This window comes from Sturnira hondurensis, unplaced genomic scaffold (assembly GCF_014824575.4).
Source record: "Sturnira hondurensis isolate 20B ecotype Veracruz unplaced genomic scaffold, ASM1482457v3 Scaffold0007401, whole genome shotgun sequence".
NCBI classification, from domain to species: Eukaryota; Metazoa; Chordata; class Mammalia; order Chiroptera; family Phyllostomidae; genus Sturnira; species Sturnira hondurensis.
The window spans coordinates 6,041,248-6,113,336 of NW_028080032.1; the positions used below are offsets into that span (position 1 = coordinate 6,041,248).

Genomic DNA, 72,089 nt, shown 5'->3' on the forward strand with positions numbered 1-72,089 from the left:
CATACATTAAAAATGGAGGTAGAATGGAGAAATTTTCCCTAGATGGCAGGAGCTGAGGTGAGTTACAGTTGACAGATTGCATGAACCATACTGGACAAACTTGATTTTTATCAAAGGTCAAAAACATGTAGACTATGGAAACGGACCATTTATATCACATCTCTTATTTATAGAAAATTTTGACATTTTATATTTTTCTAGAACTTGTTTTATTATAAGCAAGTCAAGTGTGTGTATCTACAGATACATGCACATGTGTATACATATATTTAATTATATGAAGTTCCTGCATTATTTCTATAGAATGCAGACATCTGTTTATTGGTTAAAAAATTCCAATGCCAACCTCACTGAAGTGGGTAGGGGAAATGCTGACGTATGCATCTCGGGAAATGAGTGGCATCTGAAGCACTGAGCGTGAAAGGAACTGCACGTAGGACTGTACTCCAGTTGAGAAGGCTATTTTCCCAGGGAGTACAGGTGAACAAGGCTGAGACTGATACACATGTGTGTTAAAGTGGAAGGGCTAAGCAAATACAGGACAAATAGTGGGACCCTGATTTCTCACTTTTGACGTGAAGATTACGGATAAGCAAGGGAATTAGTGGGCTAGCGTGATCCAAGCAGTAATAGAATTGGAGATATCAGTACAAACTCATGTTCGGCTTAATACAGACACAGCTGGTTACATTTAGAATTATTCGTGGGTGTGTGTGGATTAGTATAAACACATACATTTCTTTGTCAGATAAAGTGAAAGTACCTAGAAAAGAAAGTGGCCTGCAGTAGGGACTGGGACGCAAAGTTCCCAGCCCTTGGTGTCTAATGCTGTTCTGCAGGAAAGAAAACAAGGCTTCCTGTAGAAATGGCTGATCCTAGGACTGAGGTAGGAAATCTGTAAGATGATCCTGGAGCATCGAGTAATGCCAGAAGGTAAGGAAGTGCTACACAACAAGCAAACACCTCACCAAACAAAAGAGCGTTGACGGGAGTTTGTCAAAGGGACACAGGAACCAAGTAAAGGATCTCTCAGTGCAAAGATGGAACAATGTGAGCAACAAAATAAAAAATGTAATCTTGGACCATAACCCAGAGTATAACATAAATATTCATGGGTCCATAATAATGAATAAATTAGTGAATAAATAAATGAATGAGGGGAGAAGAGGCAATGCAGAAGAATTACAAATAACTTGTGTAGCTATCCGGCCCTCGAGGAGGGGAGCATAAATTTCCGTTCCTTAAGAGTGTGCTTTCATAGTGACCTCCTTCCAAAGAGCACAGTGTGGGAAGGGGACAGGGGATATGGGAGAGTGACTTTAAATCTGACAGACACTACCTCAGGCATGTGATCAAGGTCAACATCAACAGTGAAATTCATGTTGATAGTAAGTTCCCCTGATGTGATGTGATGAAAATGGCACTTTTCCTCCATGTTTTCCATCCCCAAACACATACACAAATTCCAGTAAAGAGGCGACCTACAAAATACCTGACCAGTACTTGAAAACTGTTGGGGTATCAAAAACAATCAGAAGGTCTGAGAAACTGCCACAGGCAAGAAGACCTCAGGAGACTGTACGATGACTAAATGCAGTTTGGTGTCCTGGATGGGATTCAAGAACAGACAAAGGACACTAGGTAAAAACTAAGAAAATCTGAGTAAAGCATGGATTTTAGCTAATAATAATGGATCAATGATTGTTTTTTTTTAAAGAATTTATTTATTTATATTTAGAGGGGAGAGAGGGAGAGAAACATCAATGCATGGTTGCCTTTCGTGCGTTCCCTGCTGGGAGTTGACCTGCAGGGAACTGGCCTGCAACCCAGGCNCAAACACATACACAAATTCCAGTAAAGAGGCGACCTACAAAATACCTGACCAGTACTTGAAAACTGTTGGGGTATCAAAAACAATCAGAAGGTCTGAGAAACTGCCACAGGCAAGAAGACCTCAGGAGACTGTACGATGACTAAATGCAGTTTGGTGTCCTGGATGGGATTCAAGAACAGACAAAGGACATTAGGTAAAAACTAAGAAAATCTGAGTAAAGCATGGATTTTAGCTAATAATAATGTATCAATGATTGTTTATTAACTGTGACAAACATACCACAGTAATGTAAGATTTAGCCACAGGGAGGAACTGGGTAGAGGGTATTATCTTCTCAATTTTTTATGTCTAAGTCTTTCCTGGATGAAAGTCTATTTTTTTAAAAAAAAGTCTAAGGTAATGTGGGTTATAGGTTAGATGCAAATCCAAATCTATGGAAGTTCACAGGAAGAATATCACTAACATCAATTTACCTTATTGATAGCAAATGTACTTAGTCGTCTGAAAAAAATTTTCACTGACTTACTTTAAAACTTTACATTCTCCAAGTATAATCTACTCAATTTGAAAAACATAACTGATAATGTTTTTCAGCATTTCAATAAATACCTTATGTCTACAAACTTGTGTAATCCTTACAGGAACTCTTTTCATATTAATACATTAACATCAATGTGTTATTAATATACCCCCTTTAAAGATGAGGCCACTGTGGTTTAGTGAGGTTGAATGACTTGCCCAAGTTGGACACTTAGTAAATCATGAACAACAATTTGAACTTCGGAAGTTTGAATCTTGCACACAGTCTCAACCCTGTGTTGTACCCACCAATATTGATAGCTAAAGATGAATTTTATTTTAGACAAGTTGATTTGTAGACTATTTTTTAGGCAAAAATTTAAGATCAGAGGCTGTTAACTATTGGATATCCTGTTAGTTGTGATTTAAAACTTGCAAAAAACAAAAAAAGAAAAAAAACATGTCAGTAAAAATTCTCTCCAAAGTAGAATTTGACATACTGTTGGAACAGGTTAATGAACTAAAACATCGGGTTCTTGCCTGAAAAACTGTTTCTACTTATCAAAAGNTGTGTTGTACCCACCAATATTGATAGCTAAAGATGAATTTTATTTTAGACAAGTTGATTTGTAGACTATTTTTTAGGCAAAAATTTAAGATCAGAGGCTGTTAACTATTGGATATCCTGTTAGTTGTGATTTAAAACTTGCAAAAAAGAAAAAAAAAACATGTCAGTAAAAATTCTCTCCAAAGTAGAATTTGACATACTGTTGGAACAGGTTAATGAACTAACACATCGGGTTCTTGCCTGAAAAACTGTTTCTACTTATCAAAAGATATCCTTTAATGCAAGTGAACATTATGTCCAAGGCATTGACTTCTCATAAAAGGATTTTGAAGAAAAATATTTTCCCCCATAAAGACATGGACTTCTCACCACTCTTACTCTGGTATGGGTGAAATTCACGTTAAGATATGATAACATCTCAAAGGAGCTTCTACCATCTTCAACCAAAACAGGCTCAGTCTAGCAAATGTTCTTTTCCATAATGTGAACGTGACTTTCAGATCAAGATGGGCTCATCAACAGGTTAGCTCAAGGAACTTAAGTATGTACTTTTTAATTTTTTTAATGTACCTTTTTAAAGGTAAAGCCATTGACAATTTCTAAATTTAATGGAGCATGGAAAGACCTGAGGAAGATGAAAGCACCCAATAAATGGAGCCTGAAAGCCTACAGTCATAGAAGACACATGAGCCCTACTCCTGTGGCTGCACTGCTGTGATGGGAAAGGAATCCCGGGGCTCCAGCTCCAGGCTCCGTGTGTTGATTCCTTGGCATTGGTTTCAGGAGGGGCCTTCATGTGACTGGTGCTGGATTTCCTTGGGTTTAACATCACCATGTTGTCAGATCTGGTCATGATCTCTCTCTCTCTCCTCTCTGAGTCTTACTTTGGCAGTTGCTCTTTTTCCACTTTTTTTTTCCCACAGGGAGAATGCTAGAAAAATATAGGATGTAAAATTCATTCTGCTTTCATTTAGACTCCTCTCCTCTTGGGAGACAGTTGACAGCTATACTGAAGATGAGATGATGTAGGGAAAGGCTCGGCAGTGGGTCACTAAGCCACTGTTACAGAAATTACGTGCATCCACGGAAGATGAGGCTACCAAGACTTCTTCCCACACCAGGAGTGCCAAGTGCTTTTCTCACACTTTTCTGGATAGTTCCATGAGGTGTGTGGTAAAGATGAAAGGTCTGATGGAAGGTGCAGCCACAAGGAGGGGCACCTGGCAAGGCCCAGAGAGGGAACTGTGTCCAAAGCCTCTGCACCCAACATTTCAAAGCATAACATGACAATCCAGGTGAGAGCAGTAATCCTCTTAGTACCAAGTCTATTTTCATTTCAAGCCAGTGTATCATTATACACATCCTTAGTGAGGTGAGTGCCAAGAGAGGAGAGCAAGAGGCTCCTGGAAGTTCATTCTAAGCCTCTGCTCTTTTTACCATCAGCAAGACGTGTCATCTCCTGATTCCAGCAAGTGGGGATATCAACCCTGTCCTGCCTTGCTCAGGAGACTGTGGTAAGAATCATGGGCTGGCCTGGCCTCTTCCTCACAGAGCTGTCGGAGACCCTTACCCAAGTTCCCCAACCTGCTTCGCTTTTATCTGATGTTTTTAAATACAGTTGTGGGGGAAGGTAAGAGCTTACATAGGCTGCAAGTGTTAGGAGGTTGAGGGTTCTGTAAAAGCATCTTGGAGAAACAGGGAAGGAGGCCCAAGCCTAATTCCTATTATATGTTTCCCTGGCCTCCAGCAAAGCCTCCCCTGGATTAAAGAGGCCCTTTGTAGATGAATAGGGGCTGCCAACAGGAAGGCACAGCTAGGGCAAACTGACCCACAGATGGTTCAACCCTGTGTGTACCAGCCAAGGGCCAATGTGGCAGACAGTAGCTCCTGTTGGTGTCTTAAGTCAGAGTCATAGATACAAGATAATTGTGGGGAGGTGGGAACTCATGGTACAGTTCCACCCAAAGAAACTTGAGACATCCCTGAGCCATCAATTCCATCTGTAAAATGGGCATGGTGTCCAGCTCACAGGGTTGCCTTGGAGAAAGGGTCTACCCTGCATAGTGCTAGGAGCCTAAGTCCTCAGTACTTCAGGACTTTAGCCTTCCCTCTGTCTTAATCCATTAGGGCTGCTATAACAACATACCTTTAACTGGGTGACTTGTAAACAACAAAAATGTATTTCTCACAGTTCTGGAGGCTGGAAGTCTGAGGCTAGGGAGCCAGCATGGTCGGGTGGGTAAGGGCCCTCTTCTGGTTTGCAGATGGCTGACTTGTATCCTCAGGTACCAGAGAGGGAGCGAGCAAGCTCTCTGGCTTCTCTTACAAGGGCACTAATCCCCTTCATGTGGGTCTCATCTTCATGACCCAATTACTTCCCAAAGTTTCCACTTCCAAATACTATCACCTGGGGCATTAGATTTTAACATGTGAATGTTTGGGGGAGGGGACAAGCATTCAGCCCATAATACCTCACCCTGCAAGGTGAACACTTTGGAATGGACTAGTGACAAAACCCAGCCCCTCTCACAGCAGTAGGAGCCCTTCCTACTGCCAACTCTCCAGCCTCAGTCTCAACACTGAGCTCTTCTAAGTCATGAAAATAACCAGTCCAGAATGTTATGGGCTATAAAGCAGTTGGCAGAAGACTGATCTGGGGACTCTTCCTGGCAGTGACTGGTGTGATCTGGCTTGTCCTGGAGACCCTGAGCCTCTATCAGATGAGAATAATACCAATCCTCAGGCAAGGTGGCTTGTGTAACAATAAAACAGCATCTATTAAAGTACTATATTGCTAACGGAATGGTTGAATGGCCAAAGGCACAGACATCTGTCTAGAAAAATATTCAGAAATAAAGAGGGGACAACTCCTCACTGGGAAGGAAAATCGAGTGATTGGAGGATAGTCCTGTGGCCTGGGACAGAGTTGAGATGAGGAATCCAGGATATTTCCATAAGAAAGTGAGCACAGTGGCTCTGTGGAGACCACATGCACTCTGAGGCCGTGAGCATCCTTGGGGGTTCCTCATTAGGAGGTGAGAAGGGATTATGCATTTACCACCAAATGATCCTTTTCTCCTCAGGTTCTGCAAAACCCACAGACCCACAAACCAGAAATTGCTTCTCTTTTGTGTTTAACTCAATTTTCTGTGTGGAAGCTGAGATAGAGTATGTTTTCACATTTATAATGTAATTTCGTTACAGAACAGAGCAGAGAAGTATTCAGGAAAAACCCCGGAGGTGGAAGTGCCTTTGTGTCTGTCTTGCCTGCGGACAGAATCAGTATTCCCAACATGGTTTTGTTGAAGGAAGTGCTTCCAGAAGATTCTTATCAGCAAAGCTGTGTTGGAGGAGCAGCCTGGTGCAGAGCTTATCCCCTCCACACCGTCTTCTCACTGCATTGCTAATTTTCACAGCCTCTTTCTTTCAACAGCTCTATTGTTTTGTTTGGGGCCTGCAGATATCCTAGGATTTTTTTCTTTTCCCATTGGTAAAGAAGGAAAGAAAGGTAAAGTTCATTGTAGAATAGGGTTAGAGTGATTTACTCCAGATAGCTCTAAAAGAAGCCTGTGTCAAAGGTCAAGCCATGAATACAGAAATAAATGGGAAGTTGCAAGTTAATGGTGCTCCAGTTCCCAGAGGTGCACCTGGAGGGAGTGTCCTGAGCAAGACAGCTCGTCCAGCCCAGGAGACCACACCTTCCTATCAACAAGGAAACGATTCTGACTCGTAGCAGAGGCATCATGCTACCACAGGACCCTTTTTCTCGTCTGCAAGAAGAATCAAGGAAGTCAAAAGGGACATTTGAGAACTAACTGGGAATCTTCGAAAGCAATGAAATACTTTCTGATTATGTTAGAAACAGGCTCTTAAACTTTTTTTTTAATAGGGAAAAGAATTCAGCTGGAATGACTTGATATTTAGTAGCCCCAAAGCATTTGTTTTGGGTATATGTCCTTGAATTATTTTTATTTAAATGAGTTTAAGATAAATATGAATATCCTGTCCCGCTGGGGACTCAGGCAAAGCCAGGCTGATTAAGAGGTACGGTGATTACGAACAGGTAGCTGTTGAGACTAATTATACTTGAGCGTTTATATTTCCTTAAATTTTGCTCTAATAGTTATTTTTACATGTCCATGATGTATGTAGATGTAGTAATTTATGATTAAGCCTTGAACTGTGATTATTAAATGTGACACTTTGCTCTTTTAATATTTGCAGTTCCTATTTTTAAAGTGCAGTAAAGTGTACAATATCCCTTTGGCAGCATGAAATTTGCTTAATTAAAAACTCAGCTGTTTTTGCATATGTCCCTACTGGTCACATGAATTTCAAGTACATCACAGTTGAAAAGCATTGTTAGGCTAGGTAGCTAGATATTAATGGAGGAGGGAAGCAAAGGGAATCAGACATTGTTGAGCCTGATACATGGGGGAGCTGAATTGGACACTGAGCCTGCTTGCTTCACTCACTAGGAAATTTCAGCATCCCCCCCCTCCCCCGCCCCCCGTACCAGGGCACCGCGTCTGTTCTCAACAGATGACTTTGGGGAGGATAGAACAGTAAAGGGGAAGGTAAGCACACGAGCAGTAGAAGCCAAGAAGTCTTCAGACAGAACCTTAGAGGCCCATCTGTGTAGCCTGGGGAGACCATTGGATTGGTTAAGGGACACGGAGCCACGGAAGATCTAGGAAATGAATTGGTTAGGGGGAGGTCCCAGTGTAAGCCCGAGAAAGACTGGGAAATTGAAGGGGCTCCTGGTCCTTTCTATGCCCGACATGATATAACCTGAGCCTAACAAAGACAAAGACCCTTTCCCTCTCTCTCCCGGTAACATGCGCTCACCCTGTGTGTTTGCCTGTTCCCTCTCCATAGCCGTGTGGGCCTAGCAGCCACCTGGGCCCTCAGCAGACAGCATGGGGCTGGGCACAGCACCAGCCAGGAGCAGACTAATCCACCCTATCAGGACAGAGACATGGACTGAACCAGTGTTGTAAAATGTCTGGACACTGTCCGATTTCTGGGCTGGCTGAAAACAAGGCTGGGCTTTTTCCACTGTGGGAGAGGAGGAGATGAGACATTGGGAAGTGGAGGTAGCCTTCTATTTCCACCCAAATGAACCTTACCATGACACAGCCTCATGTACGTGGGTCCCTCAGAATGCTTCCCTTGTGAACCTGTGAAAGAACCCCATGTTCACCAGCAAGAGAACCAATGTTTGTGATTCTCAATCCGATTATTGTTGAACCTTCACTGCATGTACACAGGGGAGCAGTAGTTTGAAGTCACTGCATACTTTACTGAAAACATACTACTAAAAGGAGATAGAACTGGACCTATAAGAAATGCAGACATTTAGGACAGAGTATGGTTAAGACTGCCAAGCAGTTCCGAAGGCTCCACACCCCTATTTTGGTGACAGACACAAGGATAAGCAGTTTGTATAAAAGAAGGTGAACAGCACCTGGATAGAGCCCCAAGATGCCCAGGTTTCGGGACCTGCATGACAGTGCCCTAGATTACTTCCAAGGAGAGGTAGTTGGCTGCCAATGACAGTGCCTGTACGGATCGAGGGACATGTTGTCCAGACACTGTTCTCCCATACCCTTGGTTACCTTAGGCAGAGGCTATGACGCTTTGATTTCGTCATTGCTAAAATGCTGACTCTTCTGCCTCCCCCCCGCCCCTTTTACAGAGTTGCTGTGAGGACAGGCTGAGTTCAGGGCGCCTGAGTGTGTATAAAACAGGGATCAAGTCTTCTAAGACTTTTGCATTCCCCTCTCACAACGTTTATGGGACTGTACTGTAGCTCTTTGATGACATAAACGGAGTGCAATAAAGGCACACGATATAGAACACCAGCACGTTGTTAAGTGTAAGACCACCTTTCTGGTTCAGATTAATGGGAAGAGGCTTAGTTCTCATCTCCTTCCTCAGAACTTGACAACATTGCTTAAACAGTGGTGTGCTAGATAGGGGTGGCTCCTGCCAGCTGTGTATCTCCCCCCAACTCCATGTTCAAAGCTGCGGGAGCTGGTAGCTTGAAATTGGTCTGGCCATGCTGGGCATATTTATACCATGGAAACTGGCAAATGCTACTATGATCTTGTGATAGAATGAAAAATACAGTTTGGTCTTTATTCCTAGTTCCTGGCACAAAACTTCTAAAACCTATGGAATTTGCTGAATGATAGAAAGGAGAGGAGCATCTTTTGTTATTCACCCTTTAATCATACTTGAGTTTATTATGCTAATGAGGTGACTCTTAGAAGGCCCCTATCTAGGGATGGTGCTTCAGGATGGGTGCTGGTTGCCAGCTGAACCCAAACCATTAGAGAGTTGAAACTTTCAGTCTGACCCCTGATCTTCAAGCAGGGAAGAGTTAATCTGGGGACTGAGTTAATCGCCAGTGGCCAATGAGTTAACCAACCATGCATACATAATGGAACCTCTGTACAAACCCTAAATGATAGGGTTTGGGGAGCTTCTGGGTTGCTGAATGCATGTGCATGCCAGGACAGTGGTGTACCTCAAACTTCACAAAATCTATGCTCAGGACCCTTCCAGATCTCTTCATCTGGCTGTTCATTTGTATCCTTTATAACATCCTGTACAATAAGCCAGCAATAATAAGTAAAGTTTTTCTCTGAGCTCTGTGAGTCATTACAGCAAATTATCAAACCCGAGGACAGGGTCATGGGAACCAACCATTTGTAACTTCGTTGGACAGAGTGTGGGTAACCTGGTGATGCACCCCTTTTGATTGGCATCGGAATCAGGGGGAAGGCAGTTTCTGAAACGGATCCATTCACTTTTGGGGTCTGTGCTAACTTCGGGTGGTTAGTGTCAGAATGGAATCAAATTGCAGAATACCCAGTTGGCGTCCACCGAGGACTGGAGGATTGCATGGTGTGGAAAATCTACACATTTGGTATCAGAAGTGTTCTGTGGGTAGAAACAGATCATAGTAGAAAGTACATATCAGGGCTTAAAAAAATTTTAGGGAGCTACTTGTTATGTATTTACTGACCTACCACTGTTTAGACTTTTTCCTGTGCTTATGAATAATTGTGGTTATGTTTATAAGCTGGGAGAATCATAAACTTAATGATTTGGGGGACTCTGGAGTGAGCTGAAATCCAAAAGAAAAGCTCCCAAATTTACTTGCAAATGCATATTCACCTCTTCCTATATTGGCAGTGCTGAGACAGGCATAATCTTAGGTCCACCTCCATGAAGTCACCCTGAGTGGAGTTGGAGAGGTCTGGGTTCAAGTCCTTTCTCAGCTGTTATGGACTTTGTGGCCTTCGGCAAATGACTTGATTTATCTAGCCCACAGAATATTTACTTGTAAACAGACACAAACACCTACTCCTCACAGACTTATTAAAGTTAGGTAAGTTATTGCATATGAAACATTTATCATGGGACCTGGCCCATAGCAAACTCTAAAAAAGGAAGGGCAGCTGTCAGTCAAATTGTCCTTGTGATCACCACCCTCACCATCAGGAGGGGGGCTGGGGATCGTCGTGATGACTCCCACCTATCTGTGAGAAATCCTTCCACGGTCACAGCTTGTTTATCCACAGTTCATTTCATCTTTATAAACCCTGGATAACCTTGGATTCTCTCTCTATTGGACTCAAAAAATCTCTTCCTTTTATCCCATGAACAAAACTAATAATACAACCAGGTTCAAACAGCAGGTCAAGTGTTAGCATTTCATAGGTTCAAATACAGCATCCAGTTAAATTTAAAACCACTGCACCTCACTGTCACTGGAATTACAAATATACTGAGAAATATGTAAAAGGAACAGAAATTTGGAGACCAAAATAGTATGTCATTACTAAGACAGAGGATGTAGTGTAGTGCCAGAGGGCGTAGAGGAATTAAATGAACCTGCTTAATAAAACTCCAGAACTGGACAGGCTTGAACCCCAGTCCCAAGCCGTGCTACATGGAAGCTCACTCCAGACAAGAGGCAGAAACATGTGAGCTGCTAGTTGCAGCCAAAAGGAAGGGGGAAACCGAACAGAGCATGTCCAGATCAACCTTCTAGCACTTAATGGTCATAGAAGTTACTCAACCTCCCCTGGAAGGATGGATGGATGGATGGATGCATGGATGGAGTTCTGCCTTAAATAGGACACTTTCTGTCTTCTTATCTCACTTGAAGGAGGAAGACCAAGAATTGATTATGCAACCAAGTTGATGCATTTTGCACATATGTTAATTCACACTTCTGAGGAAATAAAAAGTTTTCAAGGGCTTCAGTTCTTTGCAGGAGGAGCCCTTTCATTCATGTACCTTCTCACATTCTCATGTGAGAAATGCCTGTTCATTGCTCGCACTGGAGACATAATCCCTCAGCCCAAGGAGTTCATAGTTGGATGGAATAAACAAGCATATAAACTCATTATCATAAGACCAAATGATAGATACTGTTGTGAAAGATGACAAAATTGCTGTGGAAGGATACTATACCTGAAAGGGCTTTGCAAGGGAACTAAGAGTGAGGGCACCTTTGCCTGTAAGAGTTTTCTATATCTCTGAATGGATAATGATATGGAAACACACCCACATCTTTCCATAACTATATTGTAATAACTATATATTGTGAGGGAAGGTTCTCTTTAATATCACTTTTGCCCTAATTTGCAGCCCCATATCTTACTTGGTTCATCTTATGATAGCCAGTTTGGCGTATATTACTAACACTCCCCACTCTATGGCTGATTCACGTGTTAACTCGTGTTTTCATTTCATTTGAATAAAAAATGAACATTTTAGAAAATCACAGCTGGTCAATGAAACTTCCTTTTTGTTTACACTGTACCTACCAAAGTCATTCCCACCCTTTAGTTCATTGGAATCTCCCATTTCCCCAGTGATACTGGCAGAGTTGACTCATCCATTTGCAACCCAAGGTGCCACCTTGCACAATTCCAGGGACACCTGGAATTGTTCATGTTGTAATCTGTGTTGTTCTCAGCCCACTTTCCTTCCTCTTTGCCTCCTGTTCTGCCACCCAGACCCATTCCCAGAACCCCCACGCTGCCCTTCTGTCCTCGTACAGGATATCCCCATGACCCCTAACCCTACACCCTCACTAGACTCCAGTACTCCATATCTATTCTGGGAAAACCTATCTGCTGTCCCATTATGGGTTGATTAGTTATTTATTACAAGTTACTTCTTTTGTTACTTTTGTAATATTTTGACTTATTTTTAAAAATATTTTATTTATTTACTTCTAGAGAGGAAGTAAGAGAGGGAGACAAGTACCATCCATGAGAGATCTGTAGATCAGTTGCTTCTCACATCCCAGCCCCCCACACCTCCCCAACCTGTCCCCACCCGGGGACCTGGCCCACAACGCAGGCATGGGCCCTGACTGGGAACCAAACTGGCAACCTTTCTGTCTGCAGGCCAGTGCTCAATCCACTCAGCCACACCAGCCAGGGCAGTGATATTGTGATATATAATAATAAATACATATTTGATCTTCCTCCTGTTCCTGCCAGAGACCTACTAAAGCCCTTGGGATTTACTAAGTGATAAGAGCAATTGAAGTGTCTTTCATTATTCATAATAAGCACCTTTTAACCTCACCTGAGTATCTAGGAAGTGACTTTAGGAAAGCCCCGAGGCTGGTTGTCAGGGGAACCAACCTGTGATTAGAGTTTGGAACTTTCAGCCTGGAGTGACCTCCAGGAAGGGAAAGGGTTGAGTTAATCATCAGTGGTCAATGTTTCAGTCACTCATGAATATATAATGAAGACTCCATAAAAATCTTTAAAGTAGAAAGGCAGCTATGCTCACCACTATACCACCAACGCTAAAAATCCTTAAAGTAGGAAGTTTGGAGAGCTTCCAGGATGGCAAACATGTGGAGGAGCTGGGGGAGAGAAGCACCTGGAGAAAGCACGGAAGCTCCAGACACCTTCCCACACACTTTGCCCTATGCATCTCTTCCATCGGGCTGTTCCTGAGTTATATCCTTTTATAATAAGGTGGTCTCATAAATAAACTTTTTCTGAGTTCTGTGAGCTGCTCTAGCAACTTACTGAACTCAGGGAAAGTTGTGGGAACCTCTCTGATTTACATCCCTGTAAGTCAGAGTACAGGTGACAACCTGTACACTTTTGATTGTCTGAAGTGGGGACAGCCTTGCAGGGCTGAGCACTTCACCTGTGGGATCTGACACTAACTCCAGGTAGTACTTAGTGTCAAAATTGAATTGAATTGTGTCTGCAGAGAATCAGAGAACTACTTGGTGTGGGAAAACCCTCACACTTGGAGTACAGAAGTATTCTCTGAGTGGACAGAACAGAGAAGCTCTTTTTCCCCTTTTTCCTATGCTTCCCAATTCATTTACTGATGTTTTACTTGGATCTTGGGGTTGAGGGGCAGGGGGGACTGGACTTGAACCCAGAGAAGTGTGTGGGGCTAGAAAATTCCAGGCCAGGAATTGGCAACCTGGGCAGTAGTTGCCATCCTGCCATTTTGGGGCAGGACGATATTTTAGGCATCTGTAGCCTCTTATCCCCCATACCCACAGAGAGGCCACCTCCTTGCATAAGGCAATAACCTCATGTATTTTAGGATGAGTCTTCACCAAAGGCAGGATGCTGGTCTCAGCCCTGCAGGGAGATGAGACCAGGCATTTCACAGGATTAGTTATTGTTTGGTTCTGTTTCTCAGTAGGTTAATCTGCTTGGTATTTGCAGAATATGAGTACATATATGGAATGACAGAAAGATCATATGTAATATACAAAAGTAGTTCAAATGCTGGTGGAAACATAATAGAGTGACATGATTTCATCTGGCTTTAAAGTTGGACTTAATTTCTTTTTTCTGCTGAGTCTGGGTTGCAGGGAAATAAAGACTTGGATATTCATCCACATGTAATTTCAGTTTCTATGTATCACTGCAAAAGGGTTTTTTCCCCCTCTCTTATTTTTCTTCCCTTCTATTTGCAAACATTGCAATTCTATACTAGGGAAGCTCTTAAATGATCTGTCAATTTCCAGCCATTACATTTCCCCAATTATAAACTAAGAATAGATCTGGGTTTTATTTTTTTATGCTCTAGCTTCAAATGAATATATCCCAAAGGCTTATAATAAAAAATCTGAGTCTCATGCTCCAAGTTCTGCTCCCCAGAAATGTCTAAACATTTGATTTTCTTCATCTTCTATAATTTTCTAAGTAATGTACTTAAGCCATAATCTTATTATTTATCAATTTTAAGTAATCTCGTCTCCCTGCTATGCTAGATGAAGAGTTAACTTTATAAATTCCCAATCCCATCTTCTCAAAGTGGTTATATTCGTATTTTACTTTATGACTAGTCACAATTTACATTATCATGGCTTTTTAAAGATTGCGTGTGGCACAGGCTTTAGTGGGTTGTGAAATCATTCCTTTTCTTTAGTAAAGTGGTTACAGTCATCCCTTTGGGTGGGATAAACCCAGCTGGTGCCGACAACCTCTTCAAGGAGAAAAACCCTTAACTGTGAAGGGCGGGCAGAGGGATCTGGGCACCACACCAAGCGCCGACCTCATCGCTATCGCTACGGTCACCAGTGTGCACGGTGGAGCTCAGAGAAAGCTTGGTGACTCAACAGATACTCAGAAAAATGCTTTCTCTGCATGTGTTGTCCTTGCTCCAGCCAGGGGCTATAGGAACAGGGTACATCCCCTTCGACCAGCATGGCTCTTGGAATCATGAAGACCAGGATTTACATCACTGTAGCCGACAGAATAAGGCCTCCATGGTGGTTCATTTTATGTGTCAACTTGACTGGCCTAAGGAATGCCCAGGGAGCTGGTAAAACATTATTTCTGGGTATATCTGTGAGGATGTTTCCAAAAGAGATCAGCATTTGGATCTGTAGACGGAGTTAAGAAGATCACTCTCACTAACGTGGGTAGGTACCACCCAATCCACTGAGGGCTAAATGGAACAAAAAGGAGGAGGGGCAAATTTGCTCTTGTTGCCTGACCTGGCTTCTCCTGCCCTCAATCAACAGCACTCCTCGTTCTCTGGCCTTCAGACTTGGGCCTGGACTTACATCATTGGACCCTTGATTATTGAGCCTTTGGAGTTGGACTAGGATTTACATCATTGATTCTGTGGCTTTCAGGCCTTCAGCCTTGCACTGAATTACACCACTGGCTTTTCTGGTTCTCCAGCTTGCAGACAGCTGCTGATCGTGGAACTTCTCAGTTTCCGTAACTGTGTGAGCCAATTCTTACAATAAAAGTAAACAAACAAATTCTATTGATTCTTTTTCTTTGAAGAATTCTGACTAATGCACCTCAAAACCCATGCCCTGATCTCTGAAATCTATAAATATGTTACCTTCCATGGCTAAAGGGGCTTTGCTGATGTGATTAAGTTTAAGATTCGGAGGTGGGAGATTATTCTGAAATAGCAAGGTGGGCACGAGGTGATCTCCAGGGTCCTTAGAAGGAAAGAGTGGCAGGTGAGTCAGAGAAAGAGATGTGATGATGGAGTCAGAGATTGGAATGATAACACTTTGAAAATGAAGCTACAAGTCAAGAAACACAGGCAGCATCTACAAGGTAGAAAAGACAAGAAAATAAACTCTCTCCAAGAGCCTCCAGAAAGAACACGGCCCTGCCAACACCTTAATTTTAGGACTTCTGACTTCCCAAACTGTAAGGTAATAAATTTCTGTTGTTTTAAGCCATAGGTTTTTGGTATTTTGCAGCAACAGGAAACTAATGCAATCAAGGTTCTGCTGCTTGTTCCCTGTGTGGCTGTATGGGAGCAACTCACCTCTCTCCTCTGAGTTTCTGTGAAATGGGGACAACAAGGACTTATTCACCCCTTGACTGAACTCTACTCAGGCTCCTCTGAGCCTTCTTACCAACGAAGTCATCTTTGGCCTGCTGACCCCAACTTTAGTAAAGAATCTGGCTGAACCAAGTTTTAGCAAGAATCCTACTAAGTGAATTTAGTGAGACTCTCCCTTAACATGTAATCATGTTCCTCTTAATAATAGTCCACCCACAGATTCTCTTACTCCACGCATTGGCTGTAAATTGGCATGAGAGTAAGGGTAGGATGGGGTGGGGAGCTGATCTCTGCTGCCTAATGGGACATTGAGGGGCCAGCTAGGAGGCTCGGAGACCACTGCAATGGGGGTGGAGGGCAGTTATGGTTCTGACCTGGGTTTGAATTTAAGAGGGAGGCAGTGAAATAACACAGAGGTTGGAAGAGAAGACCAATACGTTGGAAGAGTTTTTCTGATGGGTGACTGCTCTGAGATGACACAAAGGAAAAGGAAGAATTGAAGTTACTTCAATGTGAATGCCCAGCTCTCCAGTTCACTTGACCTGGAACCGTTTCAGGAAGGTTGATGGCAAGGTGAGCTCCCAGGTAGTGAGGCCCTCCTGAGTGCCAGGTACTCAGCTCTGCACTTCACATATGTTTATTCCACTTGACCTTCCCCAGATCCTCATTTCATGGATGAAGAAACTATCAAGCAGAGTTAGTCAGGGCTTAACCATGATGCCACTCAGCCTGCCTTTAGAATTCAAATGATAAAAGGTGTCCAGGCTGCTGCTCCTGGCTCATCCTAGAAGATAAAGGTGTCTATGGTTTCATGGAGGAGCAAATTGGGAGGCCGGCATAAACCTCAGATGGAGAGGCCCATGCTGCTTATGGTTCCCAGACGACATATATTTTCAAGGAGAAGTTGTGACGGCTATTGTGAGCTTTGTCAAGTTATTGAAAGAACCCAACAAAACAGCTTCAGAACCCTGGCCATAGGGCTCAGTTGGTTGGGGCACTGTCTGTGCACGCGAGTGTCACAGACCCTATCCAACAGAGTCCGCCTGTTGTGGTTGACGAGGAGAATCAATGCACAGGCGACAACAATCCTGTGTGGAAAAAGGGAACAGGCACGCCTACTCTCTCAAGGGGAGCGTGCCTATGGTGCCTCGGCCACTCCCTCAAGAGGGGAGCGCCCCGACCCTTGCCTAGACAGGCTTTTATTGTTTTCCTGGGGTCTTACATCACAGAAAGATTTATTATCTATCACATAGAATATTATTGCCGACATTCTAGGTACAATCAAGGAAATGAAAATAACATGCAAAGAGGAATGGCGATGAGCTCATTAGCTCTGTCCTTGGGAGAACTCATACAGGCTTTGGAAATTACCTTGAAGATAGACGATACACATTTGTTGTTTTAGACCGGGGTGATGGAGTTTCAGCAAGAGCAAGCCATAACAATCTGTATGCATTTTCTAGGCCTGATTCCCACAGGAAAACTCGGTTTGAAGGTCTGGCTCCTGCCCACCACTTCGTTTCTGTAGGTTTTCCATACAGAGCTGAGTCATGTTTGCCAGGCCAAGACAAACCGGCCCCCTACATGCAAGGGTTTCCGGTTAGATCCTCCATCAGGGCATATATACCTAGGGTGTGGCTTTGATCCCTGGTTGGGGCAGGCAGGGGAGGCAACTAAACAATGTTTCTCTCTTTCTCTCTCCCTCCCTCTCTCTCTAAAATCAATGGAAACATGTCCTCGGGTAAGGATTAACAACAACAACAATAATAATAATAAGTTATTCTTTTTTTAAAAAAAATATTTATTTATTTATCTTTAGAGGGGAAGGGAAGGAGAGAGGAAGAGAAACATCAATGTATGGTTGCTTTTGGTGCATCCCCTGCTGGGAACTGGCCCCTGCCGGGAACCGGCCTGCAACCGGCCTGCAACCCAGGCATGTGCCCTGACTGGGAATCGAACCGCGATCGTCTGGTTCGCAGCCCGCGCTCAATCCACTGAGCTACACCAGTCAGGGCCCAAGTTATTCTTTTAAAAGTAGCTTCAAATTGGTCACCAAGGAGTGTCAGAGACTGGCTGAATAGGCCATGAGAGAGGAGGGCTCGAAGGGAAAGCCAGACCCATCCAGCTCTCCTGTCAGAAGGTTTCCAGATCAAAGAGCTGTCAGGGATAGAGCACAGTTTCAGAATGGGATTGTAAGACATGCTCAGGCACAGCACCAGTTAACTGTGACGTGGGATAGGAAAAGACCAGTTATATTCACTGCGCTTGCCTCCAAGTTAGAAAGTTCTATTGCAGGTGAAATATTTGATTCTTCTGCTCATAGATTTTTTGCACTAGAGTAACTTTGTAAATAAGCCCTTGCTGAGGGCAAAAATATAAAAAAATGTGTTTATGCAATCTGCTGTGTCTCCTCCTGTAATAATCAGGATTTGATTGGAGAAGCAGAACCACTAGGAGAGACATCTAATAGCAGATTCAATACGGGACCATATGCGACTGTGGGAGCTTTGAGAAGACATTGCTTCTGCGCCTGCCACAGCAGGCAGTCAGGAAGGACACATGGGTGTGACGTGGGGAAAGCAAAGACAAATGGGGCCCTTCCAGGATGAAGTGGAGCCTGCATTGCTCTACCACAGCCACAAGCCTCCACCTTCAAGGATGGGGGGTCTGCGTGAGAAGCTGGTGCCCAGTGTCATAGAACTGCACATGCACCTGGCCCAGGAGCTGCAGAAGCTGAGTGAGGACTGACAGCAGCTGCTGGAGTTGTGGCTGGGCTGTTGCACCTGTCACCAGCAGATGAGTGACACCATGCATGAGCACCAACAGCACCCCGTGTCCTGCACCAACTGTCCAACAGCACGGGGAATACGGCTGCTGCTTCATTTCCATCTGTCCAACCTTACTTTCGGACGTCTCCTGTGATGCAGGCTAACCTGGACCCATGCAACAAAGGGAATTCTGGGAAACCCAGTTCCAGCTAAGCCAAGATCACACAATCCAGATTCCCCATGGATCTTGGCTATGTTGGGAGAAACCACGGATGGAATGTTTCTTGGGCTGGCAAACTGTCTTCAATGAACTAGCCAAGTGGTCAGGGCAGTATGAGGGAATAAAAGAAGTCAGCTGGCCTATGGAATCTGTTGGTGGTAGGAATGAGAAGCTTGGAAGCCTTAGAGAGAAACCATGGCTCAGATTACAAATCTCAGCTCCACCACTAAGGGGCTTTATATGATCTGCAAATTCCCTCAACCACAAGGACCAAAGGAAAGAACCAGATCACTGGACATCTCAAGGCCTTTGCAGCTCTAAGTTTCTCATTCTCTGCATTATTTCACTTGCAAAATGTGGAAGTGCTGTAGTCCTCAAGCTTGCAATGGCCTCTTAGGTCACTTTCAGGGCCCCATCACCACTGCACTAGGACCATCACAGCACCTCCTCAGAGACCACCACCCCTCACCCAGCAAGAGTGTCTGACCTTAGACCAGAGGTGTCAAACTCATTCTCATTAGGGGCCACAGCAGCCTTGAAGTTGCCTTCAAAGGGCTGAATGTAATTGTAGAACTGTATAAATGTAACTACTCCTTAACTAGGGGCAAGGAGCTTGGCGCTGTCACTGGGTAGAAACAAGGTGCCAGGCTGGATAAAACAAGGTGGAGGGCCGGATTCAGCCCGAGGGCCTTGTGCTTGCCACCTGTGCCTTAGACTCTTGCAGGTGCAGCAGATGGAAATTAATAGGACTAGTTGCCCCAAACACACTGTTTTAAATGGAGAGAGCTACAAGCAGTCTGCCATTCAATCCCAGATCCCTATGGACCATTCAGATTGGCCTGGCCAAAGGGAGAGTCGAAACTGAGAAGGACAAGGAATCTGGGCCTGCTTGACCCAGGAACCACCAGTAAGTGAGGAGAGGCCAGACAGGGCCATGAAAAAAATTGTACAAGCTGGTGGAATTGTGGCCTCCCCGGGGGCAAAATGAAGAGCAGTGGACAAGCAGGGCCCAGTCCCTCCTCTTGGGAAGGCTTAAAGGATTGTTTTGCGGCTTGGGAAAGATGACATTATCTCCAGTTCAATCTAAAGCCTTTGCAACCACTGGGGTTTTTTGCTTCCTTGCTCATTGATGGAGGTGCCTCTGTGCCTCTTAATTATGCTTCACAAGATTCATGTTTTAAAGATACTAATAATGAACCAAGAGACAGAGATTTTGACAAAGATACACAGTAGGACACTGGGAAGGGAGGGAAGGAGGGAGAAGAGTAAAGGACAGACATAGAAGCTGCCCTGCCCTGGCTCTTTCACAAAGACCAGGGACCAGAGTGTTCCAATTGACAAGGCCTAAACCATGCAGCCACCTGGGACCTGGCCAATCTGCTCTGCTCCATCTGAACCACAGAGCTGAACCTGCGGAACCAGCGTTCCCTGTGGAAAATCAAGGTACTGTTACCAGAGGAGAGAGATGGACAAGGGACGGAAAAACACAAGGGATGTCAACTACCCTCGTCCTTTTGTAGAATCAGGTGATAGATTAAGCCAGATTTCTATTTGCCAGATTTACCTGATGTGGTATCAGCAAGTGTAGGGACTACGGATAAACAGGCCCAGACCCTCACATTGTAGGAGGACTGTCTCAGCTTATTCTGCCCCGCCACCCTCACGTTCTCTTCCCTTCCCTTTTTCTCTCTTACCCAAGACTTCCTGCTCCCTCTCAATGCACATATTTCCCCCTTTGCTTCCTCTCCTTCTACTCTCTTCCTCTTTATTTCTCTTTTACATTTTCTCTATTCCCACTCCTCTCCTTCTGCCTTCCCTTCCAGCTCCTTCTCCCACCCATACTCCCTTCTCTGTTTCTCCCTGTCTTTTCCCTAGACCCTGTGCTGTCTAAAGCCAAAGGATTGAAGAGTTTCAAAAGCCTGTTACTCCTACGACCTTATGTTTGCCGTGTGTCAGTGTGAATAAAATTCAGTAAATACACATGTTCTGACTGCAGACGTGGCTCATCTAAGCTCCGTAACATCCGTCCAGGAGCTACAGCGGAATCCCAATTGTCCTGTGTGCAGGAAGATCTCCTCCCAGAAAAGTGCAATGTGGAGCCCAGCAACTGGCCCTCCATGCTGTGGGGAGCACAGAGAAGTGCAGGACAGGAGTTGTGTCTTCACAGTCATTGCTGTCCAATGAGCCAAGACCTATAGATGGGGTGGCCATGCATCCCAGTTTACCCGGGACCACCCTAGTTTTTACCTATTGTTCTTGCAAAATTATTAATATCACTCCTTTTCCCTCTAAAAACACCCAGGTGTGGATTATTATCTGCAATTTATTATTGTACATTCACCTTCCATCTATAAGAAACATTAACAACAGCTCAGAGTGGCCACGGTGAAATAAGCCTATATTAGAAGACTGAATTCTTGTTCTAACTCAGCCACTAACTTGGGGAGATTTGGGACAAGTCCTTTCAGTTCTCTGGGCCTCATTCGAAAATGAGAGGTTGGAACTGGAGTCTTCACTAATTCATTGGATCATTCATTCATTCATTCAACAAGTTGGGAAACCCAAGTTATTGGGTTTCTTACTGTGTTTTTTTTGTTGTTCTTGTTCAAAAATTTTCATGCCATTTATTTGAAAAGATGCAGAGCTTATTCCCAAGTACAATTTTTATAGTTGTTCAGGTCCCAAACCTGTTAAAATTCAATCTTTCACAGATATAGAATTTAAGTTTACAAATGTTCTGGAAGGTGTCTTTGTAAGTGGTGGGCCAATTCAGGACACCCCTGCTAACTGCTGTTTCCACCTTCCTGGAGCTCTCTGGGTAGTCTCCACTCTGTTGGGCTTGATCCTGGCTAGGAGATGGCAGCCCCGACTCTGTTCACCACTGGGAGCCTGATGCCAACTGAGCAGGTATTTCCTGACTTTCTTATAAGGCGCCATATGTATCACATGACCTGGGCAGCCATAGTCACCGAAGGGGCTCCCAGCTACAATGAGAACACCTGCTTTGTCAGGCCTGTGTCTCTACAATAGATGCTTTTGGCAAATTAGCATGTAGTGTGGAGGAAGGTACAGGGAGGAAGACTGGGCTCACCTCCTTTCGTCAGTTTAGTACCCAATAATCTAATGGGTGGTTCTGGAAACAGGAAATGAATAAGAGTCACAAACCATCAGTAAATTTAGGTTTAGTTTTAGGAGAACAATGAATATGTTTAAATGGGACTGAAATAAATTTTAAAAATTGCCAAATCTTGTGATTTTAAGTCCTTAGTCCATAAATCTTCATTAGAAAACCCAATTTCATGTTGGCCTGGCTCACCAAGGGGTGAAGTGGCTTCTCAGCCCCAGCGACATAAGCTGAATGAAGCAGGAGAGGGTCCCAGAGTTACAGGTACAGCTTGAGGAGATCGTTTCTCACTGCTGGGGGGCTTCAGCACCCCCAGGTATGTAAACAGCAGTGTTACTAAGGAAGGGGAGGTATAGTTAACCCATGGGTGCTTCTCTTTGAGATCTAGTCCAGTCCGCACAGACTGCAGAGTAGCTACTTTGAACTTAAACTTATACAGAATGTCTTGTTGGTTTAGTGGGAAGAACTGTACAGACTCGAAACTTTGTGCAACCACATAAAATGGCTTGTTCTGTGCTTTGGCACACATGGCCATCTGGTTGGTTCCAATGTTATTAAGAATTCCTCGGTTTTCAACAGCTCCTTCAGCACCAACTATGAAAAGATCCACTTTCTCTATGATATAGCCAGCAGCAGCATCCAGGACCACAGTGACAGGGACATTGAGCTGGCAGAGGGCTTTGGCCATGTTCTTACCAGATAAGAACTGTGACTCTGTAAGGACATCCTGAATGTTGTTTCTTGGCCACCAGAGCTGCTTCCAGGACCCTCAGGACCACTCAGGAGTAGGCGTGAATTTATATTCTTGCCCTGTCTCTGATGAAAGTATGGCACAGGTCTGCAATTTTACTTCTTGACAATGATATTCTCTTAAGAAAAAGCTCTCCTTGCTCAATCATGATCTTTTTACATTTGGAGAAATCAGAGTGTTCAAGGGGGGAGGGCTGACAAAGTACCAGTTCCTCCCAGCCCCCAGGACAGGCCACAAGGAGTCCTGTGGCTCTAGTGAGATTCCCTCTCAGACCTTGCATTGTCTCCCCTTTGTCTTGCTTCAAGAACTCCGGCAACCACTGCTGAGGCCATTCAGGATCTTCTTTCATCTGAGACTTAAAGTATTCAGCATCCTGTCATCCACAGAGCCCAAGGGGCCTCGTGATGACCTCCACTGCACCAGTTCAGAGTGGCAGAGACTGACAGCTTGTGGTGCCCCTCCTATCTTATTTTCAAGGAACTTAAAAAAGAAAAAATACCTCACCTGAGGGTATATGTATTGATTTTAGAGAGAGAGAAGTATCTGTGGGAGAGAAAAACATCCATCGCATAAAGTTGCCTCCTTTATGCGATCCCATGGTGGATGGAACCTGCAACCTCCCTCACAGGGAATCGAACCTTCAAGCCTTTGGGGTACTGGGCGATGATCCAACCAACTGAGCCACTCAACCAGGTGGACAACATAGTAGGAAGCTACTATGTTTTAGCTGTTTCGATTTGGGCAAACTTAGATGATGATGTGACAGCGTCCCAGCTCCTTGCTTATGTCTCCTTGGGAGACAATCAATTGAATTCTATAATCAATTGAATTCTGAGATGGGCCACTAGGTAGGTCTCCTGTCCTTCCAGGGTTTGCCAGACTGGTCTTGGGGAGGACAGGACAAGGAGAGAAAGAAACAGGATGACTAATGGGGGTGATGGGAGGAGGAGCTGTTTCGATGGGGAGCTGGGGAAGAAAGGGGAGTCAGCACCCATGGGGTACGGAGGGCAGCTGACAACAGAAGGAAAGAGCGTTGGGAGTACTGCCGAAGACTTCGATCTCTATGATGGCATTTAAGAAATACCAGGGAAGAACTTGGATATTTATACATTGCTTTCGGCTGCTTTGACTTTGTTCTTTTAGACTGAACTGTGTAGGTGCTAGAGAAACAAAGAGGAATAATGTTTAACGTGTTTCTTCAGGAACCTTTGCTGTAGCGAGAGTAGTGTTCTTTCAAATCCTTCCAGCTTGAGGAACCCATGACCAATGAGCCAAAGATGGGAGAGACGGCTGGAGGAATTTAGTGGGAACCTACACGGGTCATGAAAAAATGGGCCCGATCAGGAAAAATAAGTTTCTTCTTCCATACTTGGGTAGATTGAAACAGAGCACTTTGTAGGGATAAACGATCCATTTCCCATCCTCAAAGTGCTCATGAGGTCAATTATGATGCTTCACCCCCACCCCTTCCCTCCTCCAGCCATAAACCTTGCCACACACTGCCCTGTCTTCTTAACAGTGGCAGGGCCAGGTGGCTCACCTGGCAACTTCTAAAGCATTGCTCTTATAGTGCTTTCTATCTTCGGTACGTAAGGTAGATAAACAGACACTATTTCCTCTATCTCTTTAAAACCTATGTGGCCATGAAAGAAAGAAACTAATAGACCACAACATTGTCTTTTCTATCGCTGCATTTAAAATGAAAAAAGTGAGACCATATAATCACTCCTAAAGCCTCTTCTTGCATCATGTCAGTTTACAGTCCATTAACCAAAGTAAGTCACAAGGCCAAGCCCAACATCAGTGGGGAAATGCATTCCACCTCAGACAGGAGAGGGAAAGAGGAATATTTCTTGACCAATAACACAGTCTCCCAAGAGGGGAAGGTGTGGAGTGCGGAGACCAGGATTGTTATGAAGCTATTCACAAAGAGCCAGCTGAGAGCCTGTGTGTTTTTACTAAAAAGACATTGCTAAGCCCCTGGCCTGTGCCAGGCACTGCATTCAATACTCAGGAAAACAATTCATAAACAACTAAGGTACAGTCTCTGGTGGCTAAAATGTTACCAAATCACGTGGTTCTTAAAAACAAAGAGGTGATTCAAATGGGAGCAAGGGAGGAATGCTTCCAATTTCTTCACTGCTGGGCGGCAGCCGCCAACACTTTCGGCCCCTTCCAGGTGTCAGCTGCTTCCCAGGGCCAGGGAATCAAGCCTCTGGATGCCAAGTAAGTGCTTCCCACGAGATACATGTGGCAATTAAGCCATCAGCCACTGTAGAAGCTTGCACTCTGGCTTTGCTTCTCTCCAACAGAAAATGAATGAAATTACAGGGATGGTTTCTGCCCCCCCCCCAGCCCTGCACTGTTACCCCTGCCAGAAATGCTGCAGTGATTCCTGTAAAGCGCTAATTGCCGATTTTAACAGAGCAAATTTGAAAAATCTGTGTATGGATTTTTCCCAAGACAAGGGGCCTGGCCAGGTTCACAGAGCAGAACCCACAGTATAGAGCCTGTGGGATGTCCTAGGAGAGGCATGTCACAGCTCCCGTATCCTTGGAGATGTCTCCCTTTACAGTGACCCTGAAGACGAGATAATTCCTTTCTCCTTCATCTTCCAGCACAGCCTGACCCCCTCCCTCTAGGGAGCTGAGTGGACCCCAGGTGCTTCCTTCTAGGACAGACCACGCCCTAGGTGTGCACTCCCCTGAGCTCGAGGAATAGCCAAGGGCTGCTTGCTAGGAGGGGTCTGGAAGGAGCTTTGACCAGAGGCAGTGTGTTCAGACAGGGGGGAGCAAGGTCCCCCTTGGTGTGGAATGCAGCTGACAGTGGGAGAGAAGCAGAACAGGTGGGGCTGCAAGTAAGAGGTCTGTTATCTAGGCACCACCATGTTTTGGCTCAGAAATCCAAGGAATACAAGAATTTTGACATTGAACCTGGCCTTCCAAGGGACTCTAGAGATACACAGAAGATAAAAAATTTTTACTTCCAGTGTGTTAGCTTGGTTTATAACTTTAAATATTTAGACTAATGGTTTAAGTGCCTCAATTTGTATTATTTCTCCAAGCCTCACAAATGTCCAAGGCAGGCCTGTAATTATACTAGGGACACAGAAGGAGCAGGTCAGTGCCCATTTCAGTGTTCTGTCAGGTGTCCATGATGAGAAATCACGGGGGCATCTTCCAAATCAGCAGGAATTTCAGATCTGGCTTACTAGCTCTGGGTTGAATTTCAGGCCACTGTCAGCTTGCAACTAATCTTCCAGTGCTTTATCCAGCCCAAATTATATTTACTCATTTACTTTTTTACAAGCATGGTTTTCCAACCCCAGAATTTCATCTCAACTATACTGTGTAGCTCATTCATTGATTTCAAATTTCCTGTACATTCAAAACGACACAGAATCACCAGCATGGATCACTTTTTCATTAACGGTGGGAGACGAGGAAAATTAAAGCAAGGGTTTATCAGACACAAGAAGCCTCTAGTCAAAGAACAAAACTAAAAATGATCATAGAGAGATTTCTGGGGACCAGGGGAGGAGGGGACCAGTCTGGAGAAGGGCACACCACAGAAGCCTAAGAATTTCAATAGAGCCCCTTTAAAAAGTCTTATTCTATTCTGACTCATAGAAGGCTTAAATATTAAACTGACTAATTAATGCAACCAAATATAAAACTACCAAGAGCACAAGTGCTGATGGCCCAAGGTTAAGTGTTTCTGGATAGGAACGCAAGGGAAGTACTGACTAGCACAGACCCACACTTTGCACAAGTAAAGGCAAGGCACGAACAACTGCTCCATGACCACTTATCTGTGAACTTTTGTTACTCACGAGGTGGCCTCAGACCTGCAGCATCAGTATCAATGAGGAGGAATTAGAAACGCCCCGTCTCAAGCCCCACCTCAGACCTGCCAAATCAGAACCTTCCCTCTAAGGAGATCCTCAGTGATTTCCATGCAGATTAACATATGAACAGGCTGCCCTTTGAGATTCTTGTTTTTTGGTTCTGGCTGCTTTGAGCAGACTATGAAAACAGCATAGCCACTGGCTGGAAACCACCCCTTCCAATTTCCCTCATTTTGCCCCTAACCCTGTACATTTCTTTATTGTACCTGTAACCCCACTGCCTAGAATCCTGGATCCCTGGGCAGTCAGGTGAAGGTGTTCTGCAGAGCAGGACAGAGGGTCTGTCCTGAAGGCTTTGTGTCAGGCTGATAAGTCAGGCTGATCCCTGACTGCCCACACAGAAATGGTCACCCTGTCCCTCCATCATTACATTCTTTCTGATCATAAAGACCCTCCCTGTAGTGAGGAAATCTCACATTGCAGTCATCAGCAACTTCTGACAAAGGAGAGATGACCAAAGCAGTAGCAATGCTGTCTGAAGATTCAGATGACTTCACGCCATGGGAAGTTTTGAGAAACATGTCCCTCTTTTGAGCTCCATTCAAAAGTCCTCGGAACAATAAAGACTGCTTATTTTAGCTCCAGGGAAACTTCACGCAAAAAATAAATAAATACAACACACCTCTATTCGAAATCTCATTTAGCTCATATTTTAGGTTACCTAGTTAATCCAGCCCATGCAGAAAAGGCCACCCAATTTCACATTTATAACATTAGTTTTGTATTATTTGCTTCTTTCTAATTAATACATCTTTGTCGTAGGTGTGTGTGTGTGCTGTATTTTTTATCACCAATTCGTATAACTTTGTGAAATCAATGGATTTCCAGAAACCAAATTCTAGTTTATAAAACTTCACGTCTCTGAGAAATAAAGGTTTGATTTACGAAGTGTTGATCTGCAGCCACGGTTCGAAAATTGAATTGGCTCATAAGTCAGGTGAATTGTATTTCCTCTCCTAGCTCAGAGCCAGTCCCCCAGCCGGTGCAGTGCGAGGGGGCTCAGAGTTAGCAGTGCTCGGAAGGAGCTCCGCGTGGGAAGCAGTGGGCTGTTTGGGGAAGCACCAAGGCCCTGTAGCAGGATTTCAGGTTCTGGATTCTGAGGCCACCTTTTTTTTTTTACTTTAAATAATTTTTGTTTTTCAATTATAGTTGACATACAATATTATATTAATTTCAGGTATACAACCCAGTGATTAGACATTATATAACTTGCTAAGTGATCACCCCAACAACTTTTTAACAGCTGTATCTTCCCTGTCTTTCATTATTTCTAAAACGAAGATATTGGTCAGCGCAGTTACCTAGTAACGAGATTATCAATGTGAAGTGTTCTTCACAGTGCCCAGCACTTAAAAAACGTACAGTTAAGTATCAGCTATTAGCCACCCTTCCCCAGAGGGTCAAAATCCATGAGTAAAAGAGGAAACAAGTATCCCGGCTGCCAGGCAAAATCCTGTATGAATACTCATTCACAGAACTGAAATCTTGCATCACAGGTCTTGACAAAGTAGGACCCCCACCCTCAATCTTCTTCAGAAGTGACCAATGGCAGATGACTTCCGGATGTCCCTTGGCCAAATCAAACATTCAGGCTGCCACTTATTCTGTGTTGTCATGCAAGTGCCTTCTGGGGATCAGAACCTTTGATGGGCTTCTGGATGGAGGAGCTGTAGCTTCCCTGGACTGGGCCTCGAGAGAAGGGACTCCATGGTTTTTGGCAGGAAGCAAATAAGACCTTTTCCCTGTGGCTGGGCCAATATGCGTCTCACCATCGAATGCCCCCTGGGGCATCTGAATCCTAAAATGGTCTCCCCACAGTTGCTGGGCTCTTTCTCTCACTGAGGAAGTATCCTCATTGTCTCCTTGCAATGGACCCCACATAAATCCTATGGTAGCCAAGCATCTAAGCTTCATTCTCCAGCTGTCTCTACTAAGATGGAAAGCATCCTGAGAAGCAGTATGGAAGCCTTTGGAGAGCCAGAATGTCCCAAATCTCAATCTGGGTGGTGGTCACATGAGTGAATCCATTTGCAAAAATATTTATTGAGCTCTGTACTTAAGAAGTGTGCATTTCGACTTCCAGCCAAGATGGAGGCATAGGTAGACACGCTGTTCCTCCTCGCACAACCAAAATTAAGGATGAGGAGAGGCTTAGGAACCTCCAGGACATCTTTAAACGTTCCAACATCCGAATTATAGGGGTACCAGAAGGGGGAAAGAAACAGCCACGAGTGGAAAACTTATTTGAACAAATAATAAAGGAGAACTTCCCCAGTCTGGCAAAGGAAATAGACTTCCAGGAAATCCAGGAAGCTCAGAGAGTCCCAAAGAAGTTGGACCCAAGAAGGAACACACCAAGGCACATCATAATTACATTAGCCAAGACTAAAATGAAGGAGAGAATCCTAGAAGCAGCAAGGGATAAGGGGACAGTCACCTACAAAGGAGTACCCATCAGACTGTCAGCGGATTTCTCAAAAGAGACCTTACAGGCAAGAAGGGGCTGGAAAGAAGTATTCCAAGTCATGAAATCCAAAGACCTACAGCCAAGATTGCTTTATCCAGCAAAACTTTCATTTAGAATGGAAGGACAGATAAAGTGCTTCTCAGATAAGGTCAAGTTCAAGGAGTTCATCATCACCAAGCCCTTATTATATGAAATGCTAAAGGGACTTATATAAGAAAAAGAAGATGAAAAATATGAACAGTGAAAGGACAGCAAACTCACAGTTATTAACAACCACACCTAAAACAAAAGCAAACCAAGAGGACAGCTAGATCAGGAGTGGAACCATAGAAATGAAGGACACATGGAGGGTTAGAAACAGGGGGGTGGGAGGAGGAGAAGGGGGGAGAAGGCACAGAAAATAGCATAGATGGTAGGTAGAAAATAGGGGGAGGGCGAGAATAGTGGGGGAAATATAGAATCCAAAGAACTTGAGACACGTGGTTATAAACTAAGGGGGGGAGAATGGTGGGAGAGGGAGTGTGTGGGTGGAGGGGAATGAAGGGGGGGAATAGAACAACTGTAATGGTATAATCAATAAAATATATTTAAAAAAATAAAAGAACAATAAAAAAAAACAAAATTAAGGACGACAAAAATTTAGAAACAAAAAGACAACCAGAACTGACAGAAACTTGAACTGTGCGAAAGTCTAACAACCGGTCATCCAGAACGGTAAAGGGGGCAGAGTCAGCAGCCGGAGGAGGGGGGTCGTGGCAGGAAAAGTGCTGGCTGGTGGACCTGGGCATGCAGGTGGCAGTTGGCAGACCCCAGGTGTGCAGGCAGTGGCAGGCAGACCCTGGGCATGGGGAGGCAATGAGCAGACCCAATGAGGCACACAAGGTGGCTGGCTGACCACAGTCACACATTCATGAGCAGATAAACCAGATGAAAACAGGCAATGAGACGGATCATGCAACCCAGGGCCCCAGCGATGGGAAATAAAGCCTAAAAGCACCAATTGAAAACACTTGTGGGGGCCGAGGCACAGGGAGAGAATCCCAGCCTCACAGGAGAGTTCCTTGGAGAGACCCATAGGGTCTCTCAAATGTACACAAGCCCACCCACCTGGGAACCAGCACCAGAAGGGCCCAATTTGCTTGTGGGGAGCAGCAAAGGGGACTGAAATCCAAGAGAGAGCAGAGCAAGGGCCATTGTTCCCTGTCTGACCCCACCCCCACATATAGCATCACAACCTAGCAACAGCAGGGAGGGGGTTGGTTGCCCTGCCCTGCCCTGGTGAACACCTAAGGCTCCACCCCTCATACCCAACATGTGTGACCAGACCAAACAAACAAACAAACAAACAAACCGTGCAAATGAGAGAACAGATCAAAGCTCTAGAGATAATACAACTAAGTGACCAAGAGATAGCCAACCTATCAAATGCACAGTTCAAAATACTGGTGATCAGGATGCTCACAGAATTGGTTGATTATGGTCACAAATTAGATGAAAAAATGAAGGCTACACTAAGTAAAATGAAGAAAAATGCACAGGGAATCAATAGTGATGGGAAGAAAACTGGGATTCAAATCAATGGAGTGGACCAGAAGGAAGAAAGAAACAACCAAACAGAAAAGAATAAAGAAACAGAATTCAAAAAAATGAGGAGAGGCTTAGGAAACTCCAGGACATCTTTAAATGTTCCAACATCCAAATTATAGGGGTACCAGATGGGGAAGAGGAAGAACAATTTATTTGAACAAATAATGAAGGAGAACTTCCCCAATCTGGCAAAGGAAATAGACTTCCAGGAAATCCAGGAAGCTCAGAGAGTCCCAAAGAAGGTGGACCCAAGGAAGCACACAGCAAGGCATATCACAATTACATTACCCAAGATTAAAATGAAGGAGAGAATTCTAGAAGCAGCAAGAGATAAGGAGACAGTCACCTACAGAGGAGTTCCCATCAGACTGTCAGTGGATTTCTCAAAAGAGACCTTGTAGGCAAGGGGCTGGAAGGGGCTGGAAAGAAGTATTACATTTTGGAATTGGACTGTGACAATGGTTTAAAGCTTTATTCCTCTCTTCAGCTACAAGTCATCACAATTCTGACTCTAATGAGGTTACTCTGCATCTGTCACAAATAACCTAGTAACAACTAAATGGATTGCCATCAATCTTTCAATTAGAATGTATAACTTTATTAGCACGATATTTTTTGAACTGATTGTATTACTTTGAAAAAGAGCTTTTATTTACTTTGTCATTTAGGGTCAAATGTATGCAATCGCTGGGAGGTGAATAAATAATGATAACCTGTTTTGAATCCAAAAAAAAAAAAAGAAGTATTCCAAGTCATGAAAGTCATGAAAGGCAAGGACCTACATTCAAGATTGCTCTATCCAGCAAAGCTTTCATTTAGAATGGAAGGACAGATAGAGTGCTTCTCAGATAAGGTCAAGTTCAAGGAATTCATCATCACCAAACCCTTAAAGAGACTTATCTAAGAAAAAGAAGGTAAAATACATGGAAAGTAAAAAGACAGCAAACTCACAGTTACTAACAACCACATCTAAAACAAAAGCAAACTAAGCAAACAACTAGAATAGGAACAGAACCACAGAAATGGAGATCACATGGAGGGTTAGCAACAGGGGAGTAGGAGGAGGAGAGGGGGGAAAGGTACAGGGAATAAGCAGCATAGACAGTAGGTAGAAAATAGATGGGGGAGGTCAAGAATAGCATGGAAAATATAGAAGCTAAAGAACTTATGATACATGGACATGAACTAAAGTGGGGGAATATGGGTAGGAGGGGGTGTTCAGGGTGGAGGAGAGTGAAGGGGGGAAATGGGACAACTCTAATGGCATAATCAATAAAATATATTTAAAAAGAAGTGTGCATTTCATCAGCTATACTATATACATTAATATATTCAAACAAAAAATTTAAAGAAAAATAAGGAGACCTAGAAAAGCTGTGAAAATCCTCAGGCAACATTAAAACACCTGAAACAAGTGCAGACTACCCAAGAGGGGCTTCAGAAATTTGAGTGCTAACCATAGGAACTCTGGAGCTTTGCTTTCAGCTGTGTTTCTGATTTTTGCGGATTTGGCTTTTGACCTTAACTGAAAGGCAATAGCAAAGATAACAGCAAAGGGAGAGGAGCTCGTTGCTTCTCTGACAATCTATTCCAAAGAGACACAGTTCCTCTCCATACTTGAGTAATCCCCACCAAATTACTTTAAGAAGGGCCATGGAATCACAGCCTCCAGGAGTTCTGATGAATTCAGAATCAGAAATCATTAGTACTTTAACAGCTACTTAAGCATTTTCTGATACAAATCCTTTGCCCCACACACAAATGGAGGGTTATAAATTATTTATTGAACCAATCAGGGATGTAATTGGAATAATCTGGCTGGTTGCCATAGCACTAATGCATCTAAAGTTTGCTTCTTTCAGTTAAACTTTTTATCTGTTTTCTCCTAATATCCTAATCTGCTCTCTAGAAGTCTGTGAAATATGTTCATAATTCTTTCAAAAACGTGTATAAAATTCAGCTTTAGTAAGGAGTCATTGACTATCAACAAGTTATTTCCACTTCATCATCTTCTCACACAAGTTATTAGCAAAAAGCACAGAACTCAAATCACTTACCAAGAGATGGCTTTAGTATGTTTACAGAGCCTCCTTCCTCCTCCCATTTCAGGGATTTCTTATCCCTTTTACCTGTCCTCATGGATTGTCTTCTTGCTGTGAACTTTGTGAGATGTGCCAGTCCCTTGCAATGATATCCCTTGATTTAAATTAGCTTGGGCTTTTGTTTTTTGCACCAAACTGTCCCTATGACAGAGTGAGTTAAAAAGTAATTTTTTCCATTTAAAACTCAAGCTGCTCAATATTTTCACTGATATGTCTCCTAGAGCAAGGGACATAAAGGAAAGAATAAACAAATGGGACTTCATCAAAATAAAAAGCTTCTGCACAGCTAAATAAAACATCAACAAAACGAAGAGGGAACCAACCATATGGGAGAACATATTTGCCAATGATATCTCTGACAAGGGCTCAATCTCCAAAATATATAAAGAACTCACACAACTCCACTCTAAGAAGACAAACAATTCAATTTAAAAATGGACAAAGGACCTGAACAGGTACTTCTCCAAGGAGGACATACAGAGGGCCCACAGACATATATGAAAGGATGTTCAGCATCACTAGCCATTAGAGTGATGCAAATTAAAATCACAATGAGATACTACTTCACACTGGTCAGAATGACCATCATAAACAAATCAACAAACAATAGGTGCTGGCGAGCTTGTGAAGAAAAGGGAACCCTAGTGCATTGTTGGTGGGAATGCAGACAGGTGCAGCCACTGTGGAAAACAGTATGGAACTTCCTCAAAAAACTAAAAATGAAACTGCCTTTTGACCCAGCAATTCCGCTTCTGGGATTATACTCTAAGGATCCTGCAACACTAATTCAAAAGAACCTATGTACTCCAATGTTCATTGCAGTACAATTTACAATAGCCAAGTGTTGGAAGCAACCTAGCTGCCCTAGGTAAATGAATGGATTAAAAAAACTGTGGTACACTTACACAATGGAATAATACTCAGCAGAAAGAAAGAAGGAGCTCCTATTCTTTTCGACAGCATGGATGGAACTGGAGAGCATTATGCTAAGTGAAGTAAGCCAGGTGGTGAAAGACAAATATCATATGATCTCATCTATAAGTAAAACCTAGTTAACAAAACAAACAAGCAAGCAAAATAGAACCAGAGACACAGAAATAAAGAACAAACTGACAGTAACCAGAGGGGAGGGGAGAAGGAGATAATGGGGTAAAAAAGGGAAAGGGTCATCAAGGAACATGTATAAAGGACCCATGGACAAAGTCAAAGGTGGGTAGGATAGAGGGTGGGAGTGGGGGTGAGTTGGGTAGGGGAAAGTGATGGTGGGAAAATGGAAATACCTGTATTCAAACAACAATTAAAAAACTGATTTAAAAAAATGAAACTCAAGCTATTGCCCTGGCTGGCTGGCTCAGTTGATTGGAGCATCATCCCATACACCAAAAGGTTGTAAGTTCAATCCCAGTTGGGACACATACAGAAAGCAACCCACTGATGTTTCTCTGACATGAATGTTTCTTTCTCTCTCCCCTCCCTCCCTCCCTTCCTCTCTAACAATCAATAAGCAGGTCCTCAGGTGAGGAATAAAACAAAAACTCAAGCTCCTTCATCTTTTTAATGCTTATTCCCACACTGACACACTCAGTGATTCCATGCTGACCTCAACCACTGGCACACCTGCCTATTCAGGGACACCTCAGCCCATGTGGATTTCTGTCGTCATTGCTGGGCTGCACCTCTCTTTGTCTGGACCTTTCTTTTCCATGAATTTTCTGTAATTATTGTGACCTGCCTGGTTGGCTTCACCCGAGCTCACCTGGCTCTGCAAAATTGAGTCACTAAGCATGACCATGTCTGTGGTAAAGGTCTGGGAAAAGCATGCTGGCCTCTGACATACCTCTCCACAAAGGGTCACTGCCTTGGTCTGGCCCTCAGGCTGCCAGCTTAGAAATTTGCTCTTATTATTGTCCAATAGGTAATGAGATTTAGGAATGTGACTCATGTCTCTACAGTCCAGGGAGGGGCTGACCTCTCAGGACAGAACGTCACCACATTTATTTGGTCTTTACAGCCTAACAACATGTGAAGCCCAAATGCCTCCTGGGGAGCTTGGGACTAGAGCAAGGCACTTGGTCTCGATAATGGGAAGGCTGTCTGGCACTGGGCTGGAAGGGCCCTTGCAGCCATATTTGGAAAGGGATCTCAGTGATGCATGGTACATGTCTTCTACAGATAGTGCCAGCCCTTGTCTCTTGAGCTCTGCTTCTCCTATGCCCCTATCTCTATCCAAATTTATCAATCCAGGCTGGTTAATATACTCATTCTTTAGAAGTTTTAATAACATGGTAGTGGATTCTGGAATTCACTGCCCAGAACCAGCCACCACAGAATCGAGGCACTCAATTCCCCAGCTGCTGGAGTGTTACCTGCTGAGGACTGACAATCAAGTCCCTCCCTGGGGTGCTGCTCTGCCCAAATTCATACTCCCTCTCTAGGACATCAAGCATCCAATGACTGATCCATTCACAAGTATAAAAGCCCAATGCTTCATCTCAACTTACACTGAAGGGCCTGTTGGCTCCAGAGTCACCCATGAGATTGGCTGAGGCCTTTATCACAGCTGTGTCACTACAGCTGTCCAATTCACTCTTTCATAGGTATCAACACTCCAGCACACAAATTCTCAGAGTCTGTTTCCTGTACATCATGACCAATCAGACATGACCTACACATGTAATTCTGATACTAAGCCTAATGGACTATAAGCTGACTTTTCTATGTCTTCTCTTAGTCAGCATGTGTGCATTTAGAATCTTTTGTTAAAAATTGTTGCTTCATCTTTTCATACTCTTTGGGGGGCACCCCTCAATGTTGGCTCCTGCATATGTCTAAAAGCCCTATCTGGATTTCAAGTGCTACAACTCCCTACTTATGTGACTTTAAGCCAAGTTACTCACTTCTCTGTGCTTCAGATTTCTTCATCTCTGGATAAAGTTCAAAAGAACTTCCTCATACAGACACACTTTTGAATGAGATAGCAACAAGGAACTCACACTACCAGGCATGTGGTATGCAGTTCATGTGTTTGTCAAATAAGTGAATGGATGAATAGTATTAACAGTATTAACCAGATAAGACAGCCAGTTCTCTTTGTGGGACTGGAATCAAAAGGCTCGAGTCTCAGCTTGCTCATAGGCATTTATTGATCCACTTACTCACTCATCCATTCATTAATTCAGTCACTCATTCATTCAACAAATATCATTTGAGAGCCATGCTTGATGAACCACACAAGGAAAACACAATTCCCATTCTCAAATATAGCTGGGAAGTAATAGACCATACATTCTTAACATATTTCAAAGTTTACCAAATGTTTTATATGCATTATTGCATTAATCTTTATAACAACTTAATGAGGTCAGGACTATTATTTACATTTTCAGGTGCAGTTAAATAATTTTCTCAAGACCTTGCAGAAAGAGGTTGCATATGGAAACTATTGTTTTGAATATAGGTCCAGAGGGTTTTCCATGACCAGGCTCCAGACAAACAGATGTAAAAAATTAAAGAGTGTGTAGTTAAGTGCCAAGTGATTGAGCCAAAAAACATTGCTGGCAGGCAGACAATAAGTGGTGAGAGAGCTACATGAGTGATGGATTTCAGCATTTGTCCTGCCTTCCTGCTGTGGCTACAGTAGAAACCGCCCAACTGTGATATTGTCTCCCTGCAGTGCCTACATGTCCCTTTCTCAACAACAAAGATGAACTCTGAAATATGGATTCATTTTTAAATTAATATATCTCCATATTTTTAGCCTTTCCCACAAATGATTCAGGCATTCTAGTTCCAAAGTCTATAATCTATACAACTAGGCCAAAACCCTAGGTAGTGATAAATGGTAAAGGCCAAAAGTTTTGAAAGGTTTCAATAAGGTCAAAAGATAGTGTCGATGGAGTCTTTGACAGGAGATGGTGGTTACAGAATAGAATGTTTGAAATTGCCATTTCAAAAGTCATGTTGTAGGGTTTGACCCTAGGAGTGGATGTTCTGGTTCAAATGGAGAAGCCTTTGGAGTTATTAAATCAAGAAACTGAGGATCCTGGGTAGTAGTAGGTGATTCATTTATAGGGGAGTGGAAATCACCCAGAATGAAGCAAATGTTGAAGGGGAAAGACCGTGAAGATAAAACTCAACTTCTTTGGCAAATGAGAGAAAGTGATGAGGATGATAGTGAATTATAACAGTGAGGAAGCAGTGAGAGAAAATTGAGCCATCCTCAAAGAAACAAGGGCTTTCCAGAAGTGTATGTGGAGAGGGGAATTGAGAACCTCAACTCCGCTTCCTGGTCCTGAAGAACTTGTGTTGTGTGAGGGGACCGTAAAGAAATAAAATCCAGCCTCCATTTGAGAGAGCTATAAGAAAAAAAATAGTCCTTGAGGGAGGGCCTTTTTAAGTCCAGAAAGAAGGAATCGCTTGGGGTCTTGATGACAGGAAACTTTGTTGGCACACCAGCCAATACAGAGGAAGGCTTTGGAATAGAGAAGGGGCTTAGATGACTGGTCCATAATAGGGAATAGACTCAACAGTACAAGGATGAGGCTGATGATGGTAGCTGCTTCTGAGATGTGACTTAGGACATACTCTGAAGCCCAGATGCATGGAGTCAGCTGCCCACTGGGTTCCTCCATCTGGATGTCCTGTGCATTCCTCAGACACACCTTTTTCTTCTTCCTCCTCCATTCCCCACCCCAATATGCTCGTCCATCTCAGTCAGTGGCATCCTATTCATCCAGTACCAAAATCTGAAAAATGGGAATCATCCATCATAGATTTATCTTTCTTTCTTTCACCCTATTAAGTCACTAACTCTCGTTGCTTTAACCTGTTGAGTATTTATTGACTACATACCCTTCTCTCCGTTTCTGCTGTGCATTCTCTCATCATTTCCTGTCCAGACTGCTAGTTGCCTCCAGACTTGACTATCTCAAGCTCTTCCTATACGGTTGCCAGAGTGACACGATGAAAAGGTTCTACTGCCTTTAAAAGCCCCCTGGCTCCTTGCAAAAAGATGCCAAGGACTCTTGGCAGAGCACACACAAGGACCACATGACCTGAACTCTCTCACCTCTCCAATCTCATTCCCATTAATTCTCTATCTTGCATTGTCTTATCTAGAAATATCAAATTTCTTGGTATTCCACCAAAACACCTCACAGTTTCCCACTCCAGACCTTGTCCATGTTCTTCTGATAGTCTATGTGGGAGCTGGCTCTCTTGGAGATTAAGAATAAAGACATACTGGGCTTGCCTTGGGAAAGGTGTGATTGTCTATCAGAATGGACTCTACGTGAAGTGGCATGTCCTCAGGGGAGAATTAAAACCAGGCAATGTCTGGCTTTGTGGAGACCAGAATGTGGTTCAGGAACTGAAATGCCATTTGAGTACTCCTGTACTATTTTGTTTCTCCCTCACTGGTTGTACATACTCATAGTAGCTTTCGACCTGGGTGTTTCACCATTATAGTCACTTCAGGCCAGTTTATCTGTGCTTTGTCCTTTGCTGACACTAAGTGCTCTGCCCCTTCCCTCTGCTTCATGTTTCCTGCAGCCTCTTGGCTCCTGCTTCCTGCCTCCTTTTGTCTGAATGCTTTTCTGCTTCTTCTCCCTGCTGTGAATTGCTCATTATCTCTCCCCCTCAGATTAAAATCCCCCCCCCCCAAAGAAGGGCTCTGCTAAATTGAGCCAGTCAGCATCCAGTGTAGGCTTGTAAGGGGTTTGAGGAATTTGGGGCTGATGGATGATAAAAATATGACCACAGGGGCAGTAACATACATAAAGCTTCGCTGGACAGCTCTTGGACACTGTTACATGGGAGAAGAATTTCCTCATAGCATGGGACTGTCTAAAGGCTATGGCCCAGGGGCTATCATTTAGAAAGAGAGGAGGGTAAGGGAAATTTGGAGGAGAGAGGATTGGAGAGGAGACTCATTTGTCTGGGTGAGGTCACTCAGTAGCACAGTGGGAGTCTGGATCAGAGAGCTGTGAGGGGCAGGAGCAGCTTGGAGTCTTATAACCATAAGGCTCTGTCCTATCAATGGTCAGCAGATGCTGATTGTAGTTTCACAGGGTATGCAAAGCAGGAGAGACTTAAATGGCTAAAAACCTGCTTTGGGGCCTATTTTTAAAATAATTAGGTATGTAAAATTGAGTGTAGTGCCTGTGGGCTTTTGAGTGAAGCAGTCACAGCCTGCTATGAAGACATAAACACCTGAGGGCAAATACACAGAGGCCATCTTTGGCTCATTTATATATCAGGGCTGCTTTCATGCCAGCCCTCTCCTATGTCTTTGGTCACTCTGTAGAGTGGTTGTGTAACCAAACAAAAATGAAGGGTCATCCACCTGTTGCCACCAAAGTCAAACTCATGAGGCAGTTGCTGGTGCAAAAGGAAAGAGGTTTCATTCAGGTGCTGAGCAATCTGGAAAAATGGCAGACTCCCATCTCAAAGCCCACCTCCTCAACAAGACCAAGAAGACAAAAGCCAATGTTCAGAATTTCTTCTCCAATTTAAAGCACAGTTCTTTGGACCCCAGCCGCTAAGAGGTCATAGTCCCTATCCAGGTAGCTTAGCTTATTTCTGGCTGCTCTTTATTTCTGGCTCCCTCCTAGAGCCTGTGTGTGGAGCCTGCATGACCATAGGCCATGCGGCTACTAGGGCTGGAAGATTGTGTATTCCTGGGAGAGCACGTGAATGCACTGGCGAGGGCATCACCAGGTGGGCAAGAGAGAGAAATAGGCTCCCTCCTGGAGGCTATGGGTCACGTAGCTGATAAGGCCACATGGCCCATGGATAGCATAAACCAGAGGGAGGAATGCTATGCTAGTGCAGGTCATGAGCCACAGTGTTTTGCTGTTCCTCTGGGATTATATTAGCTTGGTATGGACCTTGGCACCTGGTATGGACCAGGTGCTTTCTAAAAATAACCAATCGACTTTACCAAACTTCTGCGTGCTTCATATGGGTCCACCTCTCAATCAATTCCTTCTTTTCCCAGGCTAGACTGTCAGGCCTCTTTTGTTCAGCACCTCACCCTGTGCCGTTTTTACTTCTATGGTACATTTACCTACCTCCCCTTGATTGAACCCCCAATCTGGTGTTGGAAAGGGGAAACAAATTTTTTTCTCTACCCAATTATCTGGCTAGCTTTCCACACTTGGGCCCTATCCATTGAAATTTCTAGCTTTCTACGCACTCAACGTAACAACCTTTCCCTGCCACCACCTCAGCCATTTGGGGAGACTGAGCAATGCTCTGGACAGATGGTCTACCAATAACAGTTGCCCTTTGATCTGGTACTCAGTACTGCTCTAATCAGCTGAGATCAGAGCAGGACAGCTGATATCTTGGATGTGGCATCTATACTTAAGCAACCACTCAGAAAGCAGTTATGAGTTTGACAGACCCCAGACATTCTTTGCTCTGAAATCCCAGAAGGCCTTGTATTCATTATGATCTTTGCATGTTCCATTCACTCATGAACAAAGTCAAATACCATTTCTTACATGTTGCCTTTTCCCCTGACACCTGCCCACCATTGCCCCCACCCTCAAGTTTCCATAGCATTCAAAGCATGTGACTGTCAGATACCTTATCTTGTCATTTAGATAGGATTTTTTTAAAGACTTTATTTATTTATTTTTTTGAGAGAGGAAAGAGAAGGAGAGAAACATTGATATGTGAGAGAAACATTGATCAGTTGCTTCTTGCACGTGCCCCAACCAGAACCAGGACCACAACCCAGGCATGTGTTCTGATCAGGAATTGAACTGGTTACGTTTTGCGTTGTGGGATGATGTCAACCAATGGAGCCACTCTGATCAGGGCTAGATGGAGTTGTTTTTTGTTTTTTTACATTTCGTCTCATCTATGAAATTGCAAAGTACAAACTGTCTGAGTCACTCTTATGTCCCCAGGATATCTCAGAGCTCCTGGTACAAAGTACTTAGTAAATAGCTACTAAACAGATTGTTTCCAGAAAAGATTAAGAAGATTCCACAGAGGAAATGATGCCAGAACAGTGCTTTGGAGGATGCGTAGGAGTGACCCAGGAGGTGAAAGGGTGAATTTCAGAGAACAGAGAATGGCCTGGATAAAAGCCCAGAGGTTTGAAACATGACCTGATTGAGGAACCATAATTACTAAATAGGTTGGTGGTGGAAGTGGAATTGTATGGTTACCAGAGGCTTCCAAGGGTAATATCATCTGGGTGAATGGAACCCAGACCTTTGGTTTTGGCAGCACCTCAGATTCATTAATCCCAGGCAGGCTGAATTGTACTAACAAAGCTAGTTTCATAAAAAGGTATAAAATCAGATGCCAGTTTTTAAATTAACAAGTATAAATGCCAGACAGAACAGAATGCTTGTGTCAACATGACCAGTACATTCTCTCCTGATATTAGAATAATTCACATGCGAAGCCAATTTATAAACATAAAAATTTTGGTGAGAATGATATTGGGGCAAGGGGGTTTGGATTTGAATACTTAATGATATCAGGCCCTGATCAGGGACCCAGGAAGAAACAGATGGTACACTCAAATTGGGTAACTTGGAGGACAGTGCAGTACCACCATTACTACAAAAGGAATGAGGGAGGGGAGTGGCAACTGGAAACCTGGGGAAAGAGTTGTAGGAGAAGCCACAGTGCAGAAGTTGTGGCCTTAAGTCAGGACAGCAAACATAGGGTGGAGCTAGAGGAATCAATAATCCAACCTCACTCTTATCTCTCCCTCTGATCTCCTGTGTTCTCTATTAACTAACCCCAATTCATAGCCAGAGGACAAGGGAACCCATGGATCCAATCTATTCAGGCCAGCCTCCCAAGTCTCAGAGAAGCCAACTGAGAATAACCTGAACATCCTATTTACCCAACAGATATGCATCTGTAACAAGAAGCAAACAGTCACTTGAACAATATTCAAACCAAAATTGTCAGTTCTTTGCCACAAATTCACCTTTCTATCATCTGCAGATGGTATTGCCCCTCCCTACCCCTTGTGAATACCATTTTCTTCATAGACCTTCTTTAAACATGGACATGACCTTTACTCTGCCTGGGTTTGGTCTGGCTCATATAGAGAGGTTTTGGTTACTCTTGCTGTTACTTTTAGAAATACTTTATCTTTGAGGAAGTTTTCATATATATCATGCTCATCTATTATGGGTTGATACTTGTAATTTAACTGTCAGGGAGTTCTGGAGTGCCTTACTGCACCTGCTCCCACTCTAATGACCTGGAATTAAATTCTATAGGTATTGAGAGGGAGGTTTAGTGGAAGCTGTTGAGTAGCAAGGTATTTGAGATAAACCAGTTAGGAAATTATTGCAGTGGTTTCTTGCAGTGGAAATTATTGATGGGAATGGAAAGAAAGAGTTGGTTTTATTATTTTCCTTTTTGGGGTTTTTATTTAATTATTTGTTTATTTATGTATTTATTTATTTATTGGTGTTCAGTTATAGTTGTTCCCATTTCCTCCCCCCATAATTCTCCCGTGTCCTACCCCCCCATATCCCACATTCAGTCCTCTCCCACACCCACTGTCTTTGTCCTTAAACATGTTTGACTTGACTTGATCCTTCCCCTTCTTTCCCTAGTTATACTCCTCCTCCCTCCCCTCTGGTCACTGTCAATTTCTTCTGTATTCTCATGTCTCTGGTTCTATTTAAAATTTTTTTTTATTTTATTGAGTATACCATTACAGTTGTTGTTCTATTCCCCTCTTCATTCCCCTCCACCCTGCACACCCCCTCCCCAACCATTCCCCCCTTTAGTTTATGACCACGTGTGTCAAGTTCTTTGGATTCTATATTTCCCCCACTATTCTCGCCCTCCCCCCTATCTATTTTCTACCCACTGTCTATACTATTTTCTGTACCTTCTCCCCCCTTCTCCTCCTCCCTCTCCCCTGTTGCTAACCCTCCATGTGTTCTTCATTTCTATGGTTCCACTCCTGATCTAGCTGTCCTCTTGGTTTGCTTTTGTTTTAGGTGTGGTTGTTAATAACTGTGAGTTTGCTGTCCTTTCACTGTTCATATTTTTATCTTCTTTTTCTTAGATAAGTCCCTTTAACATTTCATATAATAAGGGCTTGGTGATGATGAACTCCTTGAATTTGATCTTATCTGAGAAGCACTTTATCAGTCCTTTCATTCTAAACGAAAACTTTGCTGGATAAAGCAATCTTGGCTGTAGGTCTTTGGATTTCATGACTTGGAATACTTCTTTCCAGCCCCTTCTTGCCTGTAAAGTCTCTTTTGAGAAATCCACTGACAGTCTGATGGGAACTCCTTTGTAGGTGACTGTCCCCTTATCTTTTGCTGCTTCTAGGATTCTCTCCTCCATTTTAATCTTGGGCAGGGTAGTTATGATGTGCCTTGGTGTGTTCCTTCTTGGGTCCAACTTCTTTGGGACTCTCTGAGCTTCCTGGATTTCCTGGAATTCTATTTCCTTTGCCAGACTGGGGAAGTTCTCCTTTATTATTTGTTCAAATATGTGTTTCCACTCATGGCTGTTTCTTTCCCCCTTCTGGTACCCCTATAATTTGGATGTTGGAACACTTAAAGATGTCCTGGAGGTTCCTAAGCCTCTCCTAATTTTTTTTGAATTGCTGTTTCTTTATTCTTTCCTGGTTGGATGTTTTGTTCTTCCTTCTGGTCCACTCCTTTGATTTGGGTCCCAGTTTCCTTTCCATTACTATTGGCTTCCGGTGCATTTCCCTTCATTTTAATTAGTTTAGCCTTCATATGTTTCTCTAATTTGTGACTATAATCAACCAGTTCTGTGAGCATCCTGATCACTGGTGTTTTGAACTGTGCATCTGAGAGGTTCACTATTTCTTGGTCGCTTAGAGTTATTAGCTCTGGGGCTTTGAGTTCTTCTTGAGCCATATTTTGGATGTTCATGCCTGTTATGTATGAGGATCAGAGCCCTAGGTGTTCACCAGAGCAGGGCAACTCAGTCGCTGGGTTGTGATGCTGTACGTGGGGGCGAGGTCAAAGGAAATCAATGGCAGTCCCCTCTACCTCCTCCTGCCAAAGGGCCAAGTGGTCTGTCTCACTTCTCACTCCTCTGCTGGTTTATCTGTGCACGTGAATGTGCAACCTCGGTCAGCCTGCCCCGCACCCCCACTGGGTCTGAGATACTACCTCGGCTGCCTGCGCACCTGGGTCGCCTGGGTCAGGGGATCCTTCCTGCGGGATCCTACTCTGCTGCTGGCTCCACCCCTCTTACTGGTCCCAGTTGAACGGTTCGTTGTTGTCAGACTTCCGTATAGTTGAGTTTTCTGTTCTTTGGCTGCGTCTTTGTTTACTAAACCTTTGTTGTATTCAAACTTGGTTGTGGGAGAAGGCAGAGTGTTTCCACCTATGCCTCCATCTTGGCAGAAGTCCTGTCTGATTCTATTTTAAAAACTATTTAAGAAGCAGGGCTGCCAAGACTTAGAAATATAAGAGTGATAACACGATGTCTAGAAAAAAATGAATTTTGTTTTTGAGGGTGAAGTTTGAAAGGTCTAAAGGACAGCCCAAAAAGAGCCTTCTCAAAAGCTGTTCTTATTCATTGCTTAGGCTCCGCAGTGTTTCCCAATCTCTGGTTAGTGCAAGTTCAATGCTAACCTTTCAGCACCACAGCTGAGGACAGCTCCAATCAAGGTTCTCACTGAGTCGGCCCCAGCAGTTAAGGTGCTGGACAACTGTTTGAAGGACCACATCTATACCCTTGACTACATTAAGAAGTATGGTTGGTTAGCTGCACTGATTCCTTGACTGCTTTTTACAAGTTAATTGATTCTTCTTCCTTGAGATTCACTTTGGGGATTATATATACAGCTTATCACTCCTTTTTATCTGCAAAATTATCTATGCGAACTATCTTGGATGTCTTGTCATTATCCAAATATGCCAACTAAGTTCCACTGGAAACTGGGAGTTGTATAATTTCCACATATGTGAGTGTGTGATTTTCACTAGGCAGGCCTGAAAGACGGTTAAGGTATGTTCTTAATCTTCAAGCAGCCTACAATCTAATTGGTGGACAAGACATTGCCACACTGAATGGTAATTATATAAAGCAACACTGACATTCTGAGGAGGGAGAGATCACCTTTGGGGATGGCTTGAAAGAAGTTGCCTCTAGGATATGTAGAATTCAGTTTTGCTGGGAAGCACATTAAAGGCAGGCATTCTAGGGGAAGGAAAGGGTCTTGGTAAAAGCATGGAAATAGGGGTGTTCCATGTGTTAAGGTATGGAAAGGTGAGGAATGTCAGTAAGTAGACATCTGTAATTAAATCACTGAGTAAATATGGTAACTATAGGAATCAAAATTTGATGATGTTCATGGAATTTGGCTTCTCACACCCTAAATCTGATTCCAAGAAAAAAACAATAATTCTAGTATGGAAAGAGCTTAAGACAGGGATTTTGAGCACACTTTATTCTTTGTTAAAATTTTTATGAGGACTTGCTGAATGGACACCAAGATAAATGTAATTAAATATTTTCATATTTATTTAAACCAAAATACTTTTGTAAGGTAGAAAGAAAGGAGAAGATATGTACAAGTGTTCAGAGGAGGAAGCTGAGCACAGAAAGTTCAGATGGCTCAACTAAGGCCATGAGGTAATTTAGGGACAAAGTCAATATCATCTGGGTCTCTTTTTCCCCACTAGAGTATGATTGACACCAAACTTTGCAAGCAACCCTGAATCTTTCTAGAGAGTAATGGATGGCCAAGAGAATAAGAAATGGTGTCTACTGAGCACCAATAGGTAATACTATGAGAAGAGGTGTGGGATTCAGGGATGACCAAAGGGGCCATGATCCTGGCATCTCAGAATTTGGTTTAGACTTTAGTCTAATTTAGGACTCTGACCCATATGATGGTAGACTCTTGCAAAAGCTGACACATGTATCCTAAATAGTTAGGAAGTGCTTGGATGTGGGACAGTCACAGAAACTGACGCCTACCTCTTTCCTGCTTGGCTCTTTGTAATCAGCCAATTTGGAGAGGCCTCCCCCGAAGTGATCTCAAACCCTACACTCTAATTGGCTTGACCAACCATATAGATATTTAAGAAGATCTGTCCCCAAGTGAATTGATGCTGTGTTTAAAGAAGGTTGGGCATATAGGATTCCCTTCTCTTAAGTCTAGAGTCAATTGGTGATTGTGCAGGAGATATAATTGATCCCCTGGGATTCCCCATGCTTTTATAACTCAGTCTTATTTTCCACTGCTTTCTTTTTTAGCCATTTAATTAGCACCATCAGTCAAGAGTAGTCAAGGACAGTAAAGTGAAGCAAGCCGTTGGATCCATTTCAGCACAAGCTTTGGCAGTGCCACCACCAAATCTTTTGGGTCACAATGCATAGGCAGACCTGTTACCTACATGATCTCTTAAAATTGTTTTTAATAGAGGAGGATATTAAAGTAGAAACCATGTTGTATTCTTCTTGCTTACCCCAGAACCAATATTTCCTTTCATTAGTAAATAAATATCTTTAAATAATAATGAAAAAGTGATGAGAACACCTAGTCAAAATTATCGGAACAAACTAAAGAATTTAGGAATCAGCAATCTGAGGTCTAAACCACCTCTTCAAATTTAAAAGAACCTTTCTTATTGGCTCTCCTTTATATTAGTTGAGATAGAGCCCTGCTCCTATTCCTCAATATATTTTTCTACAAACACATGTATCCCTGAGTATATTGAATTATTTACATAAGTGTCTCACTAGATTAAATATGTAAACTTCCTAAATTTAATGTTTTCCTTAAATATATTTTCCTCCACCACAGATATGATTAGAGCAAACAAATTATTACGCAGACACAGAGAATCTTAGAACTGGAATGGATCTCAATTTCTATCTCCAATAAGTTACCTAAACATTCTAACACTATTTTTGAGAAATTCTCCCAATGATTTTTTAAACATACCTTTGTCTTTCCCTGGATGTGGAGACAGTAAAGTGAGTCAATGTATTTAGCTAGGGCACCTTTAATTCCTTGTCTTCAGGCTGCTGTCTCATTACTAACTCATGTGATCCTATAAACAAAATAGATTTTTTCATAAGCATCTTCAAAAGCTGCAGGGTTCTTCTGTGGAAGTCAAGACCGGTGGTATTATCTGAGTTCCTCTAACAACCTAGTTGTTAGAACTCAGTTCAAAGTGAAAGTCTAGTAAGGGTGGCTCAGGTACCTGAGTTGTTCTTATTGGTTGTTCATGGTTTTATTGTTACTCAGAGTAAGATACTACAGCTCAAGGAGTGGAGATGCTAGTAGAATAAACTCACAAACCATAGGCTTTCTGCCCAACAACTCCATACTGCCTGTAGATTCAGGGTGTAAATTGTTGTTTAAAAAAAGAGTAGTGCTAATATATCAACAAGCAGATCACTGGTATTTTGTTTTGGTTTGGTTTGCCAGCAGAAAGTCTCCTCTCAGCTGGCCCCTAGGCTGGGAAATTTGGAAGATGGTTAGAGCATTGGTTTTTAACCTTGGCTGTGTGTTAGATTCACTTGGAGAAATATTTAAATCTCCTGTGCTCAGGCTGCATCCCAGACCCATTAATCAAAATCTCTGAGGGTGGGACCTGCATTAGTATTTTTTAAAACCTCCCAAGAGATTCTAAATGTGTAGCCCAATTTGAAAACTACTGTCATCAAAAACCTACTGATTCCTGAGTCCCATTACAAACATTCAGATGAAAATGAGCTAGGGTACAGCCTAGGCACTAAGATTCTTATGAGCTCCCTAGGTGATTTCAATGGGGTAGCCAGGCTGAGAACCACTGGTTTAGAGAAGAGAGAGCAATGCAATGGCTGTGTAAACTGAAAGACATTCTATATGTAACAAGAACACCTTCTTGTCTATCTTATTCCCCACCCTTTCTTCCAGCTAGGAGAAAATATTTATGCATTAGGAACAGTAATTTTGCATAGAGCTATTGAGAGACATAACATAATTGTAACATAATTGGGGAGGTGGGTAGATAACTCTACTATGTACATCTACTGACAGTTTCCAACAAGAAACTACCTAGCAATGTAGGTTATATCTGAGTTTAGGCTCTTGGAGAAAACGGAAATGTTTTACCTAGAGTGGAGGTGTCACACACTTCACAACCTGGCCTTCCCATGTAGGGACTTTGAGTTCCTGTACCTGGCAGAAACCAGGTACCTCAAATTCACATTAGAGGCCACCAGAACCTGCAGAATCGGAGAGACCTAAGTCGTGATGAGGTCATAATGCTTCTTCAGGCTGGAAGGGAGAGAAGAGTTTGAATCTTCAGGAAGGATGAAAAGACAGGGAAGAGTAGAAGACAGAGAAACTGCCAGAAAAAAAAAAGGGCGTCCATCGCATTTGGACACCTGGGAATAGAGAGGCCAGATGAGTGATCAACTTAGTGACATATCAAATTGGTTCCAAACTCTGTTACTCACAGGAAAGTCATCACCAAAGAGCCACAAAGGTGACATTCAGGGAAAGGCTTTCAGGCCTTTTCCCTCTTTGTTTTACTTATTTATGCATTTATCGGTTGCCTCTTGTATGCCCCTTGACTGGGGATCAACCCCCACAACCTTGGTGTATCAGGAGCCTGCTCTAACCAACTGAACTACCTGGCCAGGGCCCTCCTTTTTGAACAGAAGCAAGGCCCTGGAGATGTGTAGAGCAAAGGGAAATGTTTGACCCATGGACATCGGAAAGCGGTAGGATTTCACATGAAGGAAGAAAACCTGACAGATTATATTCATTGTTTTTTTTCAACCTGTGTAGCATATGAGTCCCAACACAGAACAAAATTTTGTAATACCCAAGAAACCTGCTTTCAAGCATAAAGTGAAATTCTTGAGTGTAAAAATGCAGTTTTGTGTTTTCTCTGAGATAGCATGTAGGCCAGAGGAGGCCTCTCACATAAGCCCCTTTTTCTCCCTGACCTGCTCAGCCAGCTGGTGTGGCTTTGGGCGCAGGTAGCATTGCTGGTGGGCAGGGCCTCCATGTCTGGAATGATGAGATGGTGACGGGGCAAAAAAGATTGAAAAAGGTGGCTGGAGTTATGATGAGATGAGAGAGTTGTGCCATTACTCACTTTAAATAATACTCTTATCCTGGATTTCTTTATTGACTTGGGTTCAAAGCCGGTGGTTAGCTAGCCCATGGCATAGAAGACACTGCAACTGTTCTACCTTCTCACCTGCGTTACTCATTAGGCAGCAGGAGTTTCAGGGCTTCCCTTCCCCTTTTGATTAGCTTGTTATCTGCTTTTGAAGCTAAGCCCTCATTAATGAATTCCCAGATGGGAGAACAAGCCTAGCCTTTGCCAGCATAATCCGTCCCTTGGGGGAATCCTTTGCTTCCCATCAGAAAGGGGCAGACGTTTGGCTGCTGTCCAGGCTGGGACTTTACAATTCCAGTTTGATAAAGCCCTGGAGAGCCTCTCTCTCTCTCTCTCTGGGAATCTACTTCCTCAATCACAAGCGTTTCAGGGCTAATTACACTGATTTAATGCACCTGGCTTTCTCTTACACTTAAAACCTCAATAGGAGAGAAAATACTCTGACTGATCAGCATTTATCAGAGAGCCAGGGAATCAGTGGTGCATAGTCAGTTTCCTGGCATATGCTAGGTCAGAGTATATAACCTTCAACCCCAAAGAGTTTCTACCCTCCTGTGCTAAAGGGTCATAAATCATCCTGAGAGTCTCAGTGCTGAGGCATCTGTGAGTTCTGGCTGTTTTCTGATGGCGTAATGTGTGTGGGTCTTCTTTCCTCAGTTAACAGCAATAATAGATTGCAAGCTGGTGTCATCTCTGCGGGAGGCCATAGGGAACAGTGGTTAAGAGAATGGACTCTGGAGCCAGACAGCCCTGGGTCTGAATCCCATCTCCACTGCTGATGGTACAGAATTTAAGACAAAGCAATTACTCTCTAAGCTTTAGTTTCTTCAGATGTAATGTAAGGGCACTCTTACCTACCACATGTAGCAGTAGCGCTCAACATCAGCCTGTATTAGAGTCCATAGAGTCCCATTCCAGGGATACTGACATGATTAGTATGGGCTGCATGAGAAGATAAGAAGGCTTAACACCCCCCTACCACTACCACCACCTGGTATAGTCCAGATTGAGTCATGTGGGTTTATTGTGAGGCTGGATCAAGGCAGTACACATAAAGCATTGCTGCTCAAAGTGTGGTCTGTGGGCCTACAGCATCAGCATTAAGAAAGAACTTACTTGTTAGAAATATGGACTCTCAGGCCCCACCCAGACTGCCTGAATAAGGTGATTGGTGTATTTTAACAAGATTCCCAGGTGATTTGGTGTGCATATCCCAGTCTGAGAAGCACTGGCATAAAGCACTTAGCTTTATCCTGGCATGGGGGAGGTGGTGGTGGTATAACTATTGCTAATGTAAATGCAGGGCATGAGTTCATAGTGCATTAGATGGAGGGTCTGCTTGGAATAAGAGGCTCTGACAGGAGCCCTTTAGTTGCTCTAGAACCTTAGCCTTTCTGAGTTTTTCCCCTAAACTCTGCAAAGGGAATAATCACAGCTGCCAACACCTCTTCTCAATTTTGGAGTGGCTGTTGAGATAAGTCAATGAAAAAAAAATCTGCTCATAAACTGTCCAACTTCATCATAATGAGAGGACAAAAAAATGCTAGTATGGCAGTCTTGTCACTATTCCCCTTTCCTAGCCCACAAAAAGAACCCTAAAACCAAAGCCTCACTCGCCCACCTTCTCTTAGGGAAGAGTCTTTCATGTTGGAAGAGGACCACATTGATCTCGTATATAAAGAAGTGTCAAGAAGAGATAAGAAGAGGAGGTCCAATGGTGTTGAGACTGGGGTGACCCGGAGATGCCTCCGAACAATGAACATGTAAAGAAAATGAGTAGGAGGGACAAGACTTTCAGGAGATGTGGTATATTTAGATCTCTTGCTCTCAAGTTGGATTTTATTGTGGGTTTTACTAGACTCTGATTTCTGGAATGGAACATTACTCAGAGATTTGACTATAAGAGAACCATGGTTTGATTCCTACAATGACACCTATGATTGTCCACCAGTCAAAGACAACCAGGTTCATTCTGTAGTCAAAGATAAAATTAGGTTTACTGAGCTTGGTATAGCAAAAACAGGCACATACCCAGGGAATCATAGAGGAATCACAGGACACTCTGGTAGGAGGAAGCTGCAGGGAGCTTGTGCTTGGAGTTTGTAAGAAGGGCTTGAGAAAGCAGGGCCAGTTCACAGGTGGGCTGCTTTTCACCTGAGGTAATTATGGACTTTGTTGTTTATCAGAATGTGGATAATTCCTGTCCTGGTTCATGTTCATTCCAGGCTCAGTTCATTCATCAAAATAAAATTGTGCCTTGGAGTACAAATGCAATATCATCAGCTTTTCCTTTCCAATTTGTTATGATAATCCTGGTAAATCATGTTTTAGGAGAAGGGTCTTCTCAAGGTGTCCAGGACATCCATGCAATTTATTTTGATTGCTTTTTCTATGTAACTGTCTATCATAGAAGATTTATGACAGGCAATTTATACCTCCTCACCAGAGTCACTTTGGTAAATTGTATTTTTCTAGAAATGTATTTATTTCATCAAGATTTTCAAATGCATTTACATAGAGTTGTGCAGAGGAGCCTTTTAATGGTTTTTAAAAAATTTCCTGTTTTGGTGGTTTTTCCCTTTTGCAATAATGTTATGTGTTTATTTGCTTTCATTTTTTACTAATTAAGTTTGCAGTTTGTCTGTTTTATTTATTTTTTAAGAAACAGTTTTTATTATTTATTTGTGCTTTCATCTTTGTTAATTTCTTCTTTCTACTTTTTTCTGGCTTATTTTTTTCTGTGTAAACTTAGTTAATTTATTTTTTATTTTTATTTATATAGTTATATAGATTTTTTTAGAAATTCTACAATTTTATTTAGTATATTTTCTTTGACCCATGCATTTGACAGTGAGTGGGTTTTTAAAGTTCCAAGTACGAAATTTGATAATTGGTTTATAGCATTTTGGTCAGAACACAGTTCTTTAGAATTTCTTCACTTTTTTGTGGCCTAATTGTACTCACTCTTCATGAAATGTCTCATGTGGCATGGAAAAGGTATGTTTTTTATTATTGAGGGCAAGAGTTAGACATTTATAAGATCAATTTGTTTGTTATATTGCATAAATCTTCTATATTCTTACTGATTTCCACCCCCCAATATGATGTGTTTAGAAGTGAATGAGGGACTTCCGCCAAGATGGAGGCATAGGTGGAAACACTGTGCCATCTCCCACAACCAAGTTTGAATACAACAAAGGTTTGGAGAAACAAAGACACAAACAAAGGACAGAAAATTGAATTATATGGAAGTCCTACTACATCTAACCGTTCAACGGGACGGTAAGAGGGGCGGAGCCAGCAGCGAGCAGGGTCGGGCAGGACAGGGCCCCCGACCCAGGCATGCAGGCAGCCCGGAACCAGCTGGGGTGCGGGGCAGACCGCAGGTGCATATTCGCGCATAGAGAGACAGACCACGCAGGCCCCAGGGGGCGAGGGCTGACGGCGGTGGCACACTCGAGTGCAGTGGGACGAAATGCGTGGGCCCGGTGATGGCAGCAACTGCGGCACCGGTGAGGGCCGTGGCGGCAGGCGGCGGACAGGACGCCATAGTCCCTCTTTGACCCCGCCCCCACATACAGCGTCACAACCCAGCGACTTAGTTGCCCTGCAATACCGGTGAGAGCCATTGTCGCTCTTTGACCCCGCCCCCACATACAACGTCACAACCCAGCGACTTAGTTGCCCTGTTCTAGTGAACACTTTAGGGCTCTGATCCTGCTATGGAACAGGCACGAACAACCCGAAAGATGGCACAAGAAGAACTCAAAGTCCAGGAGCCAATAACAGTGACCAAGAAATTGCCAGCCTCTCAGAAGCACAATTCAGGACACTATTTATCAGGATGCTCACAGAACTGGTAGATTATAGTCACAAATTAGAGGAACAAAGTCACAAATTAGAGGAATATATGAAGGCTAAACTAATTGAAATGAAGGGAGATGCACAGGAAACCAATAGTGATGGAAAGGAAACGGGGACTCAAATCAATGGAATGGACCAGAAGGAAGAACAAAACATCCCACCAGAAAGGAATGAAGAAATGAGAATTCAAAACAATGAGGAGAGGCTTAGGAACCTCCAGGACATCTTTAAACGTTCCAACATCCGAATTATAGGGGTACCAGAAGGGGGAAAGAAACAGCCACGAGTGGAAAACATATTTGAACAAATAATAAAGGAGAACTTCCCCAGTCTGGCAAAGGAAATAGACTTCCAGGAAATCCAGGAAGCTCAGAGAGTGCCAAAGAAGTTGGACCCAAGAAGGAACACACCAAGGCACATCATAATTACATTAGCCAAGACTAAAATGAAGGAGAGAATCCTAGAAGCAGCAAGGGATAAGGGGACAGTCACCTACAAAGGAGTACCCATCAGACTGTCAGCGGATTTCTCAAAAGAGACCTTACAGGCAAGAAGGGGCTGGAAAGAAGTATTCCAAGTCATGAAATCCAAAGACCTACAGCCAAGATTGCTTTATCCAGCAAAGCTTTCATTTAGAATGGAAGGACAGATAAAGTGCTTCTCAGATAAGGTCAAGTTCAAGGAGTTCATCATCACCAAGCCCTTATTATATGAAATGCTAAAGGGACTTATATAAGAAAAAGAAGATGAAAAATATTAACAGTGGAAGGACAGCAAACACACAGCTATTAACAACCACACCTAAAACCAAAGCAAACCAAGAGGACAGCTAGATCAGGAGTGGAACCATAGAAATGAAGAACACATGGAGAGTTAGAAACAGGGGGGTGGGAGGGGGAGAAGGGGGAGAAGGCACAGAAAATAGCATAGACAGTAGGTAGAAAATAGATAGGGGGGAGGGCGAGAATAGTGGGGGAAATATAGAATCCAAAGAACTTGAGACACGTGGTTATAAACTAAGGGGGGCAGAATGGTGGGAGAGTGAGTGTGCGGGTGGAAGGGATTGAAGGGGGGGAATAGAACAACTGTAATGGTATAATCAATAAAATATATTTTAAAAAAAAGAAGTGAATGAGTTGTGTTAGAGTTTTCTACTATTAGGGTTATTTTTTTCTTTCTCATTATATTTCTTCTAATGAAATGTAAGGAGTTTAATGAAAGTTGTTAAAGTGGCATTTGGTACTTAAATATTAACAACGATTATATATTTATAAATACTTTAGCTTGATAAAGTATCTTTTGCTGTCATCTGTAATGCTTTTGGGACCCCTGAGCTGGGTCCACGAAGCTAGAAGTCAGGGCCGACACCCTGGTGCAGGGCAGCCACCATGGCTGAGTGCCTGGCCCAGGTCATTGTGGTGGGGGCACAGGTGGTGGGCAGTGCCTTCACCAGGATCTGAGGCACCAGTCTGCAGCCAACTGAACACCATCCTGCAGCCACCTCTAACCTCTCTGGCCTGATCCTCCATGAGACACAGCAGATTCGCCACGTCTCCAAACTGAACCCCAAGAAATACAGAAGCTTCCCCTGCCTCTGCAACCCAGAGACTGCACACCTCTCACTGTCTCCCCTCCTCTGCAGAACTACAAACATCTACTTAAAGTGAATGATAAATCTGCTGGCAGCTCTTTGTACCTGCAGTAAAATGTGGTCAGAGCGAAGAAGGCCTTGGGGAGGAGCTCAGAAACCTGACCTAGGAGGACAGAGAGAGAGAGCAGAGGCCCTCGAACATGACCACTTGGTAGAGCTCAGTATTCAAGGTCTTTTTCACAACAAAAAATACTTTTGGGTCTTAATTCTTCCTTGTCAGATATCAAGATTAAGACCTCTACCTTCCCTTAATTTTCATATGCCTGATATCTCTTTGTCAACCTTTTTATTTTCACCCACTTGAATCTTTTTGGTTTGTCTTATATACAATATATTGTTAATTCACTTTGTTATTCAATCTGGAAATATCTTTGATTACATTTGTCAACATGATTACTACATTTGAACTCATCTTACTTATTGTTTTAGTATATATGTTTAAATATTTGTGTCTTCCTGTCTGGTATAACCCAGTGAATTAAGCTTGGGCCTGAGAACCAAAGGGTCGCCAGTTCAATTCCCAGTCAGGGCACATGCTTGAGTTGTGGTCCAGGTCCCCAGTGGGGGGTATGCAGGAGCAACCACACATTAAATTTCTCTCCCTCTCTTCCTCCTTCCCTTTCTCTCTCTCTAAAACTCAATAAATAAAATCTTTTAAAAATATTTGTATCTATATATAGTCTTTATATGGTTTATTGTATCTGCTTTCTCTTTGGGAGAGTATGAATTTTGCAATTTGGAAAGGTTTGCATTATTGTTCTAATGTTTACTTTTATATTATAATCTTCATGCCATACTATTAACCCCCTCTTTTTTGACTATTGTCTATTGGTTTTCTACTATGAGCAACACTGAAGTTATTTAATAATATCATTTTTCCCATCTCTTTTCTCTCTCCCAGTATTTGATTTCAGGTACTTTTTTTTTGTTACTTCCAGTTAATACCTACAAGGCAATTAGTATGTTTATTTTGTACTCACTATGTATACATTCCTTCTACACCCCTTATTTTTTTATAGTTGAACTGTATTTATGCTACTAGGGAATCTAGCCATTGCTACTCTATCTCCCTTACAACCATCAAAATTTAGTCTTAGTTCCACACGTGAATGAATATATGCTTCATGTTCATCATGAATCCTTGTGTCTGTGACCCCTCTAATCATTTTGGTTGTATAAGCCCATTTGATAGTAGATTCCTCCAAAAGGGCTGAAGGGAAATATAATTTCTGAGTTCTCACACATTTGTAAGTTTGTTTCTGGCCTTCGGAAATTAAAGGTAAGTTTGACTGAATGTAAAATTTGGGCTCATGTTTTCTTTCCTTGACTACCTTAGCTATATTGTTTCACTGTTTTCAGGCCAAAATAATTGCATCAAAAATCTAATGTCAATATTATTTTCTTTCTTTCTTTATAAGTGACTTGATCTTTTTGTCTGGATGCCCAGAATTTTTTGTTTCTGTTTTTGTTCTTCCCCCCCCCCAGTTTTGGCTAATCTAGGTTGATTTTTCTATGTTCATGATGTGTGCACACAATAAGTAGTTTCATAAAAATGTTCTTGAGTTATAGTTTTAGTATTTGTCTATCCCATTAATATTGGGTTTCTACATTGGAGCCTCCTATTGTACATACGTTGAATTATTTTTGATTGCCTTTGATATCTATCACTTTCTTTTGAATCCTTTTTATCTCCTCTTGTATTTATTTTAAAGATTTTCCTCCTTTGAAAATTTTGTCTTAAATCATTATCTATGGTAATTTTTTACTCTTGAGTTCCTTCTAGTTCAGTCTTTAAGCTTCAAAAATAATTTTTTCTATTTTTCTGATTTGTACTGTGTTTTCTCCCTCTTTTCAAAACCTTTGTTTGTCATTTTTTCTGAGTTTTCCTAACTTTGATTTATGCTCTTATTCCTTTTATTATTTCACTAATTTCTTTTAGATTGTTTTAAAATATAAAGTTACAGTCATTATCTTCTTTTGAGCATACATTTCTTGCACATCTTTGTTGCTTGTAGAAGAGTTATTCTGTTCCACATTCTTTTCTTTCTTTATAGTAATTTTGCACAGGAGTCAAACTCAGTTCTTTTCTGTAGTCCATTTTCAAGAGTAATTAGTTTGTCTGGTAAGAGGAAAAGATAGGCCAGAATAGCTTTTATCACTTCAAAACACTAAAGCTCGCTTTTCTGTTGTCTTTGGGAAATGGTCATAAATGTGGTCTCACTCTGAGAGAGATGTGGATGCCTCTCCTCTCCCCGACTTTTATCTAGTCCTTCTCTTTTTTTTGGTTCTTATTGCTCCTGCCCTGCTCAATTTGGATTCTGTTTCCAGGGTTTCTCCTCAGCACAGACTTTCCCTGACACAGAGTCCCAAGAAAGTATCTGATCCTAAGGACCAGTCTTGCAGAGAAGTGAACATTGGAGCCAAGATGGTAGAGAACTGGGCGACACAGGCATGAGCTGGAAAGAGCCCCTACAGGACATCTGGAAAAACAAGAGGAAAGACTCATATCCCATGTCTGAGGCCAGGAAGGGGAGGCCAGAGGCCCAGGGCAGACAGGACGGAATATCCCTACATGTTTTGGGTGACTGGGATCATCGGGTGGACCTAGTCCTTGCCTTCTCCTCCCTCAGAACACTGTTCTCCCTCTTTCCCTCCAGAGCCCCACTTTACATTTATTCGGGTGTAATTCTGCTCAAAGAAGAGAAGGTGAATGAAGAAGCTTTTCTGAACACAGGACATGCCACCGATGTAAATGCCCTTGAAGATAGCGGTGTGCATTTTAGTTATTTAAATGTGTATTGAAATTATACAGTGTGCCAAGCACTACCTAGGTGCTAGAGATTCAACCTTTGATAATTTGGCTAGGAGATAAAATGCTTTTGCAGTTTTTGAAGAAAATAGTTTTTTTTTCATTTTTAAAGTTTTTGAAAGATTTTATTAATTTATTTTTAGAGAGAGAGCAGTGGAAAAGGAGAAAGAGGGAGAGAAACATCAGTGCATGGTTGCCTCTCACACGCCCCCTACTGGGCACCTGGCCCACAATCCAGGCATGTGCCCTGACTGGGAATCAAACTGGCAACCCTTTGGTTCACAGGCCTGCACTCAATCCACTGAGCTATATCAGCCAGGGCCCAATTACTCTTTTTTAGAATGCTAATAAAAGCATATCTATTTAATGGAAAACTAATATATGACAGGCATATATACACATCATCTCTTTTAATAATCCCCCTCAATATAACTAGGTAATATTATTTATATTTTGTCATTCATAACTGGTTCAGAGAGGTTAATTAACCAATCCAAGATCATAATAAGTAGCAGATCTTGAATTTCTAACCCAGATTTTTCTGATTCTAGAATCTCTCCTTCTGCTATTACATCAGTTTGCTTCTCTGATGGTCAACATAGGATAATATTGGATAATAACCACGTGATCTTTACCTCATTAACTTACTTAGTTAACCACAAGGACTAACTAGGATAAAACCAGTAAATTACAAAACCCTAAAAATAGGATTGGAGGGATGGTAGGTATTTTTGAAAGCTGTTTTGCCAAAGCCCACATTAAATAACCAGCCTGAAGTTATTGTTCCATTGCTTGCCATCTCCCTGACCTTGAACTGAGAATGGCTAAAAGCCTTCCTCCTCTTCATTATGCAGGGCAAGGACAAGCCACCGTGGAGAGCTGTGTTCTAATGCTCATTTTCTGCTGCTATAATAGGTTTGAAAAGAATAAAATAAAGCTATACCCACCCACACATGAGAAACCCACAGCTGAATGGGAAGAGACTGATTTTTTGCTACCAGATTTTTTCACAACCTTGCTGCTTTTGTTGTCTAACTGCCCCTTAGTAAAGATTGAAGGTGAAAATAACTCCCCAAAATAAAAAAAAACATTGAAGATTGATGCCATGGGGAGAAAGTTACCCCAATTTTGTATAAGCAGAGGAGGATGAACACCGGATATAGGCACCAAACTGAAAAGCCTAGCAGGCTGCTCTTAGAAGGCTAACTTAACAATGCTTTCCACATAAAAAGTCATGTTATAGGCTGTTCTAAAACAAACTTGGTGATGGTGAGAAATAGCTCCAACAGCCTCAGCACTGAGGGGCTATGTGCCCATGAGAAGGGAGTTATGAATAATAATAATATTTTAAAATATTAGAGCCTTCCCAGGTGATGCGGTCTGGATGCCCTGATACCTGTTCAGAATATTGAAACCCCCCCAAAGCCAAAGAAATTGTGTATTAATCTGACCACTCAGTCTAGGCTCTGATTATATGTAATATGACTTAAACAGTTCTGTATTACTTCCAAATGTGCATTACTCAAAGGGCTGTATTTTCTGATTCTTTTGTTTCCTCCCCCACATCTAGGCACCACTCCAATATCCTTTGTTTATGTACTTTTCCCTGCAAAGTACCACTTCTCTTGGGACAGGAGGCCTTAATAAAGGAAGGTACACCTACCTACCAACTGTCCGATATGAGACAAAATGGTTTCACATTATTGGAATGCTTGGCAAAAAAAAATGAACACAATGGAACAATCTTACGGTAATAAATTAGATCTCTCCTGAGTGCAACATTCATACTACCTACATATACAATACATGTATTACTTAGCTATTTACCAGCATCTTTATTTTTCACACTTTATAACAACAGAAGCCATTAGCTATTGTATACATAACATGTACCAGGCAATTATTTAAGCACTTACATTTTGCTTATCAATGAATATAGTTCTAATACATGTTTAAAGGCAATATGTCACTCTTGGAAAGAATGTATTACCATTTATTGAATAAATCACCTATTAATTAAACATCATGCATCATGCATGCATGATGTTTTAAACATTTTTCCACTAAAAAAGTTACAGTATATAACCAGTAAAAACATCCCAGTAGTGGAGTTTCTAGTGTAAAAAGCATTTGTTCTTTGAATTTTAACCATGGTGGTTTACCCTGTTCACTGACTGGGTGGCAGAGTGGTCTTGCCCCATCAGATCAGTGGTTCCTGTGACCTTCTGTAGACATGACTCCCAGAGTCTTATCGCATCATGCAGGAGTACTGTGAATGGACGCACAGACAGAGGAAAAGGTGGTACCTTCTAGCCCCCGTGACTCCCAGGACCCTGCACAGAAGAACCTCATTCCCACACCTGCCTCTCCTCATACACAGCCCAAATTCAGAAAATTGTCACTGTAGAATATGGAACTTGGGACCAGGTGAGACAGAATAGGTCACAACTCAATTCAGTGATGATGATGAATCGTAAAAAATAACACTGTGAAGGGAGATATATAGACCACAGATTCTACCCTGAATAATTCGGCAATGTCCAGAGCTTCCAAGATGCACCTTCTGGACAATGCATTGAGTTTTCTCCAGGACTTCAGAAAACAAAAGCTTTATCAAGGTTGACCAGTCAGACACTCTACTTGGTGCAGAAACATGTCTGGTTCTGAAAGACATGCACAGGCCTGAGGACCTGGATGAGCAGTCCATTCTAGCCAGAGAATGGAATGCAGAACAAGCTGGCAGGAGCAGAGGGGGAACCCTTCGATGATGGCTTTTAAACAAAGTCTCTGATCACACAAGACCACGGACAACTCCCCACCCCAAGCACAACTGCTCAGCAGCTATGTACTCCCCAAGAAGGCTAAGGGATTCACAGAAGCATGACTGTGGTAAGAGTCTGGCTGCCCCAGAGAGAAATTCTGACATCTACCTCCTGATCCAAAAATTAAGGATACTTAACCCACTCACCTCCAACATCCCTCAAGCTGCTTGACAAGGTGGACCTACTTCCCATGAAGTTAAGCAAAACTAAGAAACTAGAAAGCCCCATGGAGATCGACCCTAAATCCTAGGCCCCCCCATGCCCTGAAGATCAGTCATGGCAATTGAATTCTAACACATGGTGGACCAGATTTGGGGGTAATGTTCCTATCATCCCTGACTATATTTAAAATTAAAAACTTAGTGGTTTAAAACAGCAGCTGTCATTTTGCTCATGCATCTGCAATGTGGACAGGGCTTGGTGGGTGCAGTTTATCTCTTCTTAATGGATATCAGCAAGGAGCCTGGAGCAGAGTGTCCACTTTCAACATGGCTCACACAATGGGCTGACAAGATGGCACCAGCTGTCAGCTGGGAGCTCAGCCAGAGTTGGCATCCTGGGGCTTCAGTTCCTTTCCATGTAGGCTTCACTACAGGTCTTGCTGAGCTTCTTCGCATGGCCTCTGGGTCTTGGAGTGAGTGTTCCAAGAAGCTACAAGCTCTCCTATTACCTCAGCTCAGGAGTTCCAGAACATGACTTCACAGCATTCTTTAGGACAAAGCAACCACTTCGTTCAGCTCAGAATCAAGGGGCAGGGTTTTGGCAGCTGCCTCACAATGGGGGGAGTATGAGAATTCACTGCCATCTCCAACCTACCACTGGTAGGACCTACATCTGGCTGTGTAGTCTTCCTAGAGGAAGCCTCAGGTGCATTTAAGCTCTTTGTCATTGTGCTTCATCAGTAGGAAGCTATGCTCACTCAATTAGGAGAGAACACTGGGTGACGATGTGAATGTAGACAGGCTTTGAAACCCATGTTCACCAATTTATCATTCGAGCTGTATCTATCAATTGTCCTCATATCTTTATAAGTCCTTATAAACAATATTTTCACCTACCTACTTAAGGGCCTAATGCCTAAGAGGTAAAAGAAACACTCTAATCTGAACTGACTATGTTATATCAGACACTTGGAACAAACTCAGTCCAAAACTTGGACTCAGGCAAGGAGTTCACAAAATCCTTGTGGGATTTTACAAATTCAATAACCCAACCGTTTAATATTTTCACTAACATAGAATGTAGATGTAATAAAAACAGCCTGGGAACTCTCTTTATCCATCCAGTAAGGACTTCGGCTCTGCTAGGTACATGGCACAAACTTCCTTTCTACTCCCAGCCAACACTGTTCATTTGCACAGGACCTGGGGTTAGGATGTCTCAGGTGCAGGGTAAGGCACTAATTTTAACGAAATTATTTCTGGACATTATATATGGCTTCTTTCTGAGGAACCTGCAAGTGCAAGTTATTGAAATGTAGATGTGCACAGGGATTTAATGAAGCACTCTCTCTAGTTCCTCTCCCTTACTCACCCATACCCCAAAGGCATAATTACATATTTCTTTTTGATGAAAAAAAAGCAATGAGGTATAGGGGACTGCATTCGAGTCCTTCGTGGGTGGGCGGAAGGAAGAGCTGGAGCAGCTGTGACATTCCCAGTTGGTTTCCCATCTGGGCCTCTCTCTGCTCCAACACACACACACACACACACACAGGCCCTGCCCAAGGTGGGGGAGGCACTCTGCAACGCCGGAGCAGCCCTGGCCTCTGAGACGCGCCTGAAGAGGATTCTCAGTCTAAAAAAAAAAAAAAGAACCTGTCTCGATTTCTAGAGGATACACCATGGACCTACAATTGCAGAATTATTATTAATTCCTAAAAATCACATCTACCCTTGGTCTAGAGAAAGCAGTAGGTTTTAGAAATGAAAAAAAAAAGAAAGAATCTCTTTGCAACCCAGAGAATCATACAAATTTTCTGAAACTCTTGCTTGGCTCTTTTCTTTAATGCCATTACTGCCTCCTGCCCACTACTCCGCCCCACTAGGAAATATCTTCAGGTCATCTTCTGCTTTCTTCACTGTGTCCCTGTGTCTCTATAGATGGCTCCAAGTGATGGCAGAACAGAATACCTACAATTTTTTCTCAATGTAATGTGTTCTAGGAAATAGGTTATTAGGCATCATTTTCCCCCTTCTAAATAGATTGGTTGATGTTTTTTTCTTTGTGTCACAAAGAAAAGAGAAGGAACAAAGATGTACAAGGGGGGACCCCCCAAAAGTGGAATTATCTTCTGGGAGGTGGGACCCATGGGGTACAGGCTTCCCCTGCTGGGTGTTCTAGGAATCCATCTGTACTAGTGCACCAGCTGGCTTGTTGTAAGGGCTGCATTTGGCTTCAGTGAGTTTTTTTTAAGACTCTTTCAATGCATTTGTCCATTTCATGATAGGTGATTTATGAGCACACCTCCCCACACCAAGATTTTTTTGACCAAAAACTTCGTGACTCCCATGTCCACCGTCCCTATTCACCTGATCTCACCCCAAGCAACTTTTTCACTTCTGGCTGGAAAAGGTCCTCAAAGGAAAATGTTTTGCTGATGTGGAAGAGGGGAAAGCAGAAATGGCAGAAACACTAAAAAACATCAAAATCGATGAGTTTCAAAACTTTGTTGAGCAGTGGGCAAAACATCTGAACAGGTGTATTGCATCAAGTGAAAAGTGAAGGTGACCGAAGTTTACACATGTGAGAATAAATACACAATTTTTCATAGATAAATTCTGGGTTTTGGGGGGATCATTCCTCATATTCTGAAATTAAATAAAAGTACAATAAAGTTACCATAAGTGGTATAACCGTTTACTCTGTTTGTAAGTTTTAAAACGCTGTGTCTAAAATTGATGGTGTATGTGTAAACTCTTCCAACCCTGCTTCAACGCACTTTGGCTGTTTCTACAGAAACTGTCCTCGGCCCAGTGTTCCTTGTGTGTCTCATGGGATGTGCAGGTGACAAAGGAAGCCACATTCAGGGCCCCCTTCCCACCTCAACCACAGTCCCTGACTTCTGGCGCATAACCTGGGCCCAGGCTGCACGGGCTCCTCAAGGGAAACCCTGACTGCCTTGCATCTGGCCCTTTGTTAGGGTGACGGCAACTTAATTGCATGTTTATTTTCTCATTGAAAAGTACCATCGTTGGCATTCCACAGAAGCTGTTTGCTGCATAATGTGCCATCTGGTCCTCTGTGATAAGGAAATAATTGATTATTTTGAAAACTCTTAAGTCATCAAGCCTGCATAAAGAGAGAGGGACCTACATTTGCATGCTAGCCCTCCTTTCACTAAAATGAAGTGAGTGGTAGCAGCTTCAGGAAGCCAAAGGTCCCTTGTAATTAACTTACTTTTTCACCAACACTAATAAAGCGATTGCCATATGCCAGGCACTCTTGTAAGGACCTTACCAATATTAGCTCATGTATTCTCAGCACAGCCCTGTACTGCAGGGGAGGAGGGAGTGAGGGGCTAGGGTAAGTTCCGATGGTTGGACTGGGCACTGGTTACCTGCGTGTGCTCAGTTTGTGAAAGTGTGTCCATTATACCCTTGGAGAGTAAACAGTATATGCTTAATTTAATTAAGCATATAATTAAATATAATTAAAGCATATAATTTTATATGCTTTAATTCTTCAAAAGAATTAAAACAAAAAAAACCCAGTGTAGTAGATGCTATTATTTTTACCTCTTTTACAGATGGGAAGACTGAGACCTGGAGGCTGCTTTTGGTCACATGGTTCAAAATAGTCACCTGGAATTGGAAGCCAAACAGTCTCTGGCTGGACTCCAGGCACTACTGCCCCTCTGTGTATGGTGTGAGGAGTGCAGGCAGCGTGGGGAGCCACCCACAGGGCAGGAGAGGACTCAGTGGTACAGATGTGATAGATGACCATGGTAACAAACTGGTCAGAAGTGGCCCCGGGGAGAGCAGCAGATGTCAGGTAACTGGAACCTTCCCACTGGAGCCTTTGACTCACCAGATCCTTCCTCCTCCTGTCTCCAAGTTGAACGTTGGTGCAGGGAGACAAAAGACAACTAGATAAAGAACGGGAGAGTATTTAGGCTGATACCCACAATCACAACTCTACCCATTTTTGCCCAGCTCAGAAAAAGCCCCACTACTCTCCCAAGGAGGAAAAAATACTAATAAACAGAATTTCTAAGGCATAGTCTGAGATTTCTAAGAGCTGGGGGGGGGGGGCGGGGGGAGGGGGGCTTCTTCCACCCTCCCTGGTTTATCTTCAGATATGGGTCATTCTCTACATCACCACTTCATCTTCACCAACAATAACAACAATGACATTGAGGCCCTGCTACAAGCCAGGAATTTGACTTGTGTTAAAAAACAAAACAAACAAACAAAAAAAAACAACTGAAAGCCAAGTATCTCCTTTACTGTGCATCTAGGGGCCAACACCCAAGCAAACAGCAGTTATAACACTGCAAAGTAATTTCCTCTTTTAAAAATTTAATCTTTATGCTACTTCTTTTATTACCATTTAGTGCCCTTGCACCCTCTCCCCGCAGCCATCACCACTCTGTTGTCCACGGCCATGAGTCCTTTTTCTTTTTGGCTCAATCCCTCCACACCCTGGTCTCCCTCCCCCGCCCCCCAGCTCTCATCCCGCTCTCCATCTGTGAGTCTGTCCCCATTTTCCTTGTTCATTTTTTGTTCATTAGATTCCATATATGAGTGACATTGCAAAGTAAGTTCTTATCGAGAGTCTGAGCAGAGACGTGTCTGTCAGACAACAAAGGCTCTGAAGCCACACTATGTTGGATCCTCGCGCAGGAGCTTCACCTCTTCTGCTGATGCTGAGAGGACATTTAAGTGCAAATAGTTCATCTGGGAAATGGTCCCAGAATATGAGGAAATGAGACAGAGAAGGAAAGGGAGCCCGCACAGGTAGTATGAAGGGGGTCCACTGTGGACACCTGGAGCTCAGCCTACTGGGGCCACTGGGAGACTGTACAAACCACACTGAAATTGTCCATCATTCCACTGAGGACTAACGGCCACGACTGGGACTGGTCCTACCCACGCACCAAGTGTGCTCTAGCTGGTAGAGAGTCACAGGCTCGCAGGAGAAAACCCACGGAGCAAAGCCACAGTGCATGCTGATGGTCTGTGTGTGGACCGCCACGGACAGCCCCGGCAGCATCTTAAACCCTAAAGGCCATCTGGAGGTAACAGCCACCCGAGTCTTGTTTAATAATCTAGATGTGGTGTTGGACTCCCTCTTCTACTTCCTGTCCTGGGAGGGTCCAACCCTCCGGGTAAGGCGAGGCCTGAAAGCCAGCCTGGCAGCTGGCTGGAGTGCTCTGAACCCCACCTCGGAGCACTAGGTCAGAGACAGGTCTGCGTTTCCAATTTCCAGAGTTTTCTTCAAAGCACAGGGCTGAAGTAGACCCGCCTCTATAGAGGTGATCCAGATCTATAGCTATATTCTTTAAGCATAAATTCAACTGGAGAAAGTAAAGTCAGCTTTCCCTTGAGCATGCTGAGTAAAGACAGAAAACCCTCTCCTACACAACATATTCTTCCTGTTTGTTCTGTCCTTCCCTGAAGTATGCCCTTCCAAGTCCCTCCCCCAGACCTTCCACAGGCTGATGGTCACTGTTCACTTCCTTTGCGTGTCATTTTCCTCCTCGCCATTCCACTGCCGCTGTTGGGGCTCAGGGCGGTGGCCCCCCAAATGTCCCACAATGACATATGGATTATTTCTAATTAAAAGCAGTTGAGGAGCAGCAAGAGTGGGATTCACTCTCTCACTGTCCTCCGTCTCTCTAACTGGTCTCTCCAACCGCAGGAAGTAAATCTCCACATAAAAGCTGCCCTCCCGCCACAGACGGGCTAAGGAGCAATCCAGTTAATGAAAAGGCAGCCTTACTGCCAAAGAGAATCCAGAGCTGAGAAGCCTATGTAAGCAAACCCTTGCTAATGTTACTAATTGACTCCCCTAAACCCACATTCTATTTAAACTCCTTGTGACCGATGTCCTCCTAAAACCTATGCTCCTTTGTCTGGTCGAATCCCCACATATGTCTTCTTTCTTTATGAAAACAATATGCAGATAAATGGCCTGCTCCACTACTCTCTCGGAGAGTTACGCTCTTAATGCTCCCATGTAGACATAACAACACTTGTTACTATTCTCCTGTTATTCCGCCTTATTTCAGTTCTTAGTCTAGCTGCCAGAACTCAAGAAGCATCGAAGGGGGAATTCCTTCTCCCCTACACCATAAAGGCAGAGAGAAATGCCTAATGGCCCAAGCATTTGAGAGCAGGCACACACATGGGTCAGGGAGCTGCAACCAATATCTGGCTCAGAAAAAAAGTCCTGGTTAACCTGCAAATTCAAAGGACCAGAGCACCTCTCATGTCTAAGATTAAGGCTGTCTTTCGGCTGGGGAGGAGACATCCAGGCCGGCACACACATGCCGTGGAGCACTGACACACCACAGCAGAGGCGAGCCTCAGACGCGTGCGCTACAGGAAGGGATCCGGACTCAAACACGACAGACTGTGTGACCCATTTCTACCGCAATTTTGGAAAAAGCAAAACTGTGGGGACAGAACCCAGAGCAGCGGTTGCCAGAGGTTAGAGATGGAGGGAGGGGATGACCACAGGCCAGGGCCAGCTTCAGGATGAGTGGCCCGAGGGCTGCCCGCTCAGAAGGGCCCCATGCTTCCTCGAATGCTCTGCTGTTACTGCCCTGAAATTTTTCACCATTTTATGTGTGAAGGTGTGCTTTGTGAGTGAAGTCTGGTGGATCAGTGGGTAATGTCCATAAGTGGAAGAAGACACATACAATATTCCTACCCGCCACCAGCCCTTGCTGCCCCATCCACTAGAATGTTCATGATGCCTCATGAGCACAAACCCTGGGGCCCAGGACGTCACAGGAGAACAGTGAGGATCAAAGACTACAAGGAGAGAGTGGTACCAAAAATGCCAGCTCCAGAAGATGTTGGCAGGAAGTGTGTGTCTCAAGTGAAATAAAAATAACTGAGTCAGTTTCATGCAACTTTCTGTCATTCTAGTGAGAATGAAAGACATATATATGCACGAGCTATGAAATACGTATTAGACAATCTCAGTGATTCCCCTACCATTAAATGCTCTTATAGCTAGCTTAAAGCTGGTATTACACAATGTAAAAATGAACACTAATATTATGCCACTGATGTAAATTTTACATTTTTCTTCACTTAGAACATTAAATAGCAAAGATGAGAACACCATGCCAAGTCAAAACAAAAAGCAGAAGAAGAAAGAAAGCTTTATACATTATTATCTTTACTGGACCTTTTCCTGCATTTTCATGGGGCCCCCAAAAGTGTGGAGCTGGCCCAGGCAGCACGGGGGAGTTTGGGGTATGATGGGATCATTTTATATCTTGACTGTGCTTACACAGTCATATGAAAAAGGGTGAGTTTTACTATAGATAAAGTATACCTTAACTTTTTTATCCTCACCCAAGAACGTTTTTTTCATCGTTTTTAGAGCGAGAGGAAAGGGGGAAGTAAGAGAAAGAAACATCAATTTGTTGCCTCTCATAGGCTCCCCAACTGGGGATCCAACCTGCAACCTAGGTATATTGCCTGACCGGGAATTGAACCTGCAGCCTTTCAGTGTAGGGAACATTCCAACCAACTGAGACACACAAGCCGGGGCCACCTTAATTATTTTTAATAGGAAAATTTTTAAATAGTAAGATCTGCTTGTATAGTGTTTTATGGCTTTTAGAGTTAAATACAGTGAGCCTGCTTTTGAATTTGAAAGCTGTTGAAAATGCTGCCCGGTATGACAAAATAATGGCAAAGTAATGGGTTATGAGTGACTGCTTACCCCTTGAGCTTTTTGAAAATCATGCTAACCAAAATCTACTGCCTCCTCAGAATTTCTACCCAGCTTTGCTTGATTTTCCTCAGGCAGAGCTGGCTGGTGAATACCATCTTCTCCCAAGAGCACAGCACCCATCGGACAGAGGGACACAGGAGAAGGCTCAGTGTAGTGGGGACAATCTGCTCACAGCCCGGAAGCCTCACAGGGCATTCCTCCTGCAGGACAGCCAGTGTTCTCTCAAAACCATGTAGGGGGACCCTAAAGGGCCTTCCTGTTCTCTCAGGACCTCCCTCTCATCTCAACTCTGGTCCCCCAAGTCTCCTGTTAGACACATTTGAACCTGAAGAGCAGGGCTCAGTCTGCTCATTGCCTTCCAGGGCGGAGCAGAGGCTCTGAAGGGTGGAGTAACCTGCCTTTGTTTCCCACTGTCCTCAAGCCCAGAGACCCATCTCTCCCCAAGTATCTTTAGAGACTTTCAACCAGCTGGCGAATCTTTCCAACATGATGTGTTCTTGGCAGCGTTTGTCTACAGAGAGGAGAAATACCTCACTCACAGTGGCTCTCAATAATTAAGTCTTTACCCGATTTCTTCCCTTCTCTGCTGGAGGATCCTGGGCTCAGGAACTGAAGTGACTTGCCAAACATCATATACATACCAAAGAGTGAGCCCAGAATTTGAACTGAGGCCCAAGTGACACTCCCAACCCCAAAACACACACAGCTCCACCCTGGTGGTAGCTAAGACCACAGCACATCATCAGTGTGTCCACTGGCCTGTTCTCTGTTTTTTCTCTGCAAGTTTTACCCAACTGGTAAAACTCAGAAAGTCTGGAAGGAGATCCCAGCTCTAAGAAGAGAGAAAGGTACGTACCTTCGAAAGCCTTCGGAGTTGAGCAATTCCTATCCTGGGAGGACTTGGCTGGCATCATCTGGAGGCATCAGGCTGAACTGGCTGTTTGGCTCCCATGGATGCAAGTGCAGCTTATGTGAGCTTGGCGGAAACCCAGGCATGCACGGGGTCTCAGGTGGCTTCCTGGGAGAGTGGGCTTCCAACAGGATGAGCTGCACTGATGGGAGGGGAGAGATAGGCAGGAAGCAGAAGACCACCCAAAAGTCCCAGGGGGGTTACATGCCACATTTTTCTGTCCCTTTAATGAGCCCTGCCTTTCCCTATTCTGACCCCGCCCCATTTCCACCAATCGTGTGGGCATGTTTCTTACCAGTGGAGGCCATAGTTGAGAACTCAGACTCGGCTGTGTTTTGAGAAGATGTTCTTGCCTATGATGTTTGGGAACAACTGAGCAACTGGAAAATTTTTAAAAAGCAAAATGAAAAAGCCAAATTAAGTGCCAGCTTGAGGGAGAAGAGTCGATCCTCCCCCTTCCTTCCATTCCTCTATCAGTGTCTTACCACAAAGGCCACCCTCCACAGGCAGGCGTCCTGCGGTCAGTGGAGCTCCCCAGCCGTGGGGGAGAGGCCGCCCAGGGAGGTTGCTGGTCTGCCGTATGTGTGTGGAGCACTTACCTGGTGTGGGCACCAGGCACCCAGAGGAAAGGTGGGCCCAGTAGCTGAGTGGGGCCCAGAGTGGCCAACAGACATCAGCAAACAAGCTAGAAGGCCAGCTGGGACCAGCTGATGAGTGTCAGGGTGCTTCCTAAAAATGCATTCTCTTTCCAACTCCAGTCATCTTTGTGAATGATCATAAGGGCTATGTTCAGGATCTCAGCTGTCCTTCCCCTAGGACAACAGGCTGGAGCCAGGGCCTGGGGTCGGATGCAGCACCCCAGCCTCTCACGATCCCCCCACTCCTCCCCTTTAACTGACCTCTCACCTCCCACTTGCTCTGAAGTAGATGGAAAAGTCAGAAGACCGGACTTTGAGCCTCACTGCTCTTTGGCACCTAATTGAGAAGCATGTCTCCCAGATGTGTGAGTATTCTTTCCATCTGTAAAGCATCCCTTTTCTCTCTCTCTCTCTTTTTGGTATTTCTTCATCTCTTTATTAGACTGAAATCACCAAGGACAGATTAGTTACTCTCTTTCTTTACTATTTCTCCAAAGTATTTCCTTCCTTTCCATGCTTGTGGGCTGAGTGTCCAGCATAGAGGAGATAGGAAGAAAAATAAAAGTTTTACTTGCTTCACCCCTACCCCCCCCCCACCATTTCTTAAGTGATTAAATTATTAGCAGGGAACGAGCACCTCCCATTTCATTGCATTTGTGACACTGAATTCCTGCAGAGGCAACAGGCACAACCTTTCTGGAAGGCAATTGGAGGCATGTTTCAGAAGCTCTGGAAATGTACAAATCCTTTGGCTCAGCAAGTTTTTAAAGAATTTATTGTAAGAAAATCATTATGAGATTCTATGAGTTAAATGAGACGTGTAACTATAGAAATGTCCACTATTGTAGAAAAATGGAAGTAGCATTTAAAACCAACATTCAGGACTTCCGCCAAGATGGAGGTGTTGGAAACACTGTGCCTTCTCCCACGACCAAGTTTGAATACAACAAAGGTTTTTTGTTGTTTTTTTAAATTTTTTAAAAATAGATTTTATCGATTATGCCATTACAGTTGTCCCATTTCCTCCCTTCACTCCCCTCCACCCTGCACACCCCCCCACCATTCCCCCCCTTTCGTTTATGACCACGTGTCTCAAGTTCTTCAGATCCTATATTTCCCCTACTATTCTTGCCCTCCCCCCTATCTATTTTCTACCTACTGTCTATGCTACTTATTCTCTGCACCTTTTCCCCCCTTCTCCTCCTCCCACTCTCCTGTTGCTAACCCTCCATGTGATCTCCATTTCTATGTTTCTGCTCCCGATCTAGCTGTCCTCTTGGTTTGCTTTTTGTTTTAGGTGTGGTTGTTAATAACTGTGAGTTTGCTGTCCTTTCACTGTTCATATTTTTATCTTCTTTTTCTTATATAAGTCCCTTTAACATTTCATTTAATAAGGGCTTGGTGATGATGAACTCCTTGAATTTGATCTTATCTGAGAAGCACTTTACCTGTCCTTCCATTCTAAATGAAAGCTTTGCTGAATAGAGCAATCTTGGATGTAGGTCTTTGGATTTCATGACTTTGAATACTTCTTTCCAGCCCCTTCTTGCCTGTAAGGTCCCTTTTGAGAAATCTGCTGACTGTCTGATGGGAACTCCTTTGTAGGTGACTGTCCCCTGATCTCTTGCTGCTTCTAGGATTATCTCCTTCATTTTAGTCTTGGCTAATGTAATTATGATGTGCCTTGGTGTGTTCCTTCTTGGGTCCAACTTCTTTGGGACTCTCTGAGCTTCCTGGATTTCCTGAAAGTCTATTTCCTTTGCCAGAAACAAGAATTCCAAAAAATAAGGAGAGGCTTAGGAACCTCCAGGACATCTTTAAATGTTCCAACATCTGAATTATAGGGGTACCAGAAGGGGAAGAGGAAGAGCAACAAGTGGAAAAGTTATTTGAACAAATAATAAAGGAGAACTTCCCCAGTCTGGCAAAGGAAATAGACTTCCAGGAAATCCAGGAAGCTCAGAGAGTCTCAAAGGATTTGGACCCAAGAAGGAACACACCAAGGCACATCATAATTACATTAGCCAAGACTAAAATGAAGGAGAGAATCCTAGAAGCAGCAAGAAATCAGGGGACAGTCATCTACAAAGGAGTTCCCATCAGACAGTCAGCAGATTTCTCAAAAGGGACCTTACAGGCAAGAAGGGGCTGGAAAGAAGTATTCAAAGTCATGAAATCCAAAGACCTACATCCAAGATTGCTCTATCGAGCAAAGCTTTCATTTAGAATGGAAGGACAGATAAAGTGCTTCTCAGATAAGGTCAAGTTCAAGGAGTTCATCATCCCCAAGCCCTTATTATATGAAATGTTAAAGGGACTTATATAAGAAAAAGAAGATAAAAATATGAACAGTGAAAGGACAGCAAACTCACAGTTATTAACAACCACACCTAAAACAAAAGCAAACCAAGAGGACAGCTAGATCGGGAGCAGAAACATAGAAATGGAGATCACATGGAGGGTTAGCAACAGGAGAGTGAGAGGAGGAGAAGGGGGGAGAAGGTGCAGAAAATAGCATAGACAGTAGGTAGAAAATAGATAGGGGGGAGGGCAAGAATAGTAGGGGAAATATAGGATCTAAAGAACTTGAGACACGTGGTCATAAACGAAAGGGGGGGAATGGCGGGGGAGGGGGTGTGCATGGTGGAGGGGAATGAAGGGGGGAATAGAACAACAACT

At 43.3% G+C, this 72,089-nt stretch overlaps 1 pseudogene; it reads right to left on the reverse strand.

The window, feature by feature from the left end:
- Window positions 1-22,125: 22,125 nt before the first annotated feature.
- On the reverse strand, window positions 22,126-27,046 carry LOC118990934 (translation initiation factor eIF-2B subunit alpha-like; annotated as a pseudogene).
- Between the last annotated feature and the right edge of the window lie 45,043 nt (window positions 27,047-72,089).